The 52,451-nt window shown below is 27.1% G+C and overlaps 6 protein-coding genes across 8 annotated transcripts; 2 read left to right on the top strand and 4 right to left on the bottom strand.

The window, feature by feature from the left end:
* Positions 1–41: 41 nt before the first annotated feature.
* On the bottom strand, positions 42–6,894 carry LOC113551746 (WD repeat-containing protein 19). Its single transcript, XM_026954192.1, has 24 exons — positions 6,555–6,894; positions 6,300–6,454; positions 5,949–6,173; positions 5,673–5,883; positions 5,332–5,618; positions 5,018–5,261; positions 4,702–4,947; positions 4,272–4,391; positions 3,865–4,014; positions 3,653–3,800; positions 3,269–3,586; positions 3,070–3,200; positions 2,860–3,011; positions 2,605–2,806; positions 2,401–2,547; positions 2,171–2,337; positions 1,786–2,029; positions 1,568–1,720; positions 1,387–1,483; positions 1,015–1,221; positions 746–855; positions 494–673; positions 351–427; positions 42–270 (listed from the first exon to the last, which is right to left on the bottom strand). Exons 1-24 carry the CDS (start codon positions 6,558–6,560, stop codon positions 159–161), a joined length of 4,089 nt encoding a protein of 1,362 aa, XP_026809993.1. The 5' UTR covers positions 6,561–6,894; the 3' UTR covers positions 42–158.
* Positions 6,895–10,532: 3,638 nt separating this feature from the next.
* Positions 10,533–13,329, top strand: LOC113553182 (inositol polyphosphate multikinase beta-like). 3 transcript variants are annotated; one of them, XM_026956366.1, is made up of 7 exons: positions 10,544–10,752; positions 10,896–10,963; positions 11,055–11,150; positions 11,225–11,395; positions 11,512–11,636; positions 12,522–12,666; positions 12,737–13,053. In XM_026956366.1, exons 3-7 carry the CDS (start codon positions 11,063–11,065, stop codon positions 13,051–13,053), a joined length of 846 nt encoding a protein of 281 aa, XP_026812167.1. In that variant the 5' UTR covers positions 10,544–10,752; positions 10,896–10,963; positions 11,055–11,062. The 3 variants fall into 3 exon arrangements, with proteins under 3 accessions (XP_026812166.1, XP_026812167.1, XP_026812168.1); XM_026956367.1 differs by having other exon boundaries at positions 10,544–10,830; XM_026956365.1 differs by having other exon boundaries at positions 10,533–10,963; positions 12,737–13,329.
* Positions 13,330–16,474: 3,145 nt separating this feature from the next.
* On the bottom strand, positions 16,475–20,877 carry LOC113553476 (glycylpeptide N-tetradecanoyltransferase 1). The gene is made up of 11 exons (XM_026956828.1): positions 20,609–20,877; positions 20,449–20,548; positions 20,015–20,129; positions 19,053–19,269; positions 18,877–18,993; positions 18,644–18,814; positions 18,215–18,395; positions 18,030–18,147; positions 17,165–17,310; positions 16,962–17,099; positions 16,475–16,894 (listed from the first exon to the last, which is right to left on the bottom strand). The coding sequence occupies exons 1-11, from the start codon at positions 20,671–20,673 to the stop codon at positions 16,874–16,876; spliced, it is 1,389 nt and encodes a 462-aa protein (XP_026812629.1). The 5' UTR covers positions 20,674–20,877; the 3' UTR covers positions 16,475–16,873.
* Positions 20,878–25,123: 4,246 nt separating this feature from the next.
* Positions 25,124–29,070, bottom strand: LOC113553554 (serine/threonine-protein kinase RIO1). Its single transcript, XM_026956930.1, has 10 exons — positions 28,852–29,070; positions 28,073–28,221; positions 27,788–28,010; positions 26,937–27,188; positions 26,275–26,461; positions 26,076–26,194; positions 25,903–26,006; positions 25,625–25,830; positions 25,302–25,550; positions 25,124–25,231 (listed from the first exon to the last, which is right to left on the bottom strand). The coding sequence occupies exons 1-10, from the start codon at positions 28,887–28,889 to the stop codon at positions 25,124–25,126; spliced, it is 1,635 nt and encodes a 544-aa protein (XP_026812731.1). The 5' UTR covers positions 28,890–29,070.
* A 4,556-nt stretch (positions 29,071–33,626) lies between these two features.
* LOC113555213 (60S ribosomal protein L18) lies at positions 33,627–35,788 on the top strand. Its single transcript, XM_026959597.1, has 5 exons — positions 33,627–33,748; positions 33,826–33,912; positions 33,993–34,199; positions 34,260–34,383; positions 35,555–35,788. Exons 1-5 carry the CDS (start codon positions 33,746–33,748, stop codon positions 35,698–35,700), a joined length of 567 nt encoding a protein of 188 aa, XP_026815398.1. The 5' UTR covers positions 33,627–33,745; the 3' UTR covers positions 35,701–35,788.
* Positions 35,789–35,906: 118 nt separating this feature from the next.
* On the bottom strand, positions 35,907–40,347 carry LOC113555212 (dnaJ homolog subfamily C member 16). The gene is made up of 12 exons (XM_026959595.1): positions 40,046–40,347; positions 39,897–39,963; positions 39,650–39,810; positions 39,455–39,588; positions 39,232–39,378; positions 38,987–39,170; positions 38,366–38,900; positions 38,043–38,302; positions 37,754–37,981; positions 37,477–37,684; positions 36,308–36,451; positions 35,907–36,220 (listed from the first exon to the last, which is right to left on the bottom strand). Exons 1-12 carry the CDS (start codon positions 40,192–40,194, stop codon positions 36,098–36,100), a joined length of 2,340 nt encoding a protein of 779 aa, XP_026815396.1. The 5' UTR covers positions 40,195–40,347; the 3' UTR covers positions 35,907–36,097.
* Positions 40,348–52,451: the final 12,104 nt, after the last annotated feature.

Raw genomic sequence — 52,451 nt, 5'->3', positions numbered from 1 at the left:
CTTTCTAATTTTAATGTATAATTTTATTATTACACGTTTAATATTTTATAAGTATAAATTAAAACGTTAGAAATATTCTAATGTATAGAGATCTATCACATTTTAATTGGACGGAATAGTAAATAGTAAAATAGTAAATTTATAAATAACAATAAAATTCATTTGTCTCCTTCAGTAAACAAGAATGGTTTTGGATCTTCAACAATTTGTAGATAATCAACCTTTACTGGATTTGAACACATTGGACAATTTTCACCAGCTTCTAATAATCTAAATAAAAAATACATCAATGAAATGTATTATGATTAAAAAATTATAACTAGTTTTTACTATCATAATAATTTCTTTACCTAGCAAATTCATTATATAATGCGGGAAATCGACAATTTGGACAGAATGTAAGATTATTTTTAGTAATGTGCCATCCCTAAAACAATACAAAAAATAATAAAAATATTTTTATTGTTTACATTGTTTTAATATTTTCACTTACAGATGCTATACAAAAAGGTATAGTACTTTTGCAGTTTGTACAATTGAGACTTGTCAAGAGTAAGTCAAGACCACAATATGGACACGGTTCTGTTTTTATTATGATCTCGTCTGATTGAGAACCAGCTCTTGGAGATTTTCTAATAACACTCTCAATTTTTTTTCGATATTTTTCATCAATCTATAATAATAAACATCAATATTATAAAACTTTATTCATATATATATATATATTCGCAAAAGCCTAAATCACCTGATGTCTGTAATCAGTTTTCATTAGAATAGTTGCAAATTTAAATGCGCTTTCCTTCATGTTGGATCGGTAACATTCAATGACGGTTGAGGTTAAAATTTGTACAGCATCTAAATACAAAGATTATTATTAAATTATAATGAGTTCTGGTGAACTATGCTAATTATTGCTAGTGCTTGAATACATGATTAAATTCAGTTTATGCATCAAATTTTTAAATAACTTATGGGAAACAAGTCTAACAAATTAATATAGACTAATAGACATACGTGAAGGAAACCGATCAATATTTTCTGAAACTCTTATCAATAATGGAGCTGCCTTGCTATGGTTGTCTAAACGAACGTACACTCGTACCAGTATATATGAATGGAGAAGTGCTAAATTAGCAGTCATCTCATTGCTCACTTTTAATTGATTGTTCCGTAATTCACAGATTGTATTATATAAAACATCATGGGCTTGCCTATAATTACCTGTAAAATTTTATTTATTCATTGTTAATTTCCAAATTTAAAAAATTAAATAAAATTATACTTAAGTTGTATGGAAAAATCATTGATATTTGAATATTATTAACTTAGTATTAAAATTAAAAATAAAAATATATTTTCAATATTAAAATTTGAAAAAAATATTACCTTTAACTTGTTCATTATTTGCTAATATAATAGCCACTTTTGCAGCTTCTTTATATCGACTTCTAGCCATGTGGAGTCTAAATAAAAATTTTGGATTCTAAAATATGTAATATAATAAAATATTATTGAAAAATCAAAATATCTAGATTTTTTTTTTAAATGTAAAATGTATTCATAGTACCCTAGCTTGATCGTCAATTTCACCTAACAATAATTTTATAAGTTCGTCCTCAATAGAATTATTTTTTGCTGCGGCGACTACTTCAATAGCCAAAGACAAGATGTCATCATTACTTGGATTAGCCTTACTACCTTCAATTAGATTTTTAAGAGCCTAAAAATAATTCAAAATTGTTGTAATTATTTTTAATGACATTGAAATAATATTAATATACTTACTTTTTGATAGTTTTTGGCATAAAAATAATATTTTCCTGCTAGAGCTGCACTGTTTTGAGTTTCATAATACTTAGCAAGGCTGCAAAACTCTGGGATAGCTACTTCTTCATCTTCATCTAACAAAACGTCACCATACAATTCTAAATGGTTATGATCACAAGCTAATCTAAAAGCGTCAGTAAAACAATGTGACATTGTTAAAAATCGAATTGCTAGTAAAATTTCATTGTTTTTTTGAAAATATCTGAAAAAAATAATTTATCAATTATAATGAATGATAAACTATCAAGGATTTTGGTAACAGAACATAGAAAATAATAAGACTTTAACTAAACCCATAATATAATACTCTGTGACTAAACCATCTAAACCTAATTTAAATTACCTGGCTATCATTTTAGAACCTTCAGTACTGCGATGTTCTTGAACTACTGTAATAGCATGTTGTGGATCATCCAGCTTATCTAAATCCATTCTAATAACATTTTCATAGTCATGAGCTGCACTATAACCATATAATGCTTGCTTATAATTTCCCATTGCTTCCATAGCCTATTTTACAACATTGTAGATTTATATAATTATATATAGAAAAAATTTAACATTGAAACATACCTTGGCATATTGAGCATGAATTTTGGTTGAAGTAATGTAAGTAGCATATTCACCTACTTTAGTCCAATTTTTTAAGCGAATATAACAAGAAGCTGCTTGGTCCCAATTTTCAATCCTTTCATATAAATCAGCTGCATCACTTAATTTCTGTATAAAATGTATTTGTATAAGGTTAGGAAAATAATCATATAACATTTTTTATACCTTTGTATTTTCTAATAACTCAGCACATTCGTTTAATAATTTCTTTGATCCAATTTCCAAAGCTAAATTTATACCCATTTTTGCATTACCATGTTTGATCAAACATCTAGCTATTCCTTCACGGCAATATCTTAGATGATCAGTATCAGTATCTGATTTAAGACCTTGTTCGTATTGTAACAAAGCTTCATGAGCTTTACCACTAAAAAGTTATAATTAGTAAAAAAAAATCAGTAAAATACAATTAATACAAACATTAGTTCAAGTTGTTGACCATATTTAAAAGAAATGTAAGGCATTCTTTCAGGAGCCAGTGTTTTGGCAAGATCTAAAGCAACATCCCATTGCAATAAATCTTGTCTCATTACTAACGCTTGAATTGGGTTTGATGATTCCAAAAATAATTTCTAAAGCAAATTATTTCATGATTATACACATTAAAAATAATTTGCATTTATTTATTACTTGAGCTTTATCAAATTGTTTCATATACATAGCCAAATGACCAGCAAACAAATTTTTATCTTCTATATATTTTATTAGTTCTAATGACCAGACCATTGAAACATCTCCAAGATTAGTGTATACTTGGAGAGCTTAAAATAAAATTATTACATTGAATAAACAACAATAAAAAAAAAAAAAAATTATATTTTTAACTCACCAGTCTCAATATCAAAATAATGTAGACATGCCATACCCAATTTTTCCCAATATTCTTTTTTATTTAATAACTGACAAGTTTTCCAAGCATCACTAATCCTAATAAGAGCTAATTGCTTGTCTAAATCTTGTTCTAATCTTTCGGTTGGATGACTTAGTGTGGTAGCTGCTGGCCGCATTAATAATGCTGTATGTGTAGACAATATTATAGTATTTAATTTTCCAGTAGAAGTCTCCAAAGTCAAATCACCATGAGATAAAAATAGTGGAATTTGACGTTCGGGCAATTTTGTAGCGCCAATGTAACGGATTTCACTACCTAAGCAGTAAGCATATATCAATAATTAATAAATAATAATATACAATTATAAATACTATGTTGTACCATTTATTGAGTCACGTATGTATACAAATGTCAATGCTGATTTATCACTACATGCTATTAATACATGTTTTTCAGATGGCCAAAGGTCCCATAATACAGAACAAACTGAAGTGGGAAAATCTTTTATAGGTATTATCTTTTCTGAAACCTAAAAACAAATATCATTAGGATTTATTATATTAATCTGTCTATTTTAAATATAGTGAACATACTGGCATATACAAATATGCTTCATTTTTTGCATCGACTATTATACATCTTATACCTTCCTGGTTAGGATAAAGATTAACTATACCAGAATGATGTTTATAAGTAAAAGCTTCATTCCAGTCTTCAAGATGAAAATAGTAAATATTACCTGCCTGTAAAAATATTTACAATGTCCATTAATGACCTATATTAATTAAAATTATTACTATGTAATATTATCTTCAAGTTTGGAAAACAAAAAATCAAAAAGTTGAAGAGTATATTTAAGTATACATTAATAATATAATTATAATCCACAAATGTTCTTCAATGGTACAAAATATTTATTTACATGACATGTATTTTTAAAATATTTAATTATTCATCATCATTATTATTCATTACAAGATTTAATTTATTATATTTTTACCTCAGTACTGTAGATAAGAAAAACATTAGTTAAATACTGATTATTGATATTCCTTCCTTTATCTGTAGGAAACATTTTTGATACACTATCATTGACAGTCTTTGAAATAATAGAGTCAATCTAAATTAAACAATAATGATCCTATTAGTTATTACACACACACACACACACACACATATATACAGATTTAAAAAAATATATTAATAAAATATAATCTAATTCTTTTTCTTAGGAATAATGATTAATTTATTATTGAATATAAGATATTATTTGTTATATAGTAAGTAATATTAATTATTATGATACATAAATTAATTTTTCTTTTAAATTAATACCAATAAAGTAATACAGTTATTGTTAAACACATTTACTTAATTAAATTATGTTTTTATAAATAGTTGTATTATATGTAATACTTAGATATACTTACAGTATGAATTTGAAGTCTCCCTTCAAATAAAACTGATATAAATTCAGCATTTATGCAAACATTTTTTACAGTACCTAAATATTCACGATCTCCAAGTAAAGATGTTGATAATTTGATTGGATCAGATGTATTTATTTTATAATACCAAATTCTATTATTTAAACCAACGGCTAAATGATGAGGACCAATACTTAAAAAGCTTGGTTCCATTTCTGTAGTTATAGAGACCAAATTTGGTGGTTGATTCTAAATTATAATATAATTATTTATAAGTATATTATAATAAGTTAATGTTTATGGTATTAAGAGAACTGACTTTATCTGAATGACAATAATGTATAGTAACTTGGTTTAAAGATGTTAAAAATGCAACGCAGTTATTGTATGATGATGATAACATAGGTAAGGCTTCTAAATAAAGATAAACACCACCATCTGATGTAGTAGCAGCTAAAAGCCGTCCATCTTCACTCCATGAAACATGACTAAGAACATTGCCTTCATCAACATTTAGTACTGCTGTAGTTTCTTGCAATTTACCAATCTCGTGTACTTTAATTCTAATATTAAAATATTCTATTGAAATTAAAAAACAAAAATAATTAACTAGAATTAAGTATAAATACTTACGTATATTCACCACACGTAGCTACCTTTCCAGCAATTTTAGATAACCCAACATCAGATAACATTTCCTTGTGATTTCTTATTTGAAATAGTTCCTTACCTACTTCTTTAGGATGAGTTGATATAGATATTAAGTAACCTTCGCTAAAACCAATTAAAATATATCCATCTCCATACCAGTGATAAGTAATTATTGAGCCATATTTTAAGTTAAATGCCAGTTCAAATGGATTATCTGTGTCTTGTAAATCAATAAGATATAATGTTTTGTTGCTTACTAAAACACTTACCTAAAAAAAGTTATTCGAAAATTACTTCATAAAACAAAAAACAAATTAATTTACTGTTTCTTCAGAATGCTTTCTATGGTCAGACTTCATTTTTGAGAATGCTATTTTAGATGGTTCACCCCTAAGTGATATAATTTTTAATGTGTCCCCTTCTATGTTATTTATGGATATTGTTTGATCCTGTGATCCTAAAGCTAGTATATTGTTTCGGTTCCATTCACCACATGTAATGCTCATTGTATGTTTTCCTAGTATTGGTAATCGTCTAAAATATGTTGAATAAGTAAACGACTAATAAAAAATAAAATAAACTAATAATTATATTCTTACTTAGTAGATGCATAATCATATATTGTTAGATTCCCTTTAGCTGAGGTTACAGCAACAGTTTGACTGACTTTTGACCATAATATACAAGTGAGGTTATCTTTAAAAACTGGATTTATTTGTTGAGTCTTAGACGAATTAGCTTCCCATAAAATAAAATTAGATGATCCATCACATATTATTCCTAATAAATCACCATCACGATCCCACGCTAAACCAGTACATATTCTGAAATACAAAAATGTATTTATAAACTCTAATTATTCTATTCCTATAATTAAGCAGAATTTCACAATTGACAAGTGATACATTAATTAATACATATTTTAAATTAATTGAATAAAAAATACTTACCCTGAAATTTTGATTTTTTCAATTAGTTTTCCATTACGATTATAAATTCCAATAAACTGGTCTATACTTGTTACAGCCAGGTAAGTACCACTTCCTTTTTGCCATGCTATATGTGTTTCACCAGTTCCATAGTGATTTTCAAGTTTCAATAGTTTCTGTGGATTAGGGTTAGTTGCATATAAATATATAATTATTCGTAACAAGAAAAATTATATTTATTTTTATTTGAAGTAATATATTAATAGTTGTAGTTACCTTCATTAGAAAAATCAGTTGCAGTTGACTATATTATTCTGATTTCTGATTGAATGTCATTGATGTATTGTTAATTGTCAATTTTACAAAAAAAACTTTAATAATATTATTGTTAACTGTAGAGTTAAATTTTTTATAATTACTATTCAATAGGTACCTATTTATTATTTAAAATGTATTATTTTCTATTTTAACACTTATCACTATAACGTTATCACATGACGGTTAATGTTTCGGTATGTAATGGATTTGTTTCCTGGGCAACTACTAGTACCCCTCCTTTCAAAGTTACCGGTAGTCGGTAGGGCAATAGGTAGGTAACATAAATTAAATTTGTGGACAGTAGCAGTAGTAGCACTATGTATAAGTCGTTTATTAATTATTATAGTATTTGATAGTAGCCACCATTGCACCGCTATTCACTTGACGTTGGCAGATGTATTATCATAAATCGTGTTTATTAATTTTTAGTCACTTACCTATAGTTAGAACTATTAGAAGCAGTGTCAGGTTATTGAATATGCCACCTGGTGTGAAGATTTTAAAATTCCGCTCTTTACAACCCTTGTTTCCATAATTAAAAATTAAATTCTATTGAAAATAACATAGTTAAAATTTTTATATTTGTTAAAATATATACGTATAAGACATTGGATAAAATAAAAATTATTTCATGTGTTTATAATATAAAATAAACATTAGAAAAAAAAATGTGTGAAATAAAATCGTAGTTTCAAGTACTTATTATAAATTAAGTTTTTTACAACTAGTTTTAAAAAGCTAAGTACCTATAAAAATATGATGTATGAATCATGGTTTTATATTTTTAGTTTTTAATTAAGTAATAAAATATATTTAATTCGTTTTTATTATTAACAAGTACTAATTTATACAATTTTTGTTATTTTGTTTTCATTAAAAATGCATGATTAATTTACGCTATAAAAATAAATAATTTTTACCTTTTTGTAGAAACTGAATATAAGTGTCTTAAAAAATAATAAGTTCGTTTTATTAACTCTTTTACGAATCTCAGCACTACTTTATGCGCTTTCTACTGATATTGATTGAAAAAGAAAGGCTGTAAGAATGAAGAATTCAAGTGAAGCAAAATATCTTGGCCTATTACCATACAGGAGACCCACCTGGGGTTCTCATCTTAAAAGCAAAAGAAACAACTTAACTCCCGTCTACACCTAATTAGACTATTCCTCAAATTAAACATGGACAGTGGCGTACGCAGAAAAGTTTTGGGTGGTGTTTTTGAAAATCAGTTATTGAAAAGTAGAATTTTTTTAATAAATATACAAAAAAAATTTAATGAAAATTAGGTATACTTAAAATATTTTTTTTAAATACAAACATTGATATAACAACTTAACCTTAAAATTGAATACGTAAATAACCATACAAAAACCCAAGTATTTCGGGTATTTCGGGGTGGGAGGGGGTGTTTGAACACCCAAAACACCCCCTTCTGTGTACGTGACCTGAACATGGACATTTCTAGTTTCTACCTGTCTACTTTTATACAAAAGTCTCCTCCAATCAATCTGGTCCTATGGCCCTATGGCATACCTATTTAAAGTTCTTATTCTAGATTCTGCGCGGAGCAATGAATGTTACCATGTTGGTCTTACAATGAATAGATATTGATAGTTTTTTTTTTTATTTTGGAGTAGCTATAAAAATGTTTCAATCTAATAAATCTTCAATAGTGGAATGGTTGAGAGTAATAAATTGGATCAAATTGGTAATTTAGGGCATTTTTTAATGTTTTTTTTATCAATGGAACCTTTTTTAATGTTCACTTTTATTGTAGAACCCTTACTTTATTAATTTTGGCTATAATACGATTGCGAACGCTCAAAATGAAACAATGAAATAACCACTGACCCCAAAAAACAGTAAGATTGTGAACAAAATTATGTGCAACGTTACCGAACTATATTCAAGTCAAAATAAAATAAAATAATTAAAAATTAAATAAAATAACTCATAAGTTAGCAAAATATGTCAAATAATAAAAAATTCATTGTCAATATAATAATATAACCTACCTATAATACAAAAAATTTAAAATGAGTTAAATTTTAATTCCCCGATATATCTTTCCTAGATATGATAAATATTTTATTAGTTCTTCGGAAGACTTATTTTGGCAGTATTTATTATATGATATTAATGTTTTTGAAATTTTTTCTTGTTCTATTTTTGACGCTTTTTGAATAGTGCCCTGTTGAATGTCATTAAGTTTTAAAACTGTTTCTTCCTTAGTTTCTAGTAATGTTTTTATCACAGCGTATATAGGTGGATGCGTCGAATATTAGAAGTGCAATGGAAACTTTCTGTGGCATTAGTAGCCTAAAAATGAAAATTAAGCTTAATATATTTTCTAAAATGTTTAATATGCAAGGCTGGGCATACTATTAACTATTATTCGTACGAATTTATTTTTCATTTTAAGAAATAATTTAATTTATATTTCAATATTTATATTATTATATTACAAACACACAAATAATATCTATATGAAAGACTTTATTGATAAATCGTTGCAAATAATTCGCTATCGTTGTATTTATAAAGATTATCTCAAACAACTATAGATAATCATAAAATTCGATTGCGATGTATAAAACGTTTAATTATATATTTGGTTAGGATTTTCAGATGGCAAAGTTTAGCAACATAGCCCGGAATTATGAAAACTGAGCGTTCTCAATCGTAATAGTCAAAAATGTTTAAAAAAGGTATCGATGATAATCACCGTTCTCAATCGTATTTCTGCCATGATTTTAATATGATATTTTACACAAGAATTATTTCCAACAAAAATAATAGCAATGTCATGTGTAGTTATGTAATATGTCTGAACCCCAAAAACCCCCCTAGGTACAGTCTTTTTCTATATATCATAATATATTAATAAATGTATAATTATATTTTTATAAAAATGATCTTAAGTCTGTCTACATATTTTAAATTATTATTATTTAATATTATTTTATTTTTAATTATATTGTAGTAATGTACATATTTATGTAGTTTATCATTTTGAGGGGTCAGATTTTACCGAGAAAAGACTTTGGGTCATCTGGCTTGATTCTCTTGATTGAATGACAAAATCTATTTTAAAATTATTTTCCTGGTTTGGTGATGACAATATTTAAACGAGAATTCTTTCATTGTTTTTCCTATGACGAAATAAACTATTATTGCAACAAACAAAATATAGATGTTAAAAGCAGTGGTAAAAATGTTTTCGTACTCATTACATAAAAATGTTCATTCCGGTTTGAGTAAATTAAATATGGCGACTTGTATATAAATATTAAATATATGTAAAAAGAATTAGTTAAAAATAAAGATTTAGTTAATTTATAAAATTAATAATGTACCTATCGTTTTTTTTAAATTTGCGTTTAGATAAGCGTTGAGTTTTAAGTGGAGTGAATAAACTATACATACTACATAGTACATGAATTCATAAAACTTACATCATACATACATGTTACATGCTTCTAAGTTAATTGCGACTTGAGTGCATATTATGCGTTGAATTACAATTAACGAAGTTTTGAGACTTAAGGGCACGGATTAATATACTATATGTCTATATTAAGTATAGCATATTAATCCGTGCTTATCTATGGGTTGTGGGCTATGGATTATGGACATAATTTAACATTAACATACTGCAATACTTTCTTCAGTTCTTCTCACTGATGGAATGTAATTTACGCAACAGTGTAATAAATACTATATGTTTATATAGACGTTACTGGTATTAGATAAACCAATAAAATATAAAAATAAAAAGTTCTGAATAAAATATAGGTATTTATAGTCGTGGATATGATCAACGTTGTTCAAAAATGAATTGACAGATGGCGCATCAACATCGTTTGTGATCCAAAGATTATAATAATTTATAATATCTTATCGAATGAGATTACGATAGCAAATTAGTGATTAGTTAATAGTTATCACTGACGAAACATATGTCTGTATTTTCTTGTCTCGTCTTGGTCTTGCGAACCATGTCTTAAACTCTGAAGCAACAATTTAATATAATTGGACGCTTTGTCTATATGTGGTCATTTTTAAGCATGCCGAGTATTTGAAAGGATTTTGCAATCAAAAGTGATATCTATTGACGTATTCAGCACATAAGCGGTTGATAATCGTATTTTGGGTAAAAAAAAAATAAAATAGAAATTTTTCAAATTTCCAAAATTCAATTGATTTTTTTACGTTTGTGTTTTAAAAAAATGTAAATAGTATAATAATACAATCATAACATTCAATTAGTACTTATTTATTCAACTCATAATTTAGTGTAACAAAAGTCCTGCCATCAATTCATGTTAACTGAAAACACAAGGCCATCAACAACTTCATACAAGGTTTGTGGTATTTCATGCACTTTTTTTTATGATTTTACTATATTCTAAATTTGTTGTGGGTATAGATTATTTTAACATTTTTATTTCATAGTAATAGTCATGGCTAAGTGGTTGGATTCAGACGATCTACTTCCATACGACAACCAAGTTGGAGGTCATAAATTTACTAAAGAAAAACCATTATTAGGTTTGTATAATTTTAAGAAATATTTGTTTGTAAAACTAACATATAATAAGCTATATATTTGCTTTTCTCCATAGGTTTATTGAAACATAAAGAAGGTTACATATTGAAATCAGTAGAAGGTGGTACCAAAGGAAAGAATGAAGTACGATTTTATGAAGAATTATTAAAAAATGAAAGCCTAATTAATCTCAGAAAGTTAGTTCCATTATATTATGGTACTGTTGCTGTTCAAATAAATTCTTTAGGTAAGTAGATTATTATTCATTTTTATATTTTTACTTTGTTTTTTTTACTATAAATGTTAAGAAACATAGATTATTTGTATGCAAGTATAACTAAATTGAATTTATTTATTATATAGACATGACATTCATTGTTTTGGATGATATTACCACGGGCATGAAAAAACCGTGTGTTATGGATGTAAAAATTGGTTCACAGACGTGGGAACCAGGATGTTCAGAAAAAAAAAAAAATGATGAAAATGTAATTAAATTAATTAACTTTTTATTTAAATAAGTAAAATTAGTACTTTAAGCAAAATTATTATTTAGCTAATACTAAATAATCAAAATCAACAAGTTCAAACTATCAGTTGCGTCTTGAATTAGTTCTATAGGCAGATAACATTTACAATATTAATAATGTAGAATTATTACCTTTTGATTTTATGTGCATAATATAAAAATAAATTAGTCATAAATTATATTAGAAATACATATATTAGGTATCTCATATAGACCGGTGATAACAATCAATGACTTATATTTAACATATAAATAACTTGTATTATATTTTCCCCAGAATGTTTTTAAATGATGATATATAGAAGAAATCATGTTAATAAAAAGTATAAAAAGTAATTTTCTGGAAAATAGTGAAGTATCACCTTTCATAAATAAACAAATTAAAAAAATTCTATTAGGATCTACTATTGTGTATTTGCTTTATATCAAAATAAAATGTTTTATAATTATGTACCAATGTAGCATTCAAATAATAAAAATTGTTAGCAGTAGATAAATACACTAACATTTATACTATGCTTAGTATGGATAGTATTATGTAGCCTGGTAGACCATATAGGAAAACACATAGACTATTTTGTGTACAAACTAATTCAAAAGGGAAAGTAAGACCCCCACAAAACTTTAATTGAACTGTTAAACGATTAATTGAAACACAATTTATATACTGAAACCTATTTCTTTAATAATACATACAATTATTTAAATTTAAAATTACTAATGTACACACTTGACAATAATACAGCATAATATTATATTATACAATCACATACCTTGATTTGAATGAAGGTCACTATTATGTATGTAATCAAAATTCATTGTTTATATTTAAATATTTTTTTAGGCCAAATATACAGAATGTAAAGAGCAATGGAGTTTTTGTATACCAGGTTTTCAAGTGTATGATTTATTAAATTCCAATGTGGCACAGCCACAGAAATATGATAAAGAATTTGGAAAAAGTTTAGATCCAGGAAAAGTTATCTCTGGTATCATCTTTATAATTAATTTAACTAATAATAGTTTTAGAATTTTACAACATATAATTTAATATTTCAGTGTTCGAGACATTTTTAAACTTTAACAGCGGATATCTAGGTCTAGAAAAACTAGTTCAAAGCTTTACAGCCCAATTGGATCACATAAGACGATACTTCCAAACTCAAAAACATTACCATTTTTATTCTAGTTCGGTACTGTTAGCATATGATGCAGAAACATTAAAAAATGACAAAAGCACTTATCCTTTGATAAGAGTTTCATTAATAGATTTTGCACATGTAACTCCAGCTGATGGTAAAATTGATTTAAACTATTTACAAGGTATTACTAATTTATGGACATTGTTCCGAACACAATTGTTACACAACAATTAATATGAATCTCTTCTTCAATTGTTGGTGCCCAATACTTATTAAATTAATATTTTTTTAGTTTTAATGTTTAGCTTTACTTATCTTATTTTGTTCATTATTCTTATTGTTTATTAATTTTGTCGACAACCAAAAGTATAAATAAATTATATTTTATTTAACATCTAAAACCCATACACTATCATACAATAGTAATTTTACTTTCTTTTCTAATAGTGTATTTATTTAAGATAAAATGTATAGATTTTAAATACAATTTGTGTACCTTAATATATATTAATTCTGAAATGTTTAATTTAATTAATTCTGATTTAATTATCAAATTAATTTGATGGAAGTTCTATTAACAGTTGATTGATGGATTATAAAGGTTAATATTGTTTTGTGTTATTATGAATTAATATTAAATTAATTTATTTTTAAAACTGTGATCTTGTAGCCAATTTTAAACATTCATAATTAATAATAAAGGTAATATATATGATGAAAAGTTAAAACGAAAACTTTTATTGTAAATATTACATTGTATATAACAATATTTTAACATTTTATTTTGTTATTCATAATTATATTTTACATAATTATTATGTGTTCAAGATTTATTTTTACTTGTTTTAATTTGAAATTATATTATTTAAACTTTGTAAAAGTAAAAGTTGAAATATATAATACAAAAATGAAGTTGTGTTTATTTATTTAGCTATACCAAAGTCAAAGAATATAATATTTTAGATACTTGTATCTTCAATAAATTTTTATCTTTTGATATCTATTTATTAATTTTATCTTTTAATAATTATATATTATACATTTATATACAAACATGTGTGTACTTTGTATTTTATTGTTATATAAATTTATTAGTATTTACAGTATCTTTAAAAATAATTGAAGACAACACAATTTACAGAAAAGCTTATGAGAAAATCAATTTTGCTTTTGATAGTAAATTGTAATTCCAAAACGAATACCCATTGATATTTGCAATTATCACAAAATAATTATTTTAGCATTCTCCAGATATTGTATAATAAATAAATAACTAAGCTTAATTAGTTTTTTTCAATAAGTGTTTGTTGTTCAAGCAAAATCTTCAATTATTGTCTCATAACTTAAAAATATTGTCAATTTACTGAGCAAGAATGTTTGATTTAGTAAAAAAATAAACGACCGTCATTCATAGCCAATTAAGCCTTAAATTATATATTTTTTTTTTTCAACAAAGAATACTTATTAATCCAACAATTTAATTTTAATTTTTATGAAACAATAAAAATAAGGTTTGAATTTGTGTGTACGGTATAAATTATTTTTTAACTTCTAACAAAAGAAAAAAAATCTGTATTATAAAACATGGATATGGATTATGAAATATTTTATAGTTGCATATCTATGTTGCAATTTTATAAGAATAAATTAAATAATAATTTAAAAAGTTTCTTAAATCTAATATTTTATATTTTAAGGTACATAAACTCAAAAATATTGAATGTATTTTGTATTTTATATCTATAATAGGTAAACAATGATATATACTTGGTTCAAATTTCTAAACACATAATTAGTTGTTGATGTTTTTGTCGGACTGAGGTCAGGCAAAATTATTATGTCTTCCCTATTGAGTCAACCATGTATACGCCTGCTGTGTACTTTAGCCACTCCCTTGCATACTAGTCGGTTAAAGACTGTGTTTCTTAACTTGAATAAAGTATTATCTAAATTATAAATGTGTCTGGCAACCCCAAATAAGAATAATAATTTATGTCGCAAATTAATGAAAAATAATCAACTACTAAAATTAACTAAAATAACCTATGTAAACTAGTTCTTTATATTACCTTCACTTACAGAATATACTCTGGATAATTTATGAGTTGAATAAATTATTTTACAACATTACATTGACTTATAGAATAAAATATTCGGCAATTTGTTACCCTTAATGTTACTTAAATTTTCACTGTATTTGTCAATGAATAAGAGTATGAAAGTATGTAGAATAAAATGTAAATAACTTCAATTTTTTAAGAAATTTAAATTCAGTTTAATAAGCGCCTGTATTTTTCTGTCCATATCTTTATATCAAGTCATTTTACACTAACCATACAATTTTATGATAACTACATAATTAAAAAAAAATTGATTAACTCTTTATAGTTACATAACTATACAGATTACACAAACCAAATTAAATGTATATATAGAATAACAAGTAAAGACAAGTTTTACATAATGACTTTAAAATCAATGATGAATTAACTATTACTTTATCATATTACCTAGCTTTTATTCTTTAAGTATATATTAATAATATGTAACTTGATCCCAGAATCAATTTCTTCATTGGCACATTCTATATATTTTTTTATAATCCAACTACAGTGCATAAAAATGAATATTGAAGTTTATCGTAAACTATTATTAAAAAAAATATATAAATATATTCATAATAATTAATATAACATTGTATAAAAATATTAACCATAACATGTTGATTTAAGTAGATTGTGTCAACGTTTCTTATCCTTGTCTTCCTCACAATGCAAAACAATAATTATTTAAAAAAATAAAATATTATAGATTATTATGATGTGTTGAGCATAGGCACACATTTAGTCTTAAAATAGGAAGTTCTAAAATGTTTTACCTTAAAATGACCCATTGGTGACTTTCGCCCCCATACACACAAGACATAAATTAATTTATTTTCAAATAAAATTATAAATTACTACATTAAAAAATAATTGTAGTACCAATTTAATCTGATTTTCAATAAACCATCTTTTTTTGACCAATATATCATAACATTTATAACTGACACTGAATACTTTTCTTTTAGCTCAAAATAAGCCGGGATGTTGAGTATTACAAAGTGTAAAAAGAAAAAAAAAGATATCAGAACTGATCAAATAAAATATGAAATGAAAGATAAATATTTTTAATAATCAAGTTTTTAGCAATATATTTATCACTAATACTGAAATATAATTTTTTTAATATGAATTCTATATTTCCAATTTCTAATTGGTACGCAATTGGAGTAACATAATATTAAATATTATATATTTATTTATAAAATAAAAATATAGCAATACAGAATAAGATGGTAGTAAAATGTTTTCCATATAAATATAATGTAAACGTGACTAGTTTTAAAAATATTTAATGACAATAAACTTTTATAAAATTCCAAATGAAATTATAATTTTTTTAATTGATATTAATAGCATATTTATATAGTCAATAGTCATAATAATTAAGTTATTATAAGTATGACTATAAATTATTTTAATGGAAAAATAAAATATTAATTTTGTACTTCAAATTAATAAGTATATATAACATTTTGTAGATATCACATTTAACAAATATCATACAATTAGAGTATCAAAAACCATATTTTATTATATAAATGGTCTATAAATTCACAAAATATTTTATTGATGATCATTGATTTTAATAGGTAATATCAATAGTAACTACCTTTACAAATAAATTCCAAAACCTAATATATATTATTATGAAAAATTGTGACAGAAAAATTTGCTATTTTTAATAACTACACAATAATAATATATACTGTCTGTTGTTTCTTCCCTAACCAACAATTAACATTCATTAAAACTTAAGTATTAAATTTGTTTGCACTATTTTAAATTCATTTTTTACCAGTTAAAAAATTATTACAATTGCAAAATATTTAAAAAAAGGAAAAATATATATATTTATAAATATAACTTACATTATTAATCAATTGTTGTTGGGATAAATTATTATTCATATATTGTACACAGATTATTCAACTTTTATTCAGTGACACTTATTATTGAAGGATTAATCCAATCTGTAAATTAGATTATTTAGTTTAAATAACATATTTACAATTAAATTATTAAATATCAAATTATTACCTTTTCACTTTCAATTTCAGGACATTTCCAATTGTATAAATAGTATTGTAAGTTTCCATCTCCAACTCCAAATTTAAGTTGCTCCAAAAATTCCCTATTGTCCATAAGGTCTAAGGCGTTGAACACATCAAAGTTAGCCTAAATAGTATAAATTGCTTTAATATAATAATAATGGTAATAATATTACTGATAGCGTAACTTACATCTCTAGCCGAAATAAGAGCGTCTTGCATAAGATCAACCCATGGCGTTTTAGTAGACACATTATAAAAAGAATATGCTGCCTTCAATGTACGATAAGTTGGGTGATGCATAATAGTCGAAGGAAGAGTATAAAAACTAACTAAATCTGTAATAATGTATAAATTATAATAGACAAAAAAAACCTTCCACAATATTTATAGGTCTAGTAAGGATACATAATAATTAATAATGTACTAATGTATATAGATTATAGTGTATACAGTAGAAAAAGTTTATACCTAATGGAAAATTAAACAGGATTCTAACTTATCTATAACCTAATATCCCAAATTATTTAATATTAATTAAATTGGGCATTAGTCATATATATTTTGTATGCATAATATACATATTTTATGTTTATTTGGATCCCTTGGCATGTAGTAAATCTATGTACCGGACTCTTACTAGCTACTATACTCAGTCTTTGATATACTTTGTCATCAAACCTGTTTACAGCAGTGTAAGATGCGCAGAAAATTATTTTTTCATTGAACAGAGTATAGTTTATTTACAATTAATATTAAAGGAAATTGATAAATTATTGAATTTATAGAGGAAAATATAAAATTTGGCTAAAAGGTTTTACTCTTATATCAATTTTTAAACGAGTTACAAGAATTTGAAAAAATAATAAATTCTTGCAACTCATTTTAAATGAAATAAAATTTTTTTGCTTGTGTGCAATTTATATTCTTTACTAGAAAATTCAATATCTAAATTTGTTCTAATATCTAATATCAACTACAAACTTTAATAAAACTATAGTACATAAATTAGATATGTTAGAAACAACTGTGGAAAATTCTTCAAGTACAATATTACCTGTAATTTTGTTATCATTTACAACAACATAGGCATCGATAATGCCTTCCTGAGGCAGGAACCAATGTTTGAATTCTTCATCAGAAAATGAAGGTGACAAATCAAAGGTTTTCATATACTGAAAAGTAAAATTAATAAATATTATAACTTTAATTAACTTCTATGTTAGTGTAATCTATTCTAACACTAGAAAGTAATTTTCGAGCTTGCGGCAAGTCTTTTTCAGTCAATTTGCGAAATCCAGGAGTGCGAGTTGAATCAGGAAGTTTATGTAACTTTAATGTTCGTTGCATGGTCATATTGCGACTCAAGTGTGAAAACTTAACTTCTATTAACTTCTTTGGATTTAAAGAACGATGCCAATATCTAAACAATATAATTTTAATCAACATAAACAAAATGTAACACTACTTATGTTTATTTATTTTTTAATAGTTATTCTTAAAAAGTATATTTAATGACAATCCAAAATCCTATCCTATGTTATGTTGATTATCAAATTTTTTTTATTTTATAGTATAACAAAATAAAACTATTAAATGTATTAGACATTAAAATATTAATGATAAAATAATTGATAGTGAAAATTTTATTACAAAAAATCTTTTTATTACCTGCAGGTTCCTATAGGTTTAGGTAAAACTATTCCAGCTGTATAAACAGCTTGAAAAATACCCATCTGATTCACACGTCTTGTTATTTCACGGATCAAAACTGGAGCTACTCTTTTACTACGTAATTTTTTATGAACGCAAAGAAAATTAATTTCAACCATTTTTTGAGACCTATGTAAAAAATATCAGTATTTTATTAAATAGTTACAAAATAAATAATAAATAATAATTACTTGTTATAAACTTTAAGCAAAGCTGGGATGGCACTAATGAAACCAACTAATTTATTACTTTTAATAACTCGTACTCCAACATGCCATTCTTTTAACCATCCAGGAGGTTGAAGAGCCCTATTATTAATTAAACAATATAAATATTGAACAACTTAATATTTGAATATTAAAAATACCATTTTAAAAAATGAGGCTGATAATCAAATCGAAACATGCTATCTTCATCTTCAACATAGTTTTCATTTAATAATGTGTACAATTCTTTTAAAACAAAAGGATCGTCAAGACTAAGTGTATCCCATTGAAAACCATCAGGCAATGTAAATGGTTCTTTTCTAATCTGATCTATTGTTTTATCCTCTTCAATTGGACCATCACTAACTATCTTTTCAGCTATATAAATTTATTAAATTAAGGTATAAGTAATGTTATTATGAGACATAATTAAAAAAAATCCAGTTAAAAACTGAGTTTAAAGATAATGTTATATTATGGTAGTTTGCAGGTATGACAGATAAAGAAAAACTTCCTAAAAATTGTAACAGCCCCACAACAGAAGTATATGAAGATTTTTATTAATTTTAATAGCAACATAAATATTAGGAAGTTTTATTTTTTTTAAAGTAATTTCGATTGAATCAAAATTGACTAAAATGCATACCAAATTTAATGATTGTTACATGTTTATTGCTTTTCTTAATTTATAAAACATTTAAATTACCTAATTTTTCAATGCTTAAAAATATTTTATTTTATTCTTAAAATGAACTAATATTATTTATTATAAAATAATAATCGTAGTAATATGAATTATGAAAAATAAAATGTTATTACATAAATAATAATCTAAACTAAGTACAAATGTTGCAGATTGTTTAATTATTACCATTTTATTATCTGAGTTTATAATTAAAAATTACTTATAAAATATTATGTAAAGTAACCAAACAACATTTTTTATCTATCCTTTATTTTAAATTTTAAGCAAATGATAAATTAAAGTGATACATGCTAATATATGTTGATATTTCATATAGTTAAAAATTTAAAATACTAACCAATTGTCAATAATACTAATAAAATAAATATTTATATATTTTTTAAATGTTATTTAAATAAAAATAAGTAGACTACATACTCATTTTAGGTACTGGTTGTGTGTACCAAAAACGATATTGTTTATGTAAAGCCTCTTCTGGAGTTTTAGCTGCTCTTTGTTGAAGTGAGAAGACTTCCATTGCTTTTTGAATATCCTGCAAAAAGTAGCAGTTGTAAAAAGTAGAAATTTAATGTTTTTACTAAAAAACTATTTTCTATATAAACTACCTAAAAGAATGAATTAAAATCTGTAATTAAGTTAACTAGTGATTATCGATAATATAATATTTTGATTTATATATAATCATATAGCATAATTAAAGTGAAATTATAAAAAAATTTGTTTTAGATTATTAAAAATACAATTTAAAATATAGGTGCAATTTGTCACCTAAAATAATTTTGTTATTTAATTATTGTGTTTATTTAACACTCACAATTTGAAGTACAATTAATTTAACGGAAATTACTAACTTGAATAGAAATAGTAGATGGTAGAGTAGTTTCTTCGACAGTTCCGTTCTGAGTGCTTTGTTCTGCTTTAACATTGTTTTTACGGTTTCTATTTCGTTTTCTAAAAAATGAATATAAAATTAAAAACCAGAATAATTTATGCACTTATTTTTCTTTTTACTTTTTTGTTTTTGTGACTTCTGTGTTTGCTTGTTGCTCGTTTGGAATTTTTGGTGTTTCACTCATAATGTTTAAGGTTTAATATAAAGTATAGTTTGAAGATACTTAATTGCAATGTTGACAAGTAAGCTAAAAATCAATAAACTAATAAGAATTTTAAAAAGGTGAACTATAAGCTAAAATTAAAAATAATTTATTAAAATCCACAAGACATTGGTGATGAGTGAGAAAAAAGCATTATCGGCATTCGGCGTTCGGCATAAAGTTAAAATAAATTTATAATTTTTTTAATAATCATAGGTCACGAGGTTGCATAACCTGGTTTCTGGGATTCTATTTGATAAATGATAATAATCGATATACATGTATCAATGGATTTTTGAAATCGAAATCGTAATATTACACTATCGATAAATTGTACTATAAATAAATAAATAAATAAATAATTACATTTTATTTTTTTATACAATGATAATACAACATGCTTTATATTATGAAGCCATGGTTAAAATATAAATTATTACAAGGTATTTGTTAAATAGTTAATAAAAAAAAGAAAAAAACAGTTGCTATGGTTATACGTACAAAAATATAACCTCAGACCACAGTATTAACGAACAAAACTATAAATGATGAATAATAATATGATGTATAATCAATTGCGATGTGTAGAAGTACAAAATACAAATTGTAATCGATAATAATTGTAAAAAAAAATTTATCTTATAACTGATAAGCTAAATTTAAAATTATTAAAATTAGGGATTTATACAAATGTGGAATTTGTTGTTTATCTATAACATTATAATATATAGTGTAATTAACCTAATTATTTCGTAGTGTTAAGTTGGTTGTCTAAAGGACAGTACAAAAAGTATACCTACTCAAAGCCAGACAAATAATCTCACTAATCTCAAGCACGTCCCGACTACTAGATTTTGTTTTAGTGATTTTTGACATTTTTGTAATTATGTGATAAGAAAATATGTATGTTATATTGCATTTCATTAGGTTTCCGGAGCGCTGTACTAATGCCTTAAAATAGTGCCCTTGTATTTTGTAATGCGTAATAAACTAATAACATCTTATTTATTATTGTATGAAGTTTAAAATAAATTAAATAAATTCTATTTTCGTCATTGTTTCACGATAATTTATTGTCAGTAAAATAAGCAAATAACATAAATATGATATATTATATACAACATTGTAACTTCTGCATATCGTAAATAAAATTGCAATTCTTATAATAATATATTCTTATTATTTTTTTTTTTATTGTTTTTATTTTTTAAATGTTCAATCTGTTTACAAAATAAAACAACAAGTAATAATGATAACAAAGACAAACAAAGTATTCTATGCTAAGAATCTGAACTTGTGCAAAAGCCAAAACGATTACATTTCACTAGAATTGAGAATTCACAAACGTATTGCGATTTCAAAGTAATTATTGGAGATCCGATATATAATATTACTTCAGTTCTACCAAAAAAAAAATAATTTGATGATTCTGATGTGACGCCACGTTCTAAAATAGATGCCAAGCTCCATTGGAAATTCCTATTGTAAACAAATGCAATTAACTCTAATGAGGTTCTACTTTAGCACACAAAATCACTGCTCGTTTATATTATTCAATATTTTAAAAATGTTTGCGACAACGCAAAGTACTCAATACTCATCTATAAATTGTAGCTATTCGAGTATACAGGTTTATTAACAATTAAGACCAGCATGCAAAGGAAACGTTATAGTAGTGACTTATCTTTTCTTTTTTTCTCCCTTAGTTCCATACTTCCGTTTATTTGTGGGATAAGTACTCTGACACCTAGGTATATATATATAAGATTTTAATCTCGATCATCATCATATAGTTCTGATAACAATAGGATCTAACGAACTATGTAATGAAATACCTGTAAAAAAATTACGGATATGTAATTTCAAAAAACTGTAGGTTTCAGAAAGAACATTAAGATAAACTTATGTGAAACTTTGCATTAAACTTTCAAGCTTTATATTTATGATCTTTTTTTTTTTTTGTATAAAAAGGGATTAGCCATTAGGTAAAATTTAATCAGAGATTAACATTACTCGTATAGGAAGGTTGAAACTTTGAAAGATAGTCGACCTTTATAATTATATAGTTTTTTTTGTCGAAAACGAACTGAATATTTTGAAAATTATTATTGACAACAATCAACAAGTCATTTTATACATTCAACTATTATTTTTTTAAATACATTTTTTTATTTGTTTGGCTATTAAGAAATTAATTAATTGATTACATATTTTTGTAGTAGTATACAAAGTCAATAACTTAAAAAATTCGGCTTTTTAATTATTTTAATTTAATAGTCTATTACAATTGTTCATTAGCTTAATAAATTCACTAACAGTCAATAAAAATGAAGAGAATATTAATAAAAAATGTGTGTACTATTATAAGAAATTACAGAACATCTGCTATAAGTACTAATAGGAATTGTGAAGATATTGAATTGAAAACTGCTATTACACCAAAAGTCAAGTCGGAAAATGAAATAAAGAAAATTATTTATGATAAAAGAGAAGAATATATACAATTAATGATGACTCAGTCACAAGAATGTATTGATTTGTGCAATGAAATTAATAAATTGGAAAAAAGACTAAGAGCATCGTATGGATTCAGCAAAGATGAAGACCTTACAAAATTTCCAGAAATAAAATTTGAAGAATCGAAAATAGATAATCCACTTGATTAAATAGAAGAATATAATTTACAATTAATGATATCTGCAGTTCGGACTGTTGAGTCATAAAATTGTACTCTAAATGTTGCTAAAGTATGTCTTGAGCATGATTGATGTATCCATGAAATTGTATTTTTGGAAAACGTGTTAAATCATCATCTTTATTAAACTTAAGTACCTACTATACTTAATTATCAACATTTTGTTATATAAGAAATATTACATTTTATGTAATTACTGAACTATTAAAATATATTTTGTTGTTTAAATCATATTATCAGATTAATAATATTAATCAATAACCATGTTTAATAGTTACATCTTATTATCATAAGATATTACCAGGGCCGTAGAGAGAAAAGTTCAGGCCTGGGAGGAAATGCTTAAGGGCCCCTATTAAAGGTGGTTCTTGGAGCCACCACAGAAATTTGATATTATTTTATCATTTGTCTAACAATTAACATACCGTCAGCTAAAATTTGTAAATAAGCAAAAAATAAATTGTTCGAATTAATTACAGTGCCTCTTTTTTTGGGCCCCTTAAAACGTTCAGGCCCGGGAGAAATCCTACCTTTCCTCCCCCCACTATAGACAGGCCTGGATATTACATTATTAATGTCAGTTAAAAATAATATAAAACAATTTTTTATTAACAATAAATTATTAATACAATTTAAAATAGAAATGATTACCAAAAATATGGTGCAATTTCAAGGTACCAAAAATAATTTTTCTTTAATTAGTTTAAAAATATTATTATATATAATACATAAATATTACATAGGTGAGTGAATTTTTCTTTAATATAACTATTATAATTTATAATAAGATACCCAAGACTTCATATATTTCTAAAAACTAATGTGACTTTATATTAATTTTTCCTTAATTACACCAAAAACATCTTATACAGTGAAAGGTTTGAATATTTATATTTTTGACTTTTGTTTGTTTTATTAAGTCATTAAGATAATTACTTTTTAAGTATGCAATACAATAATAATTATTATTATAGTATCAATAATTTATTTCTCTTTCTGTAATATGGTAGATTTAACTAATTTTTTCCATAACATCGTTTATATTTATAATATTATTGATTTTATTGTCTCATCTGATATACAAAACAATAAATTGAGTCAATATCAATGTAGGTACTGTAGAACTGTGTAGCTGGTATTAGTAGCTTATATATTAAAATAATAATGAACATAATTTTGCAGTTTCAACTTTCTCGTTTCACTGTTAAGTAGGTGTAACAAAGTTACTAGAATCGTTCGAGGAAAGATAATTTTTTTATACATCCGATTTCATCAAAGTTTAAACTTTTAATGTCTATAAAAAAAGTAATGAATATAATTTTATGTATATTCAATATTCTTGAATATTATGAAAATATGAAGAAACAAAACATCCAGTGTTAAGTTTTAAATTATAATTTATATTTGATTTTACTACTTATTATAAAGAATATTATTACTTCCAGGGTACATAAATCTTTCACATGCTCTTCTTTTTTGTACATTGATCCATGTATTTTTAATAAGCTCCTTAACGAATCGCATGACTATTGACTATTCAAATTACAATATATTTAAAATTAATCTTTCAAATTGCTCATACAACAAGTTGTAAAGTATATAGTATACACCTTTACCTTTTTTTTTTTTTTTTTTGTAGCATATAAAATTTAAATGAATTAGATCAAAAGACAAAATAAGAATAAAATATATATATAACAATTTATTAACAAAGCATGTATAATAATTAAATATTAATTATTTTTTTCTGCATTGTGTTGTTTTTTCTTTTCTTTTTTTTAAATGTTTTTTTAATTTCACCTTCCTTTTATCTGCTTTTTCATCTTTTACTTGTTTTTTTCGTAACTAAATAAATATATCATACACAAAAAATATAAATGAATCTATTACACTGTATTAAGTATTAAAATCTTACTCGTTTGCTTTCAGCATCTTCATTTTTAGGTCTCGCAGAATTAGTAAATTTACTTTTATCATCAGAATTAATACTTTCATTTTCTGATGCACTACTGTTACTATCATCACTATTATCATCTTCTAATATTGCCGGTGTATTTTGAGGTCCAGATAAATCGTCTTTAAGTCCAACAATTTTTTGATAAATTAAATCTTCACTAGTTTGACCAGATTTAACCAAACTAATATCTCTTTCAAAATCAACAACCTTTATTCATTAAAAAATGATTATAAAGAAAAATATAATTTCTTAAATAATTTTAGATGTATTGTATAATGTACCTCATTTAGATTTTTTGGTATATATGCATTTTTGAATACTTCTTGTTCAACAATTTCTTCATTTGTTAATGGATTTGAATTAGCCATATTTTCTTGAAGCCGGTCAAGACATGTTTCCATATTATCTAATGTGATAGTAGGATCAGTAAGAAAGTCGAATAAAGATTTAATGGTTAATGTACCAACATCATGATGACGGAAAAATTCTAGAAAAAATTTTAATGTATTACAGTTATTAATAAAGTATCTACTATAAGAAAATTATATAAATTATATACCTGTAATGTTCGTACAATCTTTTCGAAGGAATTCTAAAGCATATGGATGCTCATGTTCAACAGCTTGAGATACATCAATCATCACTATTTCTCCATCGTTATACCTATAATTATAAATATGTATGTATTGTGATTATTTATATTAATATTAATATGATAAAAAATATATTTACAGTAAATTAAACTCGCTAAGATCAGCATGTACAAGTTTACAAATATTGTATAGTTTCCACATAATTATTAAACAATCCCTATAAAGTTGGCACGCTTTAGATGAGGTTAAACGAGCATCCTGGTAAAGTAAAAATATAATAAGCAGATACCTTTAAGGAAAATGTATTAAATATTTAAATATAAATTCAGCATTATTACTTTTAATTTTGGGGCAGGCCAACCATCTTTACCGATAAAAGACATCAGTAAAACATGTGATCTTAACAAAATTGGTTGAGGTACTGGTAGACCAGCTGCATACATTCGAGCAAGATTACGCATTTCTTTTTCAGCCCATAAACGAACCATTTTTCTTGGATTATGCCTGCAGTAACCATGCCTAAATCTATGAAAGAAAAATTATAATTTATTTACTTAACAAAAGATAGTTTAAAGTTTATTTAAAATGTTAGAAAATTATCAAAATTATTAACATATTTATATTTAAATAATAAACTTAAAAAAAAAAACGACTGTACACAAGTTTTGAATTGTGTTGTAATAAATATAAATAATGTTTTAATTTTTTATTATTAATTAATTAAGTGTTTATAAATGTAACCTAACCAGGAAAATACCAAATATCAAAATTTCCAGAATCTATTTTAAATTTTTAAAATATTATTTTGAAAAAAATGTATAGCTATTATTTGAAATAATGTAAAAAAATATTGCTAAAAATATCACATTTAAACACATAAATGTACCATATTATATTATAATATGTATACATAAAAATTTAATTTAATTATCAAGTTATAAATAAATAAAATAAATGATTGTATGTCTATAAAATAATAATTTATTTAATAATTAATTACCTGAATTCACCAGTAACATAACGATCACGATCTTTGAATACCAATATTGATGTTTTAAATACTTTAATAGCATAATGTTTGTCACCATCAGTTGATGTTGAATGATATACATTAGCTTCCTTTCCAGTAGATATACATCCATCAATTTGTCCAATCATTCCTCTATTAAGTAATTTAAATAGTATCATTCGGGTTCTTGGATCCATTACTTGTTCAGCTGTAGCTCTATCACACTTGTCTTTATTTCTAAATCTACAATATTACAAAAATTATTATACATTGAAATAATTTGTTAAATATTAACAAGGTTGTGAATTTAATGCACTTAAAAACTATTAAATATGCATGCATATATGCATTAAACACTGACAAAATATACAAAAAAATAAATATTAAAATTTGACTTATATTCTTATTTTTTCATTAATTTTACAATTAAACAAAGAAATTAAGACAAATTAGGATAATACTCTAACATAGGCATTCCATTGGTCAATGGATAGCACCAAACTAAAAACAATTGTCTAACGATTTTAAATCGTCCCATACGTACGAGTTGATATCAGTAAATTAATTTAATCTCAACTTCATTAGTCCAGTATAGTCAACATGTTAAATACCTGACTAAAAATAGAATAATACATAAAAAAGCATTTCTATAAAAAAATCATTAAAAAATACATTTATATGCCCTAACACATCAAATATGCAAAATAAGATTTGATATTTGAACTATAAATAACTAATTAAGTCAAAACAAATTTTAGCAGAATCCATTTTAATATACAATGTAATAAAAAAAAAACATGCAAATGCATTAAATTCACAGCCTTAAATATTAATAACTATACCGCATAGCATCAGCTTTTTTGTAGCTTTCCATTAGTTTATTAGAAGCTTCATGAGTAAGTACAGGCCCTTCATATGGATCTGTATTTACTTTGTCTAAATATTTTTTAATAAGATTCTCAGATGGTTGATAATCACTAATTTTAACGTTCTTGTTCTGTTGGTTTGGAGTTGTAGATTGAATTTGAGCTTTAATTTCATTTGCTCCTTTTCTACTATAACATCCTATTTGATTAAAAATGAAACATTATTAATAATAATTTAATCAATATTTTTTAACTAATTACCATTATCAAAAAGTGTTTCATCATCAATGCTATCGTCTGAGTAATCAGTATCATATGTATTTTGATCATTTACTAACTTACGGCCATTATTATTAAAAGTCATCTCACCAAATAATTTAGATATGTCATCATTGTCCTTGATAACCAATCTAAAAATATTAAATCAATATTTAAATAATTATTCCTCTATAATGTATATTAAGAATTTTTTTTTTTATATAAATTGTATGTACATGTACTGAAAATTACAATCTACCGGTAGTTGCAGTAATATTTATTGTTTGTTCTACATTAGAGGCAACAATTGGGTGTTTAAGGGTGTTGCTGTATTTATTATAGAAATACTTGCATAATTATTTTATTTTTATTTTGTTTTAAAAATTATATTATAACTAAATAATTAAAACCCTAAAGAAAAATATCATCAAATATTTATTTTTATCAATTATCAATTCATCATTATTCGTCAATATATAAGCACGACTTCAAGTAAGACTGATACCCAAGTGATATTTTATAGTAGTTAGTATTTTTTCTATTTATCTTTTGTTGTTCCCAATACTATCCAATTCTAGAATAGATAAAATTTATTTTAATGCCTTTTTTGCAACATATTAGGCTTTAGAAATACCTGCTGTAAAAGTCTGGCACGCTTATATGCTTTACAACATTTAAGAATAACCATGACATTGACAATATATAATACTGACCTATCATAGATCTAAGTCTGTATATTATCTGTTTCCAAAGTTAAACTGTAATTATAAAAATATACTTACGGTGAATCGTCATCTTCTGCATCACTGAACTGATGCATTTTTGACAACGCAAACGCAGTGGTTATTTTCACGTTTAATATAAAACAATAGGAGGAATATTAAATAATTATGAAGGTGGCGAATGAGCTCAATACTTAGTTAAAGCCTAGAGATAGTTGGTTTTTCATCATTACTATGCCCAGTATGCCTAATAATTTCTTAGCACGTGGAAACGTGTTATTACTAATATAATGTTTATCAAAATAAAGTATAAACAATGTTATCATTATCAATATTGCGTATGATAACAAATTAACAAATAACCCACAGACTTCTATATAGAAATCTGTGAAATAACCACAGATCACGATGTAGAGAAGATCTTCTCTACATCGTGTCACAGATAAATGAATATACAGATATTGGTCTATGTATAATACAATTTATTATAAGTACACAGAATATAAATAAATAATATAAATATATAATTAATTTAATTTAAATTTAATCTATTCTGTGGTACATATTTGTACAAATAACAAATTAAATACCATTACTTATAAATTTTCGATTACTAGGTATTCAAATTACAATTATATGCATTTTTAACCATAAAGAAATTTACACATTTTTGAGATTATTACGACCAAGACGCTCAAAAAAAATAAATATTAATTCTTTCTTCAATTCTGACAGAAATAGCTTATACGAAAAAGTAACTGGATAGGTACTCAACTACACACAGGGCTGGCGCTAGCAAATATTATTGATGGGAGGCTGGGAGGGATTTTAATACTTGAATTTTCCGACTAAATTTTAAAATCTAAAACGAGTAACGACTAAAACGAAATCCACAAGTGTTATTGTCTCTGTCGACTATCTATCACACACAAATAACATGGAAAATTTTGCATTTAGAATGATTCAATAATTAGAATTTTCCATTTAATTATGTTATTGTACAACTAGAGTAAATTAATATATTATAAAATTTAAATATAAAATTATTACCCTGGCATATTGGAAAGTTTTGTTGATATTTTAATTTTGAAGTAAGTTAGTAGTTTAAAATTGTAATCTTTTTGTAGATTTTCAAATTTACAACTATTGCTTCCTGTTTAAAATATCAATAAAACGCTCCGAAATGCCATAGATAATAATCTTAATTTTAAATTGTACACTAATTGTGTTTACATTGCTGATAAATTTACTCTAATTTTAAAAATATCTAATAGTGAAATATGTACTGCAAAATTCGATAATATGTTACGCGTGTGACGATAATCAGTGCTAAATATGTAGGTATTAGCATAAAAATAAATTTTTATATAAACTATTTATGTTTGGCGAAGCTAGAGAAGTGTTTATCCTTGTGCAAAATCTAAAAAAGGGTTATAATTATATTAATTATATAAATGACAAATTCATGTTGGTCGAAACTTTGAGGAGGTAGTCGAGGTAATGGAATTGAGACTCGTGGTTAGTCAGGATAACGGAAAAGTACCTCTAAAAGATGTAAATTTTAAAGATAGTTGTGTGAATATATGCTATTTGTAAGCTAATTATTTTCATAAGAAATTATAATATTTTAAATGTGGAGAGGCAGGGAAATATACGTCATTTTCAAAGCAGAACTAAGACTAAAAATATAAAAACAGTACAAATTACAACAAACTTTCTATTAAAATTAAAATGATAGGGTCATAGAACATAAGGGTGTAGCACGATTGCGCCTGATGCCCGGCGCCCGCCCTACCTTTTTATACGCGTAAAGGAAAAAACATTGTTTATTTTATGGGTGATACAATTGCGATTATTTATTCACACTTTCAAAATATATTCACCATTACTGATACCTATAAATGTTTGACAAACAGCACATGTAACGTCGAAATTATAGGTTGCTGTGATGGTGAGCATGTTTTAATTGTGTGAACTGTTAATCGCTATTGTATCATGCATTATTATTCGCTTAGAACATTGCCAAGTTTTGTGTCCCAAAACTCCTATCGCCATTTGATAGAATCATTAACAAATATAGGTAATTGGATTTGCCTAGATTTGGTTCCAGTATTATGGATGAGTTATTTGTCTCCTGCAGAACCGCTTCATCAAATTGTTTTTCGTCCATCACTTCCACATTATTTGTGTTTATTTCAATTTTCAGTACATTCTGAACATCTACACTTGGTAATGAAATATTTGTATTCTCTTCCAGAGTGACACTATTCTTGTCTATAACTTGTACATCCTGTTCCACGCCGTGTATATCTTTTAAACAATATTATGATTGAATTATTTTCAGGTATTGTATATTTATTGGAAACGCGATCGCTCTATAGCAATAGCAATTGCTCAAAGTATACATTATTTCATAAAAACCGAGTGACCGAATTCATACTTTTACGAAATGTCGAAGAATTTTTATTGAAAGTCACAAAATATAAGACCATCATCATAAAGAATAAAGATAAGGTATTGAGATGTTAAATTAAAAAATTTAACTTTTTTATACCGTAGTTGTCTCCGTGAGCTCTAATACTTCTGATTTACTCTTCTGTTCTGTTTGTATGAACTTCGTTAGGCACTCACGGTGACGAATCTTTTGACAATCTGTGCATTTATAAATTCTTTTGAATATTTTTCTTTTCTTGCAATACAAACATTTACTTAAACAAAAATAATTAATTTTCTTCACAAAATTATGGTTCATATCCATTTTTTCAAGACTGTGCGCAGAAATTCTATATAAGCTTGCTCAATAAATAATATTATAAAGCGTTCATATAATATAATATTAACTGAATGCTTGTGTTGCTAATAGTTTTACACAAATATTAATTATTTTTAATTCAGCCTGATAATATTTTATTTTTTTTTAAATATTATTTACATTAAACATTTTTGTTTTATTTAATAGAAATTAAAATTAATTCTACTAGAATTGGTTTAGTTATTTTCCCAAAGTCTATAGAGTATAGATGCTCGGATGTAATAGAATTAACTAATGTAGTCAGTGCCGCAACTACTGGGGATGCTAGGGATGCAAAAAACCCCCGAGCCCCGGGCGGCCGGACCTCAAATTAATTCATAACAATACTCAATAAGTCGATAGGCCTGTGGCCAAACTATTTGGAACTTTTTCTAATTATTATTATAGTTACAATTTATTATTTATCTCATCGGAATGAAAATATATTTAGACTATATAGGAGAATTATTATTCAATAATGCTAAAATAATAATAATTCTATGTATTTAGAAATTAAATTATTTTTTATTATTTAAAAATAGAAGGATTTTATACAAAATTAACGTATGTCTAATAGTTTATTGCACCGTGCCACCCTCCGCGAAACATTTCATACGAATTGAAATTTTCTGTAGTTAGCGATTGATTGATATAGATCACCAGTAGCATGGAAAAATATTATTTAATTACGTGATAGGTTTATAGGTACAAAACAAGTTGATGATGGTATATAAATCATAGTGTCGACTTGTAAAGGAAATATTTATTTGTTTAGTTAGGTACGTGGCAATTGAATTATTATTCAAATTACAATTTATTCGCAAAATTAATCTTTTCATAATAAAATATGGCGGTATGGTTATCGAAATCATTTGATTCATTCAATATGTAATCACATTCACATAATAGTTTATAATAGAGTAATTTATTCTCATACAGGGCCAGTGTAGATTGAAAAAATATTTTTAATACATGAACTAAAAAGTGTGTTGTTAGTTTTTGTTATAGGTATTATAAATATACACCTACTTTAAAAATTTCGGAGTTACTGGTAGAAGGGAGGAGGGTTTGATTCCCTAAAACCCTCCTGTATATGGACCTGGATATACTCTACGGCTTAATGCTACTGGATCTTAGGTAATTTTAGTTTCAAGTTCGTTTATTTATTACTACTTTATTCTTTAGGTTTTTTGAATCTCTCAACCCACTTGACTGACATAGGTACACCTATTTTTATCACAGATCGTTTCAAACCTTCCATGTCAGTACCACTGAATCCTAGTCCATTATTTTTTATTATATTATGAACTGTCACGATTCATATTATAATATTCAAGTCAAACACTTATTTTATTATTTATTAAAAGAAAATCGACAACCTAGGTATGTATAGACAGTATAGTATTAGATAATAATATGATAATATGATAGAATATATTATATATGTATACAATTAACATAAATCACCTAAGGAGTAAGACTATCCGGTGATAAAATCCAACGTGAATACGTTATTAGATCAATATATTATGTATTTATTTGGAATAAGTCTACGGCTAAACCATAGAAATGTCAAACGGTGCATGGATTGCCAAGGATAAATTTACACGAGAGTAAGGAAATTATAAAATTTAAAATTTTGAATGTGTTACAGCAGTCTCACTAATCCGGACTAGATGGGACTTGACTCTATCGGAATGACGTTTTTTAAATTTACTAATAAATATTTTTCAAAAAACAACTTATGTATTTATACAAGTTGAAAACTTATTGATTTACAATTTTACATTACACATTATTATTGTGATATATGTATTACATATATACATATATCAATACGAATTTATAGAAAATCAAAAAATTTAAAGAAAGTACGAAATATAAGTTGTCCGGATGACCGGATTAGGGACTACTGTAATAATTTTGAGTGAAATTTAAAACACTTATTTAGCGCCAAATAAACACCTGATATCGTGTATCACGAGTATATTTTATGAATACAGTGTGTCTCGTATAGACGTTATCACGGTAATTGATAAACGTGGTTCGTGACTTGTTGGCAACACTGCTTGCCACTGTTTATCCGGGCACTCGCGTATGCCGTGTGTCTTTCTTGAACTCTTTACGTCAATATCTACTAGAACGAGTCTGTGAAAATTCAAAATGGTAAGATTTTCATCTGTTTTAATCCACGTTTGTGCTAACTTAATAGCGATACTCAATGTTTTTATTTTATCCCTTAGGGTATTGATATCGATCACAGGCGCGGGCATAAGGCCAAACGGACTGCACCTAAGTCCAAAGATGTGTATTTGTTACTGTTGGTTAAGGTGAGTACGGGTTTAAATCAATGAATTAAATACTGTTCGTCTGTATTAAATTATATTATTAATCGGCCTCTACTTTGTAGTTATACCGTTTCTTGGCTCGGCGTACCCGTTCCCATTTCAACAAAGTCGTATTGAGACGTTTGTTCATGTCTCGCATCAACCGTCCTCCGATATCATTGAGCGCTGTCTCAAAGTACATGACCAAGATTGCCGATGAAAAGCGTATTGCAGTAGTCGTTGGCACTGTTGTCGATGACAAGAGATTGTTCAAAGTGCCCAAGCTCACAGTATGTTCCTGATAACTTGCTTCGCTGTCAAGAATTATCTTAACTAGTTTTTATTTTCAGGTTTGTGCATTGCGTGTGACTTCAGGAGCTAGAGCTCGCATCTTAAAAGCTGGTGGAGAAATTCTTACATTTGATCAATTAGCATTGAAAGCACCGACTGGCAAGAATACTGTTTTATTGCAAGGTGAGAACTTAAATTTTTATAGTTACTATGAATTAATAACAGGAGATTGCATTATACTTTTAAAATATTATTTATTCTATTTGTATTCAATCATCTAGAACATGTATTGAATATATTCATGATTTAGTTAACTGTAATATTATAAAAGAGACAATCAGCTTCTTCGTTCATAAACAGCAGTATTTATAATTTTAAATCGCATTAATTGGTTATTTATAACCTTATATTTTTTACATTTTTACTAGTCTTCTACTAATGAATGATTAACTATTGCATATATTATATGTGTATGAACTCGTATAAGAACATCAAATGTAATATAACATAATTAAAAGGTTATATATTTATAACTAGAATTCTTAGTACAATCCATAAATCATTTAAATTAATTTTCTTAAATATGATTAAAATTGGTTCATGTATTAAAGGTAATTCTACGCTGTAATATATGCAGTTAGCAGATTTTTATTAATTTTTTTAAAATTAATGTTGTGTAAATCTTTTGTTAAAAATGGCTTCAATACATATAAAAATATATATATTGTTTCAAGTATTATCCATACTTCATATTCTTGTTGCAAATTAAAAATGATAGAATTCGTATTATTGACAATTAGTAAAGTTAAACTTGCAATGCAGTTACCTGAAATTTTTATACAATTGATAATGGTTCAAATTTCACTTTTTTTTTATTTGTGCGTCTAGTTTGTTTTCTTAATTTTATAGTAAAAAATAAGAATACTAGAATTTGTTATCGTGAGATAATCCTATGACATTGGTAGAGAATATTTAAATTATATTATGATTCTGATTACACTATATTATGTCGACCTTTTTTATTTTCTAAATCTCTTAAAATAATATATTCTTAGATAGTGACTGAATATTAATTTTTTAGTATTTGGTTACCTAATGATGTTTTTATATATGAATCTTATTCTGATCCAACTATTAAATGCATATTGCAAAGAGTTCATGTGTTGATTTTTTAGAAAATCATGTTTTATTCTTATTTCAAATATATAATCTGTATTGACCTGTTGTATGAAAACTAAACTTTTTATTTGCTAAAAATTAATGGTTTTTTATATATTAATTATTTGCATTGGCTGGTTTTTTTTAAGTAGTTATTGTTTAATTGTATATTTATATATATATTATTATTATTTAGGCAAACGTAAATCACGTGAATCGTGCAGACACTTTGGACCAGCTCCGGGTGTACCTCACAGCCACACTAAACCATATGTTCGCTCCAAGGGACGCAAGTTTGAACGGGCTCGTGGTAGAAGGCGTGGATGTGGTTTCAAGAAATAATCATCCTTGCTTTTTACTTATAATAAATTTTTTATTATATATTTTGTGAAAATAAAAGGACTGTTGTTGTCGACAAATACACTTGAAATATTTTAAATTTTTATAATTTTAAAATAGTCACAAACAAAAATTAAGTCAAAAGTATTTTGATTCTTAAAGTGGTTTAAAAAATTGACAAAAAATGAGAAAACCACAATAAAATATAATATAAAGAAAAAAAAATAAAAACAACCAATAAGCTTAAAACAAAACTTATATAAGCGAGCATTATGACCATTGAATACAATGAATGCATTTAGGACTAGAATATGGTAAAACAATTAATATATTAATACAAATCAGTAAAAATACTTAAAATTGAATTTTGTGAGAATATTTCTTTCATGCTTTTCCGTTTTTATACCTTGAAGTCTGGCCAATAATTTATTTGGTATCTTGTAGTACTGCCTTCAAATAATCTGTCAAGCCACATAGGTAATCCATCTAGCAAATGTTCTGTACGAATTTCTTCTTCTTTATCCTATATTAAATAATATAAATCAAACATAAAATTGAGATAGTTGTTCGTAAGGGAACAAAACAGATTTATTAGTAACTTTTATCTTGCCTTTAAAATAGGTTTAAAACCTGCAGTATTTTCTTCATCTTCATCAAAACTGAAATTGTCTTCATCAGACTCTTCATTGAAACCCCAAAATTCTCCTCCATTCTTTGGTGGTTTCATACCAACTCTTCTCCACTTATCATTTTTCTGCAACCAAATATTTTTGTAAATTAAAAATCAATAAAATGTAGATTTAATATATTGGTTGCTTGTAAATGTTATCCATTATGATTTAGGATGATATAATAAGTTAAATATTATATGTATGCTGGGTTACATGCATTATTATTAAAAGGACGCTACACCCACATGTATTGTTTCAGTCTTACTAACGTACATCATAGCAATTTTATGTTCAATAGAACACATTTTGTGATGTTAGCTCTAGACAATGTCATATACTTCTATTGGTATTATTATTTTAAAGAGAGTTATAGCTTTGTAAAATAATACAACTTTAAAATGATAATATCAATAAAAGCACATGACATTGCCCAGATAATATCCTTAGCTTTAAATTTGATAATAGGTCAATTTAATCTAATATTAAAGCTAACATCAGAAAATGTGTTTTGTTGAATGCAAAATTGCTATGATGTAAGTTAGTAAAACGGCACATGTGGGTATAGCGTTCTCTTAAACATTTAATGAATCAATAGTGAACTAATGGTTTTTTTTTAAACATTATTTAGTAGCCCATTAACAGTATAAATTGTTAATGTTTTATTAAAGCAATGAATTAAAAATATAATTTAATATACCACGTGAAAAAAAAACCATTGAATCATAAAATTAAAGTTCTACACTTCTATTAAATATTGATTTGAATGTTTTTTTTTTTTTAATTTGTTAAAGCTACATAATATTAGTAACAACATGGAATCACATAATACATTAATTTTATTATTAAAATTAAATAACAATTTATGTGATTGTAACCCCTACCAAATAAATTGCATTGATATTTACAAGTGACTTGACTAAGTTTTATTACAACAATTGTTATAAATTGATTTCATCCTGTGACAAGGTAATATTTCCTGTCAATTAGGTGAGTGATGTATATTGAAGAGATAATAAATTAATAGCATGGAAATGTATATTAATCCAACTACCATGAAATGAGATTGTAATTATATCATAAAAGTTAAAAAAAACCAATTTGTACTCACATGTCGTGAGGATTCTGGGTGTTTAGCATGGTACATGCAAAAATATTTTTTCAGTGAACACAACGATAACACTGTACCCACACAATTTCGTGTATTAATATGTATGCTTTTGTTTGTGTCTGTAAGGCTTAATGATAATAATTCGCAGTACCAGTCTCTGGATGGAGAACGGTCAAGGTTTAAATACCCAAACATTAATGACTTATTCCTTAAACACCAAATTTTAAAATTTATAATAAATAATTATTTCTCATAATAGTAAATATGTAATGCTAACTTTCTATATGGCCACACAGTATGGTAAAATTGTCGAGCAAGTAAAAGAGCAGTGCTGTTGTCTATTAACAGTATAATGGTGCGACAACCTGGTTTGATAAGTCGCACTAGTCCATTATAAGTTTCTGCTCTCAGTTCATGAAGCTTAAGTTCACGTTGTCTGTTTGTTTGAGATGGTTTTGTTTTGGTTTTATCAACTTTTTTATTGATTTCTTTTATCTCGTTTTCCCTAAAATATTTCAAACAAATTATAATTGTGCCAGTACAAAATATTTTTTTTTTTGACATACACTAGAATGTATACAAAATACATGACCACCATTGATCCAATCATCAAAAACACAATGTACATAAAGAATAACCCATGGTTTATGGTCATATCGATCATGGTGTAAAACATAGTTATGATATGCTGTTGAGCTCTAGCAGCAATGCGTACTAATAAGCTCTGACCATGTTCATCTAATACAATGCCAATATGAGCTTCGTTACTTAGTGTCCAAGCAGCTTCACTGCCAAGTAGTGCATTCAAAACTCCGGTTAGCTTTTCCTAATAATATGATTTTCGTTAATAAAATGCTAAAAATACTATATCCATTCTAACATGTATTACTTTAGTCAAATCATAGTTTGCCCAGTTGTTATAGTCATCTCCCAAAAGCCATTTATAACTGACCATGATCTTATTGAGGCGAGTCAATAGGACTATATGAAGTAAAGGTTCACTTGGACTTTCACTACCTTGTGTTAATGAATTAATAAAATGTGGCTGTCTCTCTCTAAATACATACATGAAGGCTAGTCGTTTGTCAGGATAAATAGAACGTGCTTCTTGAGCAAAACGTCTGATGGATTGTCTATGAGCCTCATGATTAGGAGAGTTACGAGACACTAATACCAGACAAAATTGTTTTTGACCAATTGGGCAGAGAGTATCAAAAACATCTTGTGAAGATAGCCTAGGTAAAGTCAAATATTTATTGCTTTCCATTAGGTCACGTAGACCAACCATCGGTATGTATGCCATTGAGAGATGTGCAGCTGGACGTCTAACATTTTCTTTCAATATTAATAGAGTATCTTTATCGTGTGGTACTTTATACCGGTCTCGTGTTGATCGACATTCATAGAGTCCAATATTCATGTACCTGTAGTGTATTAAATTGATTTAAAATTATCACAATAGATAGATAGATACTAGATAATATTTTTAAGTAAATATCAAAAAAATTACCCAAAATTAATATGGTTTCGATATTCAAGTGCAATTAAAGCATAACGTATTCTCAAAGGAGATCCAGGTTGCATAACTAATGCCCGTACATGGTTATCAGCAGACCAAGTATTTAAAAATTTATCAATAGTAACATCGTTGTATTCAGGTATAAGATTGACTGGCAAACTCTTTCTTATAAAATCTAAACAAAAATTATTATTTAACAATGTGTTTACAGATTTAATTATATTTTGTATACATACTGATGATATTGTCAGCACTCTGGAAAGATTCTTGATAAACTATGAGATTTGAATCTATGATTGATACTAAATGAGGGAGAAACACTCCTTTAGCTCTCCAAAATGCTGAAGGTTCCATATCTTTATTCATTGTTTTAAAATCTACACCTAAAAATTAAAAATATTAATTTTATTTAATTTTTATTTTTGTTATATACAATTTTATTTAGACAAGTTAACATACCGATTGGTACAACATCTTCAATAACCTTTTTAAGAACAGATTGTGCTTTAAGAAAAGCAAGAGAAAATTCTGAATAAAACAGTATTAAAGTAAGCTTTTTGCTATTTTTTGTTAACATTAACGAATTAAATTCACTGAAATAATTAAAAATAAAATTAATACATGTCGAATAATATTATTAATGAAACAACATACTCTAAATTTATTTGTAATTTTCTAAAGAATTCAAAAGTATAACGATGATGCATGTTGTCAAAAAAGTTGTCCATGTCAAAGTCAAAAAATTGATTAAAGTTGCTGGAAAAACTATTTGGAGGTGCAGCATAACTATCTGGCTTATCTCGGTTAGTCAATGCCTAAAATATAACAAACATGATACAGTTAGTGTACAATTTTTTTTTAATATTTATTAAATAAGTTATAATAAAAATGATTCAAGTACTTCATAAGCTGTTGTTATTTCGATAAATTTTGTCTCAGCTTCTGGATGGTTGTTCTTATCCGGGTGCCTAATTATGGAAAAAAAATAAATGAGTTATAAATATTCATACAAAATACTGTAATTTGTTAAAATTTACTGAAAAGGCATACCATATCTTCACTAGATTTCGGTAGGCATTTTTAACTTCAGCCAATGATGCGGTCTTCGATATACCAAGAATGGCATACGGATCTTGGGTGGCGGGTTGTGCCGTCAGTACGATTGCGAATAGCACAATAGAAATCAGCCGCCATTTCATTTTTGTGGGGAACGCAAGAATCTGGATTCACGACATTTTGCACATTAGTGATTTGATACTCAAAACTGTCTCATACTCCATTACATTGCGAATATTTTTTTTTTAAATTGCAAGTACTCGGCAGTATAATATATAAAAAATTGTTGATAAAAATTCAATAATTGCACCGCTGACCACACTGGTCGGATCCGATTATGTTACATTTATAGATAAGGTCAAACTGATACGGGTAACAGGCCGGCCGTAGCCCCACTCATAGATAAAATAATATCTATGTGCACCATGGCCTGACGGTAGTCGACTTTCCCTGTTTTTCGGGCTTCCGGTACGGACTTCAAGCGAGACTAAGTCAATTTAATGATAATTTTAAATAATTTACATTTTAATTTGTCATGGCAATATGTCTTATGCCTCGTGGGCTAGGAATAAAATATAAAATATAAGTTTATGTTTTGTACCTATATTACCTATCTTACCTATCTATTGAATTTAAAATTAGGATATTGTAACGTGTTCAAACGGTGTTTGAATAATTATAACACACATTGAGTAATGTTATATTTGATTGACCAAATATGCTGTGTTTTTAAAATTAAAAAAAAAATTTAACCTAAATGACTGTATAAATTCTTGGTAGTGAGTGAGCCAATGAGGTGTTATTGAAAGCTCTATAATGATTCACACCCGAGGTTTGACTAAACCACTAAACCCTGTCGGTCCGAAAACCGACTCTCCTGGTAGAGAACACCGTCCCCACCATGCTTGGGTATATGTAACCATTTATGTTTTGCGAACGCATTCTACATTATTTCTAATGTTCTGTATTTCTATAGTATTAACTGCTCGTGTTTGCACGCGTCAAACGTCCCTTTCCGTCGAGTTGTTACTCTAGGTACTCCTACACACAATTCTCTCTGTTCAGTAATCAGTTTTACATACTAGTTATACTTAGGGCTTGGCACTTTGGCAGTAATAGGTGCTAACAACAGAAGTAAAATATGCCCAAAAAAAATTATTTGAAATTTCGAAGTAATGTTGTAAATAATACACATCAAAACAAATGTAAAATATGAAAAAACAAATTTATATATGATATTTAAATTATTTAAATAATATTGAGTTTTGGATTCAATATTATTTAGAATATGTAGGTTATTTTAAAATCAATGAAATATGTATTCCCCTCCCCTAAATTTGATAAAGGAAAAGTATAAATTACACAATTTAAATTTTTGATTTTTAAACTCATTGTCGTATACTCGTACAACTTTAATTTGTCGCTTGTAGGACTGCTTTAAATTGAGAACAGAATTATACAATAATATGCAACTTTTATAATCTAACCTAAACTTTCTGGCTTATATAGTTCTGTTTATATCATTATATCCCTATATAGTATATATATATACAGCAAGACTATTGTTAAGAACCAATAAATATTATTAGTAATATTCTTATAAATGTTTATACAATTATATATATATATTTTATAAGTATATTTAGCTGTAAAATAACTAATAAGAAAAGCATTGTAAGCTGATGCAGTGGTCTGCCTGGTGTCCTGGTCTGAAGGAATGTTCTAAGTTCTTTCGACTGGACGGCCAGCTCATATGCAATAAATGTCGTAAATCGTAATTAAGGGTGCCGAGGGAATATATATACCGTACTACTGTATAGAATCTTTCGAGCCTTTTATTTTACTCAATTAAAACTAAATAATAAAGAGTATATTTTTGTGCCGTAATAATTTTGTCTCGTTAATTTTATTTGGCACAGAATTTTCTAACACAAATCGGTAACACTATATACGAATGTTAGTATAAGGTCTCTACCTTGATATTATATGATAAATAATATATTTATAAAGTATATAAAAGTATCACAGCTTGACGTCTTGACAGCTTGTTAGTTGTTAGTGTTGTTACATTATATAGTTACAGCAATACAGCTGGTAACTTAATGGTTGAATTGTGGACAGACTATGTATATTAGTATATATTGTATCCCGTGTCCCTTATTATTATATCATAATCAATAAGACTAAACAAATCTATAATAATAAGCTATTATAGACTAATAATTATTAATATCTCTTAATGTTCACATTTTTTACACTTTATATAATGCTCTTTATACTTTTTAAATTCAAGCACTGGGTGTAATATTTCAATACTGTATATGTGTATGAGTATATATTATATTCTTATACAAGATATATAATGTATAAATACTAAATAGGTATCTAATTAATAGATTATGTAGTAAAATCAATGCTTGTACGTACTACCTATATATAATATAACCCTATTCTTATAATAATATGATCAAAGTTTATTTATTATATCGTGGTTTTCGTTTTTTTTTTTGTCTCAATTATATTCTTCACCGGTATCTATTTATACATAATTTATACATATCGCATAGTGTTGGTAATATAAAATGATTTATCTTATTGTTATCCTCATGGTTCAATTCAATCATATTATCCTAAAATTAATATTTAATAATATATTTTTATATTTCGAGCAGAGCCGCGTTAATCTAGCCAATCTAGGTGCAAAATGAGCATTGGTCCAGCTGGCAAAATTTAAACTACATATTATGACATTTTTTTAAATAATTTATAAATGAAAATAATGATGTTATACATTATTTTAATAATAGCTTATTTTATGTTCTTAAAAAAGTTTTAAGCTACATTACTACATTTTTTTGCTCTGGTGGGGATGAGGGGAGTGGCAAAAATAGTTTGTTCTATTATGGTGCTATTGTCCCTTGAATTGGCTTTGAAACTATTCAGACTACTGAACCGCTGATTTTGTGATTTGTTTGGTAGATACCAGATACCATAGTTATTATAATATACCATTAATACCTCTTTATAAAAATATAAGTATATATCATAACCGTATTAAATAAACATAGAACCTTGAAACAGACGTTACTAAGAAATATCTAAATCTAAACTCCAATATAAATTATTATGATGAGAGTTAAAATTTAAAAGCAAATACATTTTTTAGATTTTAAGTGGAGTACCTAATGAATTTACTTATTGATTTTATAATAATGTGTTTTGTTTTGTGTATGTATATTTACGATAAGTAGTCGATAAAATATTTCAATTTTCAACTTTGAAAGTGGTTTGGGATAGCAAATGGATCTAGTTTGTACTTTCAAGAAGTAAAAATTAAAAAGTACCAGCATTTTTCAAAATAATTGGGGAAAAAAAACAAAAAATTAAGGAAAACCGAGAATACTTACGTCAAACCAATTTTGAAAAAAAATTGATTTATAATTCAAAAATTAATATAACCGTAGATATATCTACTATAACTATATATTGTTATATAATTTTTTACCAAATGTATATACGGTGAAAGTTCCATATAACGAACTTCCATTTTACGAATTTTTTTGTTACTTATTTGACTTCGTTTTATGGAAGTTTCACTGTATTATAAAATATAAATATTAAATTATAATTTTCTATGCATGATGATAATAAAAATACAACACATTATACATCTATTACAGAAACTCACTTAACAATACATGATTTTGACTCTTTCTGAGGATAAGACATAAGACATTTTCGATTTTCTTTTTATAAATGCCAATAAAAAGTTTTTTTCCTAGGTTAAGTTAGGGGTAAATTTTTAAAATTTAACACACTAAGATTATCTTTTTAAAAGATATCCGTTTAAAACTATGAAAAATACGTAACCACACTTTTATATGCATTTCAATTTTAAATTTTTTAAAAATTTGTCAAATACTCAAAATAACGAAAATTACAAACTTTTGTAGTAAAAATCTTATAAAATCTTCAATTTTTATAGCTAAGATTTTAAAATGTAATAAAATATTCCTTATAAATAGTTAATTCTGGGACAGATCTAAAAAATCTAAAACATCAACTAACATAATTATTTTTAATGTAAATTTGGACAAAATTACGTATTTTAACAATGAAAAACTATATTAATTATTTTGTTAAAATTCAAAAACATTATTCATAAAATGATAAAACTTTAATATAATATGTATATTTTGAATTTTACTACATGCAATGAAATTTTCAATACATGTAGATTAACTTTTCTATTTATTATATGACCCTGTTTCCACTGTTTTACGGTATAGGTATTTCAAAAGTTAATGTCAATAGACAATAATATAATACGGTATAAATATATATACCTATATTATTAAAATACTAATTAATAAATGCAATGTTTTAAATCAACCTATAACGTAATGCGAGTTAATTTTACTATAGAAATTGTGATGTTTTATATAAATAAGCGTTTTTTCCTCCTATAGGTGACCAATTTATAAATATGCCCAGCTGATAGATACATGCATAATATATGGATTCTAACTTTTAAGCAAATAGGTACATAATAATATAAAGATCTCATATAAATTATAGGTACATTTTTTTTTATTTATCAATATCTGTATTATCTAAACAAACTACAAAGTATATTTACAATCTGTAATATTATTACATACAAATATACAATAAGTAAATATGGTAGCATTTGATACCAACATGAATAACAAATTATACATTTAAATGATAAAAGTGTAATGTATAACGATTAGATGAATCATATCTTTGTTTATGATTCAGGGTTTGTCTATTCGTCTACGCGAAATTACAGTATATTTGTATAATGTATAAATATTAAATACTATAGGTATTCCTAAAATCGATAACATCGTCTGCTAACCAGCAGAACGCAATATCACATAATAAATTACCTAAAAAATAACATTTGTTTTGTGGTTATACGGAATTATGACATACCTATATTTGATTGAAATCAATTTTCCAAATTAGTCAGTAGTCAGATTTCAATGGCATTCAATTAGTGTATTAGTGTATTACAGTTATAACTATTATTTATTATCAATTTATTAGATCGAGAGCAAAAAAGGATCGATTTTGGGCACTGGCTACCAAATTACCAATCCATGTTGTAATAACTGATGTGAAACTATTAACATTATTTCAAAGAGTTTTATTCGTTAAAGGAATGAAAATTTGGTTTGTTTTCAAAAATGAATAAACATTTATGATATTCTAGAGTATGGATTACAATTTTTTAACAATAAAAATAATAAACTGGATAGTTAGTTTAATCATCACCTATCAACTTTTTTTATTACCAACTTAAAATAGGTATATTTACAAAAAAAAAATTCAAACATCATTTGAAAGGACACATACTTCTATATAATAGGACCTGAGAAGTTCTCTCATATTTTTTAAAAGTATAGGTAGGTACTCATAAAAATAATGAATCTAGGTCAATTGACACCCGACTATTTACCACCCATCGCGTCGGTTTGTAGGGGATTGCGGACAATTGCCACCTGTATGGGGACAATTTCCACTGATAATTTATTATGGCTTTACGTTTTTCATATTTCTGTTTAATATAAGTGTGCACTGTGTATACAAATATAAAAAATATAATATGCTTGATGAGTACAGTTGGATTTTATCATAATTTAAATTCTAAACCGTCAACAATTTTCTATGAGTTAATAATATTGTATATTTTTGTACAATATATATAAAAGTACATACCTAAAAAGTCAATATTTTTTAATATTAACGCAGCCACCATATTATAACAAATTCGAACCAACTTAAAAAATTATCATATCAAAATATGTTTTATCGGAAGCAATTTACCAAACCCAATTTATTGATGTCATGTAAGAGTGCTTTCAAGTGGAAGCTTTTCCTCAAATAAATTTATTGTTCTCTGCCAATTAAATATATACACCGTTATGATATCAAAAATTTGTATTGTAAGTATTTGCATATTTTTTTTTAAAGGCGAGCAACTGGGTGCCCGATTTGTACTCTATAGTCTGTTGTACATTAGGTGTCACTGTAAGTGAAGGTACGTCGTACGTGAATGTGTTAAATTTAAATTCAATGATATAAAATTGTAGGGGCAAAGTGGGGAAATTGTATAATGTAAGCGGTGGCCTGAGAACCTTGAACAGACGTAAATACTACTCGTCGTATTTTGTGTACGCGTGTTTAATATTATAGAATATTATAATTAACTGGAGTCGAGCCGATTAAATCAGCAGCGAACCGCGGGCCGCAGGGGTAAGGGTTTTGAATCAAATAGATATTGTGGTATATGATTTTTTATTATAATGTGTGCTGTGTTGGTACTAATAATATGTTTGTGTTTAATAAAATAATATTATGTTATACTGACGGGAGGGGGGAGGAGATTAAAATATTCATAATTTTTCGGTCAGTGTTTTCTGCCGGGGAAAGGTATTACACTACGTCAAGTGCCCGAGTCTATGCGAACATTACGAATTATCCGTTAGGTGTTTCAACAATCGATACAATATAAAGTGGAAAAAAACATTAACAACCATAACAAAATCGTAAGATGTCGGACGTAGCTCATTCAGCTCCAGTTTAAAAAAAAAGGTAAATTCCTAAACGGCTCCCGCCAAAAAATATTTTACGAACAGGTAATTACCCAAACAGCTCCGATTTTTTACAACAAAGATTCTTCCCACTTCATACAAACTTAGGAAAAGCATATAATATTATTGCGTTATTTATTGTGAATTAAATTAAAAATAAGTTAAAAAAATGTAAAACGTGTGTATACATAAAAATATTAAAATAAATTAAAAATTTAAATTATTGGTAAATTTTTTTGGCACGATTTTTTTATAAATTCAATGCATGTTATTTTGTTTAATGAAAACTCTATGTTCTGATATGGTGGAAAAATTTGGCCTGCTTAATAATTTGGCAGCCCTATTTTAAAACTGAATTGGCGCCCCTGGTTAAATTTACTTATGCGTTTTATTATTATGCTTCATAAGTCATAATATATAGTCTGATAGTCATAGAAGTATTCGTGTACGCCGTGGCATTGTATAAAAACTAAAAACACTCATATTTTTCATAAATATGTATTGTAAAACTAGTCATACACGAATAATAATCGTATATCATATACCAGTTATACTTTATAGACCAAATATATTCGTATCCTATACTATTTATATACGAATAATATTCGTATTCCATAGTATATACTATATAGTTATACACGAATAATATTCGTATCATTATACATACATTATTCAATGTTTTTGCGCACGGTGGAGAAAGCTTCATGTTATTTTTGTTTTAATTCATATAAATTAATAACGGTACAAATATTTGTATTATCATCTTCAAAAGTCAATTTAAAACTTACATTTGGAGCTATATGCGCTATTTAAAGACATTTACCTTTTTTGTATTTAAGTAAAACATTTTGAAAAATGTTTAAAAGGTTATACCATTTTTTTTAAATATTAAAATTACCTTAGCACAATTTTTTTTTTACGGTTGTTTGAAATTCAAAAGTCTATGACACGCTGTAATATGATATATTATAAGTATTATACATAGACACATAGTCAAATTGATTATAGGCATACATAAAAAAGAATTATAAAATGTCAAATACCTAAATACATTGTTAGTTTGCGTGAGTGTACTATATTATATTTACATTAAAATACAAATAAAGACACAATCGAGATATTTATTTAAGTTGAATACCTAACTATTGAAAATACATTATTTATACATTGTACAGACCACAATCAGGAGTCGCTTAGAAAAACTATGAGATCTCCGAACTTTTGTCTGATATTCAAAATGATTGAAAAATAACCGATATTACCTGTAATATGTAATGTATTCTTCAAAGATAAATAAATGTAATGTTTAATTTTTTTTAGTTTACAAGTTTAAACTTATAATTCACATTAGCATATTATACAATAAAAATAAAAATGAGTATACCATTATTTATATTGTACTTTTTCGACTATTTCGAGATCTGTATGAAATATAATATCTTACACCAAAATTACCTTAATCAATTATTATAATATAATATATCAATAAATAATATAGTGTTCGAAAAAATAAACGGGACCGCAAAATCCTAATGTCGACTGGAATTGATGAACATACAGGTATTTGCTGGCTTGTAATAAACAACGATGTGCTCGTCGTCAGGGTGATTTCCGAAATCATCTGCCACGGCGGTGAGCAACGATATTCTATACATGTTTATTTGTCAATCAAAACCCTAAGACGTGTGTACACAACTGCTCATTTCCTCATAAAAAAATGGCTTCTTAATTCATCGATATCAATACGACCAGAGCGTTCTTGGATTATGCGTTCCAGGAACTCCAAACCATCTTGGACCGCATCATAGAAATTGAAAACACCATGATTGAAGCTGAAAAATCCACTAACGAGTCCGCTGATGAATCTGTCGACAAGTCCACTCATTTATTGATTTGCGATATCGTCGAACATTTGTAGTCGTCGGTACGTGTCTGCCGGTTGGCGAGGACGCACCGCTCGATGTCGCGCTGCTGCAGGACGTCATCGATACCTCCTGTACAGCTGGAACGCCTGCAGTAGTCGACGAAAACGGGCCGTCAGACGACGGGAAACTCGCGGAGGACCACCGCGTGATCTCGGAGCCGGCCAAAGGATCGGAAGTCAGAAATAGTTGATGGTAAGATCGTGGGTTGGCTTCGCCTGGATGAGACACCCACGCAGAGCGCTCCGCGCCGTTTTAACACGGCTTGGCGGAGCGTCAAGCGCTTTGTGTTGTGAGCGTGCTGCATCCGGCATAGATAGCGTCCTGGAACTGGAGACATCGATCGCAGGATGACGGCGACGAATGATTGGGGGGTGGGAGGGTACGAGAAAGTGCATGGATGGTGCTGGCGGTATGTCGCCCGAGCACACATTCTTCGCGATCTGCACCTGCGGGCGCGACGGGTTAGCGGTTGCCGTGATGCGCTTGACCCTCTGGTGGTTGTGCGGGTGCCTGGACTTTCAGGTCGCGCGGAACGACAGACGATGGCGACACTGTGGCTAGTGGTACCGACGCGGGCAACGATTCCGCCTCGACGGTACCGACGATGACGGCGGTGGTGATAATGTCGACTCATAACGGTGTCGACGGCGGTGACTCAGTTCGCGAGGTGAGTTTATACATGAGGAGTTAGGAACGCAGACGTCAGCGGCGCCGAACCTACGGAAACTTATATGGTTTCAGGGTTCGGCGGCGCGTGTGACTCCGACGGCAGGCAACGGACGCGGACAACGAGATCCTGCAGGAGGAAATCTAAGGAGAGTATCAGGATTTCGGCGCCCGTTGTGGCGTAGTCCGCTGACTCTTTTTTTGTCCTGCGGAGCGATCCCGTCGGCCGAGTCCCGCCATGGCCTATGTTTTACGTATAAAAGTAGTTTGATTTACACAATAATTTTAATAACATAAAAAAGTAATTCAGAATTTTTTTTTTCATAGTCCTGAGTATATTTATGAGCTTAAGAAGATTGAAAACTGAATATATCTTGTTGTTGCATACATATTAAAAATTATAATTTAGTACAGTTATTGAGTTCGCGACTAGCGTCATATTACCGCATAAATCAAATTTCACGAAATTGACTATAATATATTTTTATCTACTACAAAAAAATTAGAAAGTGCTGAAAGAAAATTTGAAAGAACAAAAAATGCTAATAGTTACACTTTTTTTAAAAAAATATACTTTTTTCAACGGTGCGTTATGGCGAGCGGCAATCGAACAACGGGCACGCAGCCCGTTTTTTATATTAAAAAAACTAAACATCATATTGAAATTTGATACTTGCATCGTCTTCAACACATAAAATCACAGTTAGACGTAAATTAAATTTCAAAAATAAAATTTTTAGTTTGGTAAATCGTTATTGTGTGAAGCTAGGAACTTTTACACATACCAGATAGGAAATTACAATTCTATATTTCTTAATATCTCTTAAAGTAATATTTTTTTTTCATCGGATTTTCAACAAATATTTTAATATACTGTATAGCCACAGCTACAATAGTTTAACATTTAGAATAAATTTAAAGAATTTTTTTTCGGTATCAAGTTCAATTAAGTATGTAATAGGTTACCAATGAAAAAGTAAAATGGCTTACAAGTTGCAAGTTTCAACATATATAAATAGGTAGTAATAATAATTACCTGTTGTCCATCTTATTTGACACTTGTCACTAGTACAACAATTAACTTGAAAACTTGGAAGTTCGTAGTGAATATAACAGAAGACGTAGATACAAAACTGTATTACACTTATAACCAAGCTCCAAGCTCGTGGAAAATACTAATAAAATTAAACGAACCGATCTCATAGACAATATTATTATCAAACGATTTAGACGGACCGAGCATAGCACTGGCGTAGTGTCGGGTTTTCTGCGTTTAAATCAAATTTTGTGATTTCTTGATGGTTATCCCAATGAGCTTTCTAATTAATAATCAATTGTGGTTTTTATAATTTTTATTTTTAGATTATGATGATGCGATTATCTCATTTTTCTTCCCAGTACGACTTTGCATACAATAATATTCATTGTAGTCGAATATTTATTTTAATAATATGTTATTACAAATTTAAATCACATAGAAATCACTCTGTGACATCTCGGAGAATATAATAATTAACATTATTTTTTTAACATCTATTGGAATTCATATTGTAGTAGTTAATACGTGATATCACATATGAGACATAAAAATACAATCAGATGTTAAAATCAACTTTATGCCCACTTTAAACTGAACTACTGTTTTCACAATTTTTGTCATTCAGAAATATGTGTGTTAAATCATCGGTATTGTTTATTTCAAAATAGTGAATTATCATGCTTTTTTTTTTCAAAAAGAGTGAAAACATAGAAACTACTGTTGTATGTAGTATTTTCATGTTAAAAGTATCATTTTTTTTAATTTTATTTACAAGATTTCCTGAATATTATAATTGTTTGTGGCTGAGAAATATTAGGATTTAACTCACTTAAAATGTATATTACGATGCAAAGTGCTTTCCGTCTTCTGGATATCGTATACACCTATGTCATCATAAACAAGTAGTTAAAATATGATGATAAAATGTGTCTTAGACATGGTTTACAACAAGACAATAGAAACAGTAATTTCCAGCGTAGATTAGAATTTCAGATAAAATTTCTTAGAAATTGTAAATACAGTAGCTAAGCACGACTTGAAAATTAGGGAATAAAATATTATTTAAATAAAAAAACAATATAGATATATGGAAAACAGTTATATTGGTACATAAACAATAAATTATAAACAAAAAAGCATATGATAGGACGACACAATCAACTTGGACGATTGGGGGGGGATACGCGAATTCGGTGTTAAAAGTTCACCTGCGCACAATCCTTCCGATCGGTTTTGCGGGCAAACGATTGCCGCGGACGCGTCTGCTTGGGTTCGCGACGTGTCTACCGTAACTGCGTAAGAGGCCCGACCGCCTGGGCCTGGACGGCTCGCGCGACCTGTGCGTCCGAGCGCCCTAACCACCGTCAGAGGGTTGACCGCGTCACGGAGACCCGCGAGCTCGCGACGACTGCGTACCCTTTTGCGCACGCAAGTGATCTGGTGAAATGTGCACAGGTGACTTACCCGCCTTCTCGTATCCCCCCCCTCGTCCTGTCATATGCATTACCCGCCTAAAGGCCCGATCTTCTTCGCCGTCGCCGCTATTCTGCGCGGACGCAACAAGCGCGCAACACGGCGCGTTTGACGTGTTTCCATGCCACGGCCGACAGCGGGAAACACGTTTTACCTTTTTCGTTGCGTCCGGCTCTTCCACGTTGTGATCACCATCCGCACCGCTCCTCTGGATGGTGCTGTCACCTGATCCGCATGCCGTCTCATCAAGCATCACCACATCGTTGATCACCGCAATATGACGTATTACTTACGTCTATTACCAAATCGCCATCGCCGTCGCAGATCAGCCGGACAACGAGCCCACGGTGTCGTTTATTACTAGCCAACGACTACCACCGTGTTCGTCAACAATTCTAATCAGCCGACATTATAGGATTTCGCGGATCCGTTTATTTTTTCAAACACTATTATTATTATTATTATTATTATTTATATAAATTACCTTTATATTATTAAGTCTCTAGTACTAATAAACGAATTTTACGATTTTTTATATCAAAAATAATAATTATTAATTTTGTTATCTTGGTATTTAGTTTATTATAAAAAATTGTGCCAAAAAAATTTACTAAATATTGCTAAAAATAATATTATATTTAGCTACTCATTTTTATAATATTATATTATTTGTGTTT

The sequence above is a fragment of the Rhopalosiphum maidis genome, chromosome 2 (assembly GCF_003676215.2).
Source record: "Rhopalosiphum maidis isolate BTI-1 chromosome 2, ASM367621v3, whole genome shotgun sequence".
NCBI classification, from domain to species: domain Eukaryota; kingdom Metazoa; phylum Arthropoda; class Insecta; order Hemiptera; family Aphididae; genus Rhopalosiphum; species Rhopalosiphum maidis.
The sequence above is the reverse complement of the archived record's forward strand: the minus strand, read 5'-3'. Positions and strand labels throughout refer to the sequence as shown.

Excerpts from the sequence above, each read along its gene's own strand:
- LOC113551746 (XM_026954192.1), bottom strand. Across the intron at positions 3,801-3,864 it reads AAGCATATTTGTATATGCCA|GTTTCAGAAAAGATAATACC; the intron begins GTATGTTCACTA and ends ATTTGTTTTTAG. Across the intron at positions 2,030-2,170 it reads GGTTCTAAAATGATAGCCAG|ATATTTTCAAAAAAACAATG; the intron begins GTAATTTAAATT and ends TATTTTTTTCAG.
- LOC113553182 (XM_026956365.1), top strand. The coding sequence starts at position 11,063 with ATGGCTAAGTGGTTGGATTCAGACGATCTACTTCCATACGACAACCAA. Across the intron at positions 11,396-11,511 it reads TGTTCAAATAAATTCTTTAG|ACATGACATTCATTGTTTTG; the intron begins GTAAGTAGATTA and ends TTTATTATATAG. Across the intron at positions 11,637-12,521 it reads AAAAAAAAAATGATGAAAAT|GCCAAATATACAGAATGTAA; the intron begins GTAATTAAATTA and ends ATATTTTTTTAG.
- LOC113555212 (XM_026959595.1), bottom strand. The coding sequence starts at position 40,194 with ATGAAATGGCGGCTGATTTCTATTGTGCTATTCGCAATCGTACTGACG. Across the intron at positions 39,589-39,649 it reads AAATTACAAATAAATTTAGA|TGAATTTAATTCGTTAATGT; the intron begins GTATGTTGTTTC and ends TAATTATTTCAG. Across the intron at positions 39,171-39,231 it reads GAGTGCTGACAATATCATCA|ATTTTATAAGAAAGAGTTTG; the intron begins GTATGTATACAA and ends ATTTTTGTTTAG.
- LOC113553554 (XM_026956930.1), bottom strand. The coding sequence starts at position 28,889 with ATGCATCAGTTCAGTGATGCAGAAGATGACGATTCACC. Across the intron at positions 27,189-27,787 it reads AAAAAAGCTGATGCTATGCG|ATTTAGAAATAAAGACAAGT; the intron begins GTATAGTTATTA and ends GTAATATTGTAG. Across the intron at positions 25,551-25,624 it reads TACCAAAAAATCTAAATGAG|GTTGTTGATTTTGAAAGAGA; the intron begins GTACATTATACA and ends TAATGAATAAAG.
- LOC113555213 (XM_026959597.1), top strand. Across the intron at positions 34,200-34,259 it reads TCAAAGTGCCCAAGCTCACA|GTTTGTGCATTGCGTGTGAC; the intron begins GTATGTTCCTGA and ends TTTTATTTTCAG. Across the intron at positions 34,384-35,554 it reads GAATACTGTTTTATTGCAAG|GCAAACGTAAATCACGTGAA; the intron begins GTGAGAACTTAA and ends ATTATTATTTAG.
- LOC113553476 (XM_026956828.1), bottom strand. The coding sequence starts at position 20,673 with ATGAGTGAAACACCAAAAATTCCAAACGAGCAACAAGCAAACACAGAA. Across the intron at positions 20,130-20,448 it reads CATCTACTATTTCTATTCAA|GATATTCAAAAAGCAATGGA; the intron begins GTTAGTAATTTC and ends TACTTTTTGCAG. Across the intron at positions 17,311-18,029 it reads AAATGATAACAAAATTACAG|ATTTAGTTAGTTTTTATACT; the intron begins GTAATATTGTAC and ends ACATTATTACAG.